Source organism: Phragmites australis, chromosome 19, assembly GCF_958298935.1.
Source record: "Phragmites australis chromosome 19, lpPhrAust1.1, whole genome shotgun sequence".
NCBI lineage: Eukaryota > Viridiplantae > Streptophyta > Magnoliopsida > Poales > Poaceae > Phragmites > Phragmites australis.
Genome location: NC_084939.1, coordinates 7,693,249 through 7,765,337, shown reverse-complemented (window position 1 = coordinate 7,765,337; position 72,089 = coordinate 7,693,249). Strand labels below are relative to the sequence as shown.

Here is a 72,089-nt window from a genome sequence, read left to right as displayed (position 1 = left end):
AGTCACTTCGAGTCAACTGGTTTTTATGTCTATTGTAAAATTAACATTGATGACGAGTAATAACTGTGACCTGTCACTTATGACCCTCGGCAAAATAGTTAAAAGGATCTTTTATCCGAATCCCTTCAGGACGCACACGAGGTTGAGGTGGTTAGGCAGCTATGTGCGCGAGGGGCCGTCGTGAGTTCGATTCCCACAAAACACACATTCTAAAAATAGCCTGAAAAATAGGTAGAGACACGTGGCGAGTGATGATAGGCCTGAGTTGGATTGGCTTGGGTGAAAAATATTGTTTTGACTTTTTTCGTGTCCAAAAAGCGCGAAAACCGTATATCAATCATAAGTGATGGGTCACAAACAAGTCATAAGTGACTCGTCACCAATGTCCTTAATAAGTGACAGGTCAAGTTTTGACCCGTCACTAATGATTTTATTGGTGACGGGTTCTTACCCATCACTTATTACATGTCATCAATGATACGTTCGAGGTGATGGGTGCGGAACCTGTCACCCATGACAGTTATGACCCGTTACCCTTGTCTATTTTTCACGTAGTGTTCCTCATGACCCTCTTCCCCCATCCCTCACTTCTCTGCTCCCTCCTCCCCTGTTCTTCCACTACCAGACGCCCCAAAACATCATGGTGAGCCCCTCTCTCCCCTATCTCTCTCTATGCTGCTCCTCTTCGCACACCTGCACGAACATAATCATCCACAGAAGCGACGCAGGAACACAATCATCCACAATCACCACACCTGCTCCTCTTCTCTGGCTCACCTTAGCTAGCTCTGTACAGCGTCATCCCCGCTCGAGCCTTTGGTGACCCATCCCTCCGCCGCGCTCCTCTACCTGCCACGCTTGCTCCACCATGCTTCTCTGGCCGCTCTGTCGACCCCGTCTCCACCTCATCTCCTCCCTCTTCGCCTGGGGATGAGGGAGAGAGAGGAGGAGGACGGTGGTGGCCAACCACCGGAGCACCGGAGGGGATCGATTTGGGAGAGGGAGAGAGAGAGTGTGTGTGTGTGAGAGAGAGAGGAGTCGCTGGAGTCTGGAGATAAGGCCGAGCCGTGTGAATGGACGTGTGAGCCATAAGTCGATTGAATGAATATTTCGGGTTCGGTTCAAACATCAGTGTCGGTTGGTATATTGAACAGGCACTGATATCAGTATAAGTGCCGATTCTTGGCTGGAATCGGCACTGATACAGTTGATGTATTAGTGCCGGTTCCAGCCAAGAATCGGCACTGATAGTGAATATCAGTGCCGTTCTTACCGCCTTAGTCGTGGTTCACGTGTGGGAGTTTAAGAACCGACACTGATATGTTAACAATAGCTGTTACGCCCGAACCGACATAGATGCTACGTATGTGGTGTCCTGTAGTAGTGGATGCCGATCAAGAGTTCTCAAAATTCCAAAAGAAAGGCTAGCTATTGAGAGGTTCTAAACGATACTCCCTCCATTTAGAAATAATAGACATATTTCTTTTGAAAAAATCAAACTTTATACTTTGACTAATATTTAATTAAATTATAGAAATATCTAATGTATAAAAATTATACAACTAGATTCACTATTCAAAATAATTTTAAACTATATAGGTTTTATAGCTATAAATGATATATTTTGTGAGAAAACTTTAGTTAAAATCTAACTTCAAAGACCGAGTCTAAAAATACACATACTATTTTTAAACTGAGGGAGTAGTTTCTAATACTGCTACGGTTTGCTAGCTATCTCTGGAAAGATCCAGTAAATGACTAAATCCTTCCGTTGGATCTGAGGATAGACTGTGAAAAAGAAGGCAAAGTAAAAAAAAAGGAGATTTCATGGCGACATGGAGTCAGTGACAACCCTACTCGTCCGGTGGAAAAAATGCGGACCTTCGTTAAAATAAAGAAGGTTCGTATAAAAAACCATGCATGGTTTCAGTAATTGCACGTAGTATCTGATACTGCTTAACCTAAAGTACTATTTGAAAATGATTATGCATCAAATGACCAGGTCCTCCCAATTATTTGTGGATAAATACTGTGGGCAAGAAGGCAAACTGAAACAAGTTTTGATGGCCAGTCAGTGATAGTTACCCTAGTCCAGTAGAAAATTCGTGCATGCTCTCATGCATACACATTTTCCAGCTCACCGAACACGACATGCATCTCCATATGTACGGAGGTCCAAATTTGATTGCTAGGTCCATGTGGTCAAATATATAGATTGGTTAAGTTCATGCATGATTGAGAATTTTTGCATAGAATAGAACACTTAATGCATGGCAAGCTACCATAGTTACTTATCTAAGTTGCGTCCTTTACTTTGCATTTTTTTCTTAGGGCATAAGGAAATTATGTCATGGGAAACGACGCTTGCAAATTGCTCAGAATTCAACTGATATGAAAACGCACAAGGACTACTTACTGTGACGAGCCAAATGGCTTGATGTCATAGCCTAACTTTCCTAAATGACAACAAGTTTGATGTATTGATCTACGGTTATTCGCAGCATCAACATCCAGCTATATCACCATTGGATTTAGCGCGAGTTCAGAATCCCGGACCCCGGCCCATCTGTTTTTGTCATATTTTTGCCAGCTTCTTTCACCAGCCCCAACACGCGTACCATTCCCCCTTCTATTTGTTACGAACAAAGTGATCAATAATCATCAATGGCAGTTGTACATGTTGGTTGGGAAAAGAATGTCTCCCTAACGGACACATGTCCATTCAATTTGTATATATTCACATCAATCAATAAAAGATTCAACCGATTTCATTCTCTCTATTATATTCTAGACTCTCTGTCTCAATTACATCAATACTGTCTCCAATACTATTCACTGTGCTCGCAACATTCGTGCCACACTGTGCTCGCAACATTCGTGCCACACTGTGCCAGCATTTCACCCATAGACCACAACAGCTTGTAGCATGGGCGCGCAATCACACACAAGTGTGGCCACCAAAGTTTACAAAATCGTTTTGCCAATGAAAACCGGAACTGGACCCAGACGGTACCAAAAATCGTGGTTATCGTGATAACCGTTCGAAATTCGGCAAGAATTCGTTTAAAATTTATTCTGTCAAATTTAAAATTTGAACAAAAAATCGTCATATTTGCCGTTCAGTAACCGATCGAATTGGACCGGTTACCGAGCGATTTTGCGATAAATCGAACGGTTTTTTAAGATAACCGTACGCTCAATAACCGAGCGATTTTAATCGAAAACCGAGCGATTTGAAGCGGTAACTGACCAGATTAACTCTCGATCTATGAATTTCTAGGAAAATCAAAAAATTCACAAAAAATAGAAAAAATAGAAAAAATAGAAACAAATATGGTATGAGATGGCATGAGATTTGCTATGTTTTGTTTAATCAGAAAACTTTTTGGCATGACCTTTGCTATATTTTAGATATTTCTAAGGAAATAAATAGATACTAATAGCAATATGAGCATGATCATATAATTGTTTCATCGAATATATGCATACATTACATATGTAGCATGTTAAATTAATAAATATATCGAATTGTCCATACAAAAGCTAAAAACACAATCACATGCTATCCATTAATAGTTACCAAAGTGATGGTCGATGCTTAAAATGTAGTTTGCATAGTATCCACGCCATGCGAAACCTATGAGATGGAAAAAAAATTAGTACAATACCATGATATAGAAATAAAGTAGTTGCAGAAAGTAAATTATCATTCCTTTCAAAACCACCAGCTTGGGAGGCGATTCAATTTGCATGTATTGTACTCCTCGGTGGACATGAGCATTATCCGTCGTGTAGATAGCAACTCTGCCCAAGTTTTCCCCGTCCAAGAAGAAGTGGTTGACCATTGCCCTTGCAATATGGTATAAAACTCAGGATCTTGCCACTCATAGACCCACTGGATAGGAGGCTCTGACTGAGCATCGTGGACATGATAGTGGTACAAATACGATCTAAAACTACTCTCCATGCCATAGTTGCTGGAATTGCTCCCACTATATTGTGGTGCATCATGGCCACTCTATATGACATGCCTTTGTGAGAATGGGGCACTGTGGTCCTGGTCTTGTGTGACATGCAAAAACTGACTCTCACTAGTGAATTGCACGGGAGCAACGACAGAGGATGAGCATGGAGGAACATCACCTCCCTAACCGTCATCATCAGCACTATCTATCTTTGAGCTACTGTCATTCAATTCTTGGTAAGTTGGGCTCTGTGGGTCACTATCTGTACTCTCATCGCTTTGTACTTGTGTTTTGCCCTTACCCTTAATCTTCTTACTCTTCTATGGATGCGTCATTTGCTTCTTCCTCTTTCCTGTGTGTGTTACCTACCACTTTAGCAGCCCACCATTGCAAATCTTGTGGGTTCACTATGTCTGTCACCATGTGAGTTGGCAGGGGTATGTCACTATTTGTGTCCTCCTCATCAAGCTTTGGAGCAACATTTGATCTACCGATCTCCATCTAGTCTCAGAGCGGATTGTTCTCCTCATTCAATATGAGCTCCATAAGCCGCTGAAATGGATCATCATCAACAGTCGACCTGATGCCTGCATCCAAATTATTCTGTATTCTCAGGTTGTAGTCAATGCAATTCGTACCAGTTCGAGTCCTACCATCACAAGCCATCCGTGAAGCGAGCGGACCAACAAACGAAAAAGACTTTGTCCGATATCTTTCAACCTCAATAAGTGCTTCTGCGGCAGTACTAACATTGGTCATCCTCTCGAATGCCTTCCAGAGATCTTCGAACAAGTTTGGACATGTGCCATACGCGTAGTGCGTGCAAGGGTTCAATGCGACGGCTGCAAGTTGATGATCAAAGCATTAGTACCATAAGTATTAGAACTATAAGCATTAGTACAATAAGAATGCAAGTGGTAGGAGTGTATCACCGGCATTCATGTAGGTCCCATTCGCTAGATCATGTATTCTACGATCGACAATTATCATGTACTTTTCAAAAGAATCCCTATCATTGTGATACAACGAATCGTATTCCTGCTTGACAATGGTGTATCTCAGGAGCACCTCGCTCAATATTGGCACCTTGTCTTGATTAGCAAATCGGAGGAAGGCATACAATGGCTGAACGGAATCGACAACCATTTTAAGATTGTCCCGCCATGGTAAGCTGGATAGGAAACTATGTGCATAACTCCCAATACCAAAACTAATGTAGCGAGGCTGCTGGAGCTCACTAGATGCCATCTATTGCATTAACATATCCTTTCGGCGTAGAAAGCTTTCAAGAAATAGATAGTTTGTGCCAAATCTTGTGGCATTCCACCTCACCAACTCTCCACCAATTGCGGTCTTCATCATTTCATGTAGCTTTGAATGATTATATAGCCATCGCGATATGGACCTTGCACTTTGAATGATAATATCGTGTTCTCTAAATTCACCAACTGATTTCAACATTAAATTTATCGTATGCGCCACACAAGACTGCCACGTGATAGCAGGATATTCCCTTCTGAAAACCTGACAGGCCTTCTTATAGTTGGACCTGTTATCAGTCACGATCTGCACAATATTTTGTGACTCCAAATCATTGACCACTGCTCTTATCTCCTGCTTAAACGAATCAACCAAATAAATATGTAATAATTGAAATACTATGTTACCAACTCAGCAAAATAATGTACCTTGTTCAAATACTTTGCATCTTGACTGTAGCTAGTCGCATCTACGGACTTGTGAAAAAATATACGACCATTGCAATATATAAGGAAATTAATAATACTCATGTGCGTCGGTCTAGTCCAAGAATCACATATGATGGTCACACCATACTCTAGCCATTCTAGCTTTCACTTGTCAAATATCTTCTTCAATACACTCTCGTTCTCGTCCAGGTACTTACCATCTATATCACGATCAGTTGGAGATGGTACACCCTCACTTGTTATAGAACAAATGGTCATAAGTTAAAAACAAAGAAATATGACAACAATAAATTTATTACAAACTTAATCACTCACCCCATTTCTATGTTTCTTTTACTGCAGCAACAAAGAATGCATCGTCCGCCCTTCTACCAGGAATACCTGAAGTGTGAAAAAATTTGGACCATACCAAACCAATAGCTTCCTTCGCTTTCTTTCCCTTCGCACTCCATGACCCGGTGTTAATCCTCTGTTGCACAGGGGCTTTTACTATAGCAATATTGTAATCTCTGATACTTAGTGGTGGCTCCCTAGTTGAAGATGACCTTCTAAGTATCCTCTTTAACATAGTGCCTCCTTTGTCCCTTCCACTACCACCTCCATGCTCGTAGGACTCACCGGCCCTCCTCCTGAACTCTTCCTCCTCCCTAGACTGAGCCATGACACGCTGCACCTGTTCCTCTTCCATCTCCTCATTATCGCTTGTCAAATCTACCTGAACTCTTGCCTCTGAAACCTCTCCTCAGCCTTTCCCTTCCTCTTATCTCATCCAGTTCATGTCTGAAATAATCACTCACATCTGGAGGCACCCTATCACAATGTATAACATTCGATCCGCGTCCTACCAAATGTTCTTTCAACCTTGTGGCACCACCGTCTTTTTTTTCCTTATTGCAGTAATTTCACCTAAACCCCAGGGCTAAATTGTCCCCGTGCTACCACACCATATCTCTATCTGTCATCGATTAGTTTGTATTGTCTCTGTTAGAAGAAGAAAGCTCAATGGTTAACCTACTAATAATTATGTTCATGCATGTTAAATTGATAAATATGTGCTGTCCTGTTGCTAGTCGTTCATAAATGTCTCAAGAAACAATTAACTTGACCAATATTAACAACCCTTGCCAGTACAAGGTAACAACTGTGCACATCGGGCTAAAAACCGACACAATAGGGTCAATAACCGAGCGAATCAACCACTAAATTATCCTAATCGACCACACAACAAACTGCCGACCTCCTTTTTTGAAAATTGTTTTCACAGATAGTCTTAGAATTACCTCTAATTTTTTATGAATTTTTTTCTGAATTTTTTGAGTTTTTTCAAAATCGATTTGAATTTTGAATTCAAATTCGGTTACTGAACGCATTATAAAACTGAGCCGGATCAGTAAGGTCGATTACCACGTATTTCAAGCGGTAACCGTCGTATTTTTTAACCCTGGTGGCCACACCCTTACTCATTGCTGGTTTTGCATACGCACCCGGCCAGCTCACGATAATTGCACTGTGTCAAAATTGTTGTTGTTAACCAGTGCGTTAAAAAGCACATTTGTTGGTACATCTAGGTGAAAGCTGAAAAGGCAAATAAGTCTAGTTGAAAGTTCATTCTAGGTGGACAAAACTTTTACTTTTTCAGTTGAAAGTTTTTTTCCGCTCAAGTTGAAAGTTACAACAAGTTTACTTCTAATTGTTTCCAAATGAAATTATCGATTTTTCTGAAAGTTGAAGTTTCATCATGAAATTCACAAGTTTTCTTCTAATTGGAAATCGAAGACAATGACGGCAGCCTGCAATCGACGAGGTGCGCATAGAGGTGGCTTTCAAGCAAGGAGGCGGTGAAGTGTGGGGACATGCACGAGGTAGGTGGAGATGGAAATAATGCCAATTTTATGCTCAATGTTGTTGGAGGGCCTGGTGTGGCGGCTGAACATGCTCACTACATATAGAGTTAGCCCCATAACTTCATCGATGCCCATCAGATCAAAGAATTGTTGGGTCCCATATAATTGTATTGTTCTCAAAGAATTATTTTGTAGCTAGATATCCATCTTACCAGTTGCGAGTACGCCATTAGTTTTTAGGCGTCGTTTAGATGGAAGAGAAGTATGTTGGAAGCATTCAATTTCCATCGGGAATTTCCCATTAGGACATTCCGAAAAAAAAATAATGCCACCCAAAATTCCATTAAAACTCGACTACCGAAGAAACTAACTTGAGGTAGTCTTGTGTTTTCTTACTTAATAGTCATGAATTCCTATATAATTTTATTGTGTAACAACAAAAAATTCTTCTTAAAGTTTCCCATGTTCTCGTGAAAACCAAGTAGATTTCTTTTTTATTTACTGTGTCCCGAAAGGGCCTTGTGCTTATTGAGCTTGTGAAGACTATCCTTGTACCATACGATTTCGCCTTCATTTAAAACTTTAATGTTGAGAACTCATGAAACCCAAATCATGCGAGTATAGTATGTCAGAGTTCAAGTAGCCGGGCGTAGCTATGTTAATGTGCACGAATTAGATCACATGCGAATTTGATAAGCATGGGATTGGATAACTGGATTTGAAGGCATCTATCTATCGATCGAGAAGGCTAGCTCCATGTCTGCAACGAACTAAGCATGAAACATCGTTTGTTTCTTCAAAAAGTAAGAGAAAAAAGAAGAAAGAAGAAACACTAGCTAGCCTGGCCTGACCTGACCTTTCTATGATCGATCAGCTCACATGCAAGCCAAACCTTGCAATGAAAGTGCACCAGCACTGCATGAAAAAAAAAGTCATAAGTGACAGTTGATATCTATCATAAGTAACTAGTTTTGTACCTATTACCTCAAACACGTCACTAATTATACCCGTTACTAATAAGATTATTGGTGATAGGTCATAACTTGATCTGTCACTAATAAAAATTATAAGTGACGGGTTATAACTGTGACCTGTTACCTATAACTGATGAACGTTTTTCGTATTTTTTGGATACGAAAAAAGTCAAAAAAAAATTCACCTGAGCCATCCCAACGTAGGGGCCATCACCACTCGCCACATGTCACATGCTATATTTTACACTATTTTTGAACTTTATGTTCCGTAGGAATCGAACTCGCGATCTCTGCTCGCGTGCGTTGTCTCTTACCACCTCACTCTCGTGTGCGTTCTGAAGGTAACCAGATATTTATCATTTTAACATTTTTTGTCGAAGTTTATAAGTGACGGTCATGGTTTTGATCCGTCACTTATGACTGATTTTTTGCCGAATTATAATTTAATAGGTGACTTGGAGTGATCTTTGGTAAAATAGATATAACTTTGCATACATACTCCGATTTTGACGTTTTTTACTCTACGGACATTTACAAAAAAAGTTACATCCATTTTTCCTCACTTTGTCGGGTTCGAAAATTTTTTTGAGGCAAAAAAAATAGCCTGGAAGATTGAGTTATTGTGCTTTAAAGTTTTTGCATAATTTTTGGAACTCGTGTTTGTGTCTATAGCCATCACCCCTTATATGAAACTTGAGCAGAAATATACAATAATTTTTATTCTAGTGCTGTTGAGATGAGAAAAAATAAGAGAAAAATTAAAAAATTATAGCATCATGCTATGTACATATTTACTATATAAAGTAATTTGTGATAGGAAACTAATGGACTAATACATCTAATATCCCACATAAAAAAGTTAAGTTGTGATAGAAAAAATTAAAATTCTTTCACCCGCTCTGTTTCATCAAAATAGTTATTAGTGATAAGTTATAACTTGATCTATCACTAATGACTCTCTAGTGATCCGTCACTGATGAGTAATAATATGTGATGGGTCACAATTTGACCCGTCACTTATAGCTGATAATAAATGACGGGTCACAATTTAATCCATCACTTATAACTGATCTAGATGGGTCACAACTACAACCTATCAGTATTATCAAAAGTAACATATCATATTACAACCTGTTATTAATTTTATATCTACTTTATCTATAAAATAGTGACAAATTATATTATAACTTATTATTAATTTTATATCTCTTTTACCTGTTTTTCACCGAATGCAGTCTAATCAAAGTCAAGACGATGGACCAGGCCCGGCAGGAACTAAAATATTTTTCTTTATTAATTAGCCGCCGTGCAAGATAAGCCCCATCTAGTACGTCATCACATATGTTTTCACAACACTTTAGCAGAACACTGTTTCATATCTACACAGTTTGCTCGATCTACATGCATCCGTACATGGTCCTAATCTAGATGCAGTAGTGAGGTACGTAAGTAGGAGCTAGCCAGGATATGCGTGGATGTATACTTAAGCAAGGTGCTGCGACTGGTCCATGCATGGCTTGAAAAGCTAGCACAGACGACGCGGATAAATGGTTACCGATGGAATGCATGCATGCCGTACGGGACGACTTGGACCGCAGGCCCTGAGTTCTTGCATGTTTCCGTGTCCCGGAGAACCATTATTAATCGAAGGAAAAAGGAATAGCTTCGCTCTGCGACTGGTCGACATTGACCGACCAGCTTAAATGTGCACTGAAATATTCGGGGTTTTTTTTCATTTGCTAGTTTCCTATGCACATATATATCCATGTTTAATCTAAAAGAAACTTTTGTGTCAATTCTACATCCACGTTGAACCAGTTAAATTTACCAATTCCAAACTTGCAGCAGTTGCAGTACTCGTTATTTTTTGCAAGTTTTCCAGTCCATAGAGAAGCAGTTGGTTGGATGACACTTGCTTTCACCCAGGTTTATCTTATAAGTTGCATAAGGTCTCTCCCAATGCTTCACTTGGTTTATATATTAGGTATTAATTAGTATCCATCTAAATAAAAATCTAATGTAGCAAGTAATTTAAAAAAGGAAAAATGAGCTTGTTTCTTATGGAAGACACTACCTCTTCTAGCAATTCTAGACAACTATGAGATAATTAATTGATTTGAAAGACCTTAAGAAACTAGAAACGTACATGTATACATTGAAAACTTATTTTTTAATATTAATATCTTATTCTCTCCTTTTAAACATCAGCTAAGACATAAGGCATGCGGAGTGACCTACCATCAACGTACATATGCTTCTAGCATGTGAGAACACTCAGATGCTGAGTACGTAGTTCCATAGAAATTTCCAAGAAATTCAAATGACCTTGGCCATGTGTGTGGTGGTCAACCTCAATGTTTGCTTTGACCCAGCGCTTCTTTTCCAAGGTAATAGCTAGAATCCGGTGACAACTTACGTTTTTGCTGAGTGGCTGTTGTATATAAACAAGGCTCATTAGAAATATATACAATGTCTCTAAAAGTTACTACCAATCATTCATATGTCAAATGGTTGATTTTGTAGCTTACTGTGATATGTTTCCTTGTACATCGATCACTGCTATGTAAAAGTCATCCGTGTCCCTCTTTCACTATCGGTTTAAAAATAATAACCTACTAAAAATCAACAGTGATAATCAAGTATCATAGCTGGTTCATTATATTAACCGTAGTGATAATAAAATATAGTCATCTTTGGAAATTCATAATTTTTTCATACGAAGTCAGATGGAGGCAAACTTTATATAAAAATTATAGCACTCGACGAGATGTACAACTTTATAGTTTATAACTTCTTTATTTGAAACCATATAGATACTTAAATAATCATCTAAAGACCATCAAAGAAAAAACCACACACTTACCACAAAGTGAATTATCAGATCTAGTGTAACACTAGTAGAAATGATTGAAAAACCAATACATAGAGCCACAAAGTTAAAAATTGCAACTTTAAAGATTTTTATCATGACTTTGGTAACTCAGATTAATAAAATGTCTATGCAACACCGACTTTTAGATGTAGCATTATGTCTCAAAAAATTTTCAGGCAAATTAGAGAAGGTAAGTTTTTGAGCAAAAACTTTAGAGGTCCTGTTGGGGGTCTTCTGAACCTTTTTAAGGGGTCAGTAAGTAACAGGTGTGAACACATGTACTTTTTTCAGATGCGCCTTCTCATTAGCTTCAAAAGTAGAGGTGAATATTGAAATCAGACTCTGTATCCAAAGTTATAGCTATTTTATTGAATAGTGCATGAATTACAGCAAACTTTTCATATGAAATCGGATAGAGACAAACTTTGTATGAAAATTATAACTCTCAACAAGATGTACAACTTTATAGTTGATAACTTTTTTATCTAAAGCCATCTATATGCCCAGATAATTATCTAAAGTTTTGAGCAGGAAAACTCAAAGAATAAATTACCACATAGGCATCAGGTAAGACTATGAGGTGAGATGGTAAGGAATCTTCGTGAGGGGGGAGGTCGCATGTTCGAATCCTATCAACTGCTCGGGCCGTAAATTGCTATATTTGTGGGTCCAACTCCCACAGAAACCAGAGGGGATCGTCACAAGACAGAAAAGTTCATCGAGTGCAAAAAATGGGTCTTAAAAACATCGAATCTGAGACTGAATATCACTATCGGTTATTCATCACTGTGAATTGTTTAACTGGAAGTGATGACCTTTTTTGTAATAGTGGATCTTTCTTGTTTATCATAAAACTGTAGATAGTTTATCAAACACGTCTTCTTGGATCAAGTTTCTAGGGACTTCTTATTTGTCACGATATATACTATTGTGCCCCACACGTCTATAAGTGTTGAAGTATAAGTCAATTGTCTACTTTTCCTCATCAGCCTAGGCTTTTTGGTGAGTTGATCGGTGCATGCAGCTCAATATGGTATCAAGACTAGAGGTCTCGAGTTCGAGTTCTGATGGGCGCAATTAAATAAATGTTTTTTGAAAAATGCTATTTATCTGTGGACTGCTTTTGTGTGATGGAATCTTTCTAATTTCTGTGCGTTGATTGCCTTTAAACTTCGTGCCAAGGGATTAGAAGCTGATGGGCTGTGTTCTGCGCTATCGGTTGGATCCGCATGCAACAAACCCACTACCCATGGAGCAGTTTTTGGAGGAGATGAAACCCGTCACTCTGCTGTCTCCCCCCCCCCCCCCGCCCCCTCTCTTCGCTGCCTCTCTATATCACCCCCCCTCTCTCTCTCTCTCTCTCTCTCACACACACACACACACACACCCTGGCTCGTCATTTTTTCTTCGATTGAAGGTAAGATCTGTCTTGTTTTTCCCCGATATACTCATATTGCATCGAGATTTATTCATTTTTCTGATTTTTTTTATGTTCCTCTCGGTTTACGGTTTCATTTCAAGTGGATATTGAAGCCTGGTGTGGGATCTAGTTTTGCATAACCCCGTTCTCTTTCCCCTTTGATAGCAAACGAATCAAGGTTTGTTTTGAGTTGATTCGAGCATTTTGTTACCTTATGTATTCGGTTTGATGATAGATTTGTTCATTTCCACAGTGGTTTGTGTGCATTCATCGCAAATTTAGGGTTTCATCTTGTGTATCCTTTTGTTTTATGAGTGAATTTATATATATTTTTCATTTATTTGTGTTTTGTATCTTTCAGATGTAGGGTGCGGTGCAGCTTTTTGTTGTTTTCAGGTGGATGTAATAGTGGCTATGATTTTCTTTTGGTTGGATTTGGTGCTATCCATGCATTCTTCGTAGGTGCTGCAATGGAAATTCATTGTTTCATAGCAAGCTGTTTTAATTGTGTGGGTATTTATGCATGCAAGTAGGTGGTGGTTATAACGATCTGAAACCTGATGATTTGGTTACATGAACTTGGCTGTTGCTTTCTACCAGATGCTCCATGATGATTATCTTGTGAAAGCTTGTTGCTATTTAGTGAATGGCCTTAACTATATATATGTTGTCCTGTTGAAAAGAAGTATAACCATGTCAAAGCATGTAGTCATGACCGCAGAATTGTCTATTTTTGTACTGCATTTTAGCTCATCTTTATTTCGTTAAGTAAACTTATTCGCAACTTGAAGTCTGCAAGCTTTTGTTTTCAGTTTATTGAGAAGGCTCCGGAAGAGTGTGGAAATGATTTGGATTTCAGCAATAAAGTGCTTGCATAATCTACATGTAGAAACTGCGGAATACAATGTGTCTCATGTGTACCAATTTCCCATTGGAATGCCTACTGAGGGTCAAGTGTACAGCTAAAGGTAATCCTTCGGATGCTAGGTTTGATATTTGATGTTTGGTGAAATCAACTACCCATTCTAGTAGATTTGGGGGACGCTATTTATATGGAATTTCTTTGTGTTATATATCTATATCTATGCATGCATGTATGTATTGTCTTTCTTTATTTTCTCTGTATTTATCTGTATATGTTCATTTATATATCTGTATAAATTTTTTCTATATTTTTCTGTATATATATATATATATCTATTTTTCTATTTCTATATATTTGCATATATCTATTTCTATATCTCTCTCTGTGTCACTCTTTCTTTCTGTGTGTGTGTGTATGTGTGTGTGTCTTTCTGAGAGCCTCTGTATATATATGTATATATCTTTGTTTATATGTCTTTCTCTATTTCTCTATTGCCGTCTCTCTCTCTCTCTCTCTCTTTCTGTGTATATATATATGTGTGCATATATATGTAAATATCTTCTTTGTATATTTTTCTATATCTCTCTATTTGATTTTCTTTATATTTATATCTCTTTATCTCTGAGGTCCTCTGTATATATCTGTATATCTTGGTATATATCTCCTTTTCTTTATATTTATCTCTCTATATATATTTCTGTTTGATGTGGTGGATTTGTTTAAATGATTCATCCATATATCCTCTGCCTTTTTTGGACTATGTAGCTATTTATATCTATCTCTGTTTATGACTATATAGCTATTTATTTCCCCTCTCTCTATCTATGTAACATGTCTGGTTATGTATGTATCTTTATTTCTTTCTTCTCTCTATTTCTCTCTCTCCCTCTCTCTATTTTTCTTTATTTATATAGCTTTATCTCTTTCTTTCTCTCTTATCTTTGTACCTCTCTTTCTCTCTTTTTTATATCTGTATAAGTATATTTGATTATCTCTTCATATCTATCTTTATTTATGTCTGTCTCTTTCTCTCTTGTCTTTCCTATTTCTCTTTTTTGGTATTATCTGTATATCTCTATAAGTATCTCTATCTATCTTTATCTATCTCTATCTCTCTACGTGTATGTGTGTGTTTCTGTTAGTCTCTCTCCTCTCTCTCTCTCTTATTATCTGTGAATATCTGATTGTGTCTATTATCTCTGTTTATGTATATCTACATTTGTTTATTCTCTTTCTCTATCTCTGAATATCTCTCTATACATCTTTCTCTTTTTATTATCTTTGTTTGTGTATTTGTTTCTATTGTTCTTTATATTTGTTTGTTTTTTAATGTTCATTTTGAAGATACCAAGGATCTGGCATATGTGGCACGAGTTTATTTGTTCAAAAATGCATTTTGAGAGGTTCAATATTGATTATCCTTATGTATCAAAACAAAATAATGTGTGAGTGTTTCAAATTTTTCGATTATAATCATGAACCCCTTGGTGCATTTTGAGATTTTCAAGATTGGTTATCCTTAACATCATCTTTATAATTTTTTGCAGTGTTGACTGCAGCGTTTTTGTGATGAAATTCATGGAGCTTTGGAGGTTTGGCGTGAAGCTGGTGAATGAATTCTGTCAAGATGGCATTTGGAACATCTTCCACTTCTTAGGTCGCCATGACGACGCTCCTCTTATGTTTCTTCTTCTCGATCTGAGAAATCATGCAGCGGTTGCGTGTCTCTTGTTATCCTCTTCGGTTATTTATCTTTTAATGCATTTTGCTGGGCCTGATCCTGATTATGTTTTGGTTTCTTTTTTTTACTAGATCTCTATCTGTATCAAAGTCAGGTTAGCAGTGAATATAACGGGGCAAGGCCAGTTGCATTGTGATGGGGTTATCAGATGACGAGTTTCTTCTGTACCAAATACAATGTTTTTCTATAAATCTGATAGTTTGTCCCTTTTCCTATCTGTCAGTTTTTTCTGTCTAATGTGGTAGTTTGCTATTGGTTCAAAATCTGATAGATCTTTTTGTTAGAAAATCTGTCGGTAGACAGATAGTCAGTCCCATTTTTTTCAGCCGACTTCTATTTTTACGTCTGAGGCCTGAAGGAGCCTCTACGTAAGAGAAAATGTTTAAGTATAATTGAATTGCCTATCTTTTTTCATCAGTTTAGACATTTAAATAAGTTGGTAGGTGCATATATCTTAATATTAAGGATCCAACGTGATTCTATTTCGACTTGACGGCCAGACCCTTTTTTGTCTTAAGCAAGTCCAACATACATGTACATACTCGGTAGCAAGTTCTCACCAGCAATTTCGTTACCAGTACCTGTGCAGGAAAAATACCAAAATCTGGAACGAATATCAAAATTGCGGGATCCGATTTGCCCAATTAAATTCTCATCTCTCCGCAAAATTTGTTTCCCTTTTTTCACATTCACGGTTGCATATATTACAATTTTCAACGTATATCTGACCAAGTATTCGCCTAGTTTGAACGCATAATAGTTTATTCCTATTAGCGAGGATCATCAATATATATATACACTGCACCTATAACCGTGGAATGGTCAAAGGATAGCGCTCGTGCGGATTGGCTGTCTCTCCCAGTCTCACGTGCATGCACGGACAAGTCGCCACCACGAGCTGGGAGAGAGCTAGCTGAGGCAGCCACTCTACTACTATTCCTTGTCCAACTCCAACCCAACACCACATCTAGCCCGCAACCCTTACCTTAGAAATTCCGTGCTGTTTACGACAACCGCACACGCGGGAACTTAGCCTACCTCTCTCTATCTAACCCAGAACATTTCTCTCTCCCTCTCTCTCTCTCATATGACGCATGTATGATTTGTGTGGAATGTAGAGCACAGGGAAGCCGCCTTTAATAGTCTACGGGCCGGTCAAAGTGAAGGTTAACCAGACAAAGTAGAGGACGGGTTAACATTGACTCCTCTATATAACCCTGGTTGTAACTTGTAAAACTCTTTCAGCTTCCCCTCTGGATCCCTCCCTCCCTCTCTCTAAAACTTGAAGCTATCACAGCCATGGAGAGCAATTATCCCATGCTATTCTCAACACAGCCCTCTTCTTCTGCCTCCAACTCCTACCACTTCATGGCTACCGCTTCTGGCACAAGCGGCCATGATCATCACCACGTACAACCACAAGCAGGCAACAGAAGCTCGAGCCACGGATTGTTGCTGGGGTCCAAGCATCAGGATGAGCTCTCCAACTCCTTAGATGGTGCAAGCCCGCCAGATGGCCGTGGGGACTCGACGGCGGGGCCTGCCGGAGCAGCGGGCGAGGCGGACCGTTCGGCTGTCGTCGGGAAGAAGAAAGGCGAGAAGAAGGAGCGGCGGCCCCGGTACGCGTTCCAGACGCGCAGCCAGGTGGACATCCTTGACGACGGCTACCGGTGGAGGAAATACGGGCAGAAGGCCGTCAAGAACAACAATTTCCCAAGGTCTGTACAGATTTCATGCAATCAATTACTTCATATAATTTTGATCTTATTTCTGATGTGTCCCTTGTGAATTTCAATCGATCGACTCTCTCTTTTTTTTGGGGGGGGGGGGGGGGGATGCGCATGTTTTTCAGTAGGGTTCGGAGAAAGTAGGTGAGATGGAGTCCCAATGAATCTTCCAAGCTCTGCTAGTGGTTGCTTACATAAGATAAGGACATATCTCATCTTCATCATCTAGATGAAAACGACTAGTTTCACATGTTTCTGGTGGGCATCCATCATTCAATAAATAGGGAGCTGATGGCGATCGAGTTTGACCTAGAATAATTTGATCCACCCACCTGTTTAATTACCGAATATATTCTATTTGAGTGTTGTTGTATTTATCGATCCTTGTTATCTAGCTAATCCAGTCGCCATCTTGACGTGTCTCAGCTCTAAGAGCACAAAAAGTGGTCTCTTTAGGCCTCCAAAGGATATGAGCACTTTTTTTCCTTTTGAGTGACCTAAAGTTCACAGATTAAGCATACACTGTTAATGGAAATACGTGAACACTCCAAAGAATAGGATTATTAGAAAGTAGATCAGATATGGAGAAATAACTATATGAAATTAAGAGAAATGTCCAACATTAAATTTATTTAATGTGCAAAAATGCAAATATAGAGCACATTAGTATCTTTTTGTGTTCTGCAGCATTAAATGAACTTTTGTCACTCCAAAGCACTAAATTCGATCATCCCCTTTCTGTTAAAAAGAAGTATTGGTTCTATGGTTTCGAAGAAACACTTCTTTGCTTAGACTCATCGCCGTACATACTCCAGCTAGCTAGATATACCAAGAACTGCACATGCCCTTACACGATATGCATCAAGGATAGTTGTAGTACACACCTATTGTTCAATGTCATCCAATTAAGAGTAACATAATTACCTCGTGAACAAATTTTGTTGCATGGATATACTGGATATTACAACTATCCATTCTTAGTGGAAATATTTAACAGTTTACACTCCCATATGTGCATGCGCGCGCGCAGGCACACACACATGCACATATATCTTTCCAGCACACTTTTCACTTCGTTTTGAGTTTTCTTTATGCATGTATGGAACGAGCTAATTTGTTATTAATTTTTCATTTTTCTCTTGATGCATGGATGGGTGCAGAAGCTACTACAGATGCACACACCAAGGTTGCAACGTGAAGAAGCAGGTGCAGCGGCTGTCGAGGGACGAGGGCGTGGTGGTGACGACGTATGAGGGTACCCACACACACCCTATCGAGAAGTCCAACGACAATTTCGAGCATATACTCACCCAGATGCAGATCTACTCCGGTCTCGGCTCAACCTTCAGCAGTAGCCACAACATGTTTCAGTGAACTATCCTAAATCGCTTCATGCATGCATGCGCAATGCAAAATATGCATGGAACGGAGCCGTCGATTTTATTAATCTGTACATTACATCTTAGAGGTGTCTGAGGGAAATAAGCGTGATTTGGTAGCTAGATGCAGGTAGTTCTCGCGCAAGGGTGCTTTTATCTTCTTCTCTTTTTTTCTAATTTTAGATCAGGGTTAGAGACTGATATACACCATCAGAAATTAAAAAGATGTTGCCCATTACAGTTATATAAAGAATATCCTCTTATTGGAAGAATTATATTACTTGCTCTCATATCATATATATGCACTTGCACAGAAGAGAATATATTAGCCCTATGCCTTTTAGGCTAGAAATAATCTAGCTTGGCGAATTCTCTTTCAGCGGAAACCAGACGGTAAACAGGATTCTTCGGTCTCACTGAACAGGGCTGGTTAGGAGGCATAGTCAGCAAATGGTGCCGGCGAAAAAGATTGTCAAACTGTTGGTCCAAAAATTCTTGTCAAACTTATATATACCAGAGTCATCTGAATTTTGTCAAGTGAACTTGTTAGCCAAAGATTAGTTCATTTAGTCAGCCTGTACCCTGTATACATGCTTGCGCTTCTGTATTCGATTGACATGAGCAAATGTGGGACTTTTTTTAGTCCAATTTCAAGTTTTGTTTGGAGTATTCATAAAAAATCAGTTATTAGACTCCCACAATAATTTCTTTTGACGAGAAGGGCCAACCCTTGTCTAGCTATGTGCCAACTACATAATTGTTTGCCACTACTACATAATGCCACATCAATGATGCCATATCAAAGACGGCAAATGGAGTAATACGACTGCGATATTTAAATCACAGATAGCACTCATCAATAGCTGTCTGCTAATTGGTCGAAGCTAAAAAGTCGTTAGTTATGGCAGACGGCTTTGGAGGGCAGCTTAATTGTAGCCGTCTGCCTTATCACCTAATCACAGACATCTATAGATACTTGACGTCTCGAATACTATAGCCTCTATATGCTAGTTTCTTAGATAATTAGATGCTCACCTAAAAAAAAAAATGACGTGGCAAATAATTTAAAGATGAAAGAGAATAATCTTATCTTTTATGAAATAAACTAGCTCTTTGAGCAATCCTAGGTGTTTATGAGAAAATAAATTATTTTGAAAGATATTAAGAAACTAGTCAGACACATGTATTTATTATAAGTTTATTTTTTAATATCAATTTTTTACTCTATCTTTGTCTTAGATATCACCTAAGAAACAAAGCACCGAGAATAGCTAAGAGTTCATGGGTGGGTCTCGGACTCTGGTTTGGCCATTAATTCACAGATGACTTTTATTAACTGTCATGGAAATACGTAGATTCTTCTGGAAATCTAGGCGCCGGTTTGGTGCTTTTATTCGCGCAGGAAGAGGTTAGGATTTTGTCACTCCACACTCTTAGGTCTCGCTCGACTCTTCTATGTTCTTGCCCTAGCTCGCCTTTCAGCGCCGATCCATGACATGGCTTCCTCCTTTTCCTCTTCGTACCTGCTCGAGTCCCCGCCGCTATCGCTGTTCGCGCTCGAGTCCCCTCCACCATTGCCTTTCGAGCTTTCTGCATTGCCCTCGCCATCTAGCTCACAGTCAGCGGCACGCCCATGGTGGGAGATGGTGGTGGAATGCCCGTGGTGGGAGATGGCATGCATCGCACCCGTGCCCGTGGTGGAGCCGCTCGAGCCCAAGGAGTCACCAGAGGAGCAGCCAGTGGAGGAGCGTGGTCCGATGCGGACTCCGGCTATGACAACGACAGCGAGTCGGAGGACCTTGGAAATGGCAAGGTCACCAACGACGCTCCGAGCAAGGAGGAGCCCGAGGAGGAGGTCGGCGACATCTCGGACGGTGACGACGAGGTGTATCCTGAGGAGGAGCCCGAGGATGCCGACGTCGATTACTACAACGATGATGACTAATACTTTGGTGAAGACACTGGCTTGGGTCCCGCCGCAGTCAAGAAGGCTGAGGAGAAGGACTCCGACAACTTGCATTAGTCGGTGCTGGTGTTGACCGACGAGGACATCAACGACGACAATGCCCCGAGCTCGAAGAGAAGGTGGAGTAGCATGTAGTAGTTGTTGCATGCTTGAACTTAATTAACGTACATAGTTTGAAGCATGCGTGCGTAGCTAGGTATGTAGGCAATGTAGCCAGATGTGTGTATTTTGATCCTCAGCTTCATTTTGGGTAGCAGACGGCGATACTTGGCTTTATTTTAGCTCCATTGGGCAAAGAACTAGCCGTAAATATATATTGTTGATGATTGGTGAACGTCGATCTTACAAATTTATAGAATGAAAGAGGATGTTTCGAGTAGACGAATCAAAGGAACACATAGAGGGGTTTTAGACAGTTCGGACCTCCCTGAGGATAATAATTATCGTGTATTGATCAGACCCTGTTAAGGGGGTGTGTGGCTAATCTAGATAGATTTAAATCTAGTTGGCGACTTCCTTACTCAGGTTATGGTATCTTCTGGCTTGTATGACTTGTTCGACTACTAATGGTCTATCCTCCGCAAGGGCTCTAGGCTCCGCATATATAGGGGGCGTCGTACGTCCTCTGAAATCTTCCTTCATATTGTTGCAGATAAACTTCCATGCTTATGAGATATTATGTGTACCTAAGAGTAGTTTCCTTTCATTCAGAGATCCATTTTCCGAAGATAGAGATATGCCCCGAGAATTGCTGGAAATCCTAGAGTGCCTAGATATGGTAACTATCCAGTACTCACCATCAAGCTCCCTACAAGTACGTGAAATGAGGTTTCGACGGGTCAAGTGCTTGGCCAACAAAGATAAGTGTTTTGTTCGACCACGTCATCGAGTAAGACTCGTGTTCCTGATTGGGATGATGTGTCAGATCAGGTTCTTGGGTTTCTTAGATCATCTACTCGGGGTTCTGAACGCCTCCGAGTTCTTAAGCGAGCCCTCGAGAAGTTGGTCCATCCGAGTAGGTTTTCTAATCAATACGAGAGGACAGGGAGGAGAAGACTTATCACTGGTCAGGTTTGAAAGTTGAACCGTCGTTGCGGAGATTTTGGGTAGTGGTGAGAATATTTTTTTCCTAACAGGAGATCATGATTACAGTGGGAAAACATGCACGTGAGGCGGTGTGGTGCGTCAAGCTCCTCGGGTTACTGCTCTAACTGCTCCGCATGCGTCAGGCATTAAATACAATGTGACGATAAAGCAGGAGATCATGGCCTCAAGTCATGCCACGGCATGAGTCAACGAGCCGTTTCCGAAAACTGTTGCCCTGTATCTGTAACACCCTGAATTTTAGCATATAAAAATATAGCAAAATTCGCTCCAAATTAAAACTTTTTCTAATTATTAAACTAGTATAAAACCAAGGAAGTATATATTTGATGTGTATATACTTGTATGTATATATTCAAATATATTATTTTGGCTAAGTATTCCAAAGATCACTAAGTTAATTTCTAAATTAATCGTTGCATAAATTGAGCATATGCATTTTGGTTTATTGTTCTTATGGTTCTTTGTGTGGCGATTCGAGTGTTGTATGTTTCTCAGTTCGAATCTATTCTAGTTATCTCGGCAATTCCCTAATCCAATTTCAGATCCGAATTCAAATACTCCTATTTGAATTTAATCCCAAATATCTCCGAGCCAAATTCATATTTAAATCCTCATTCTGAAATCATGTCAGTTGAATCTCATTTTGATTTACTCCGATCCATATTCATCTAAATCCTAATCAAATTGCATGTGAATGCAATTCGAATCATTCGAGTTATAGTCCAATTCAATTTCCCAATTCATTGATTTACCCAAATCCCGATGCTTCCCGTTCAAATATTATTCCTAATTCAAATACCCTTATTTGAATTATGCCAAACTTTGTTTCAAATCCAAATTCGATTACTCTTTTTGAATCAATCTCAAATCCAGATTCATCAATCATTATCGATTTCGTACCCGCATGCAATTCGCATAACTCGCATTATATTCAATTCATGCCAAGTTCAATCATTTGCAAATCCAATCTAATTCAATTCAAATCATTCCTTAAATGACCATTCATCCGTTTTCGAATTCGAATACGTTTATTCAATCAACATGCAATTTGAATCCTCGTTATAAAGTCTTGTCAATTTCCAATTCAAATCCAGATTGAATTGCCAATCCAATTCAATTTAAGTCATTTCAATTTCTAATTCAAACTCATTTGAATTATTCCAATTTAGTTCAATTTAACCTATTCAAATTAAATCATTACAAACTCAAATACATCAATTGGTTACACAAATATCTCTCTCATCTCTCCTTCTCTCTCCTCAGCCCATCCCCTTCCCCATGCTTCTCTCTGTTCATCATGCACAAAAGTCCTCTCTCAGCTCACCGTGCATCACACCTCCCTCTGATCTTTCGCCGGCAACCAAAGCCAAATTGGCTTCTCTTCCTTCACCTGCAAGCGTCCTCCCCCACGCCATATACACAGCAGCAGCTCCTCTGCTCTCCTCCTCCTTCACACACACAGGCATACACATCACAGCCGAGCTCCGCCACGGTACAAGGCCGCCGCTTAAAGCCACCGTCGTCCCAGTCGGCACTGCCGCGCCACCGACCGCCATGCACGCCAGCTCGCCATTGGTGAGCCTCCCTCCGCGCTCCCTTCCTCTTCCCCGTGCTACGCATCCCGCCAGCGCGCTGTTGCCGCCGTGCGTGCCATCGCGCGCACTGTCCCAGCCGCCCCGGTGGTGCTTTGCGCCGCCGGCCTTCCTCTGCTTGACGCGCCGCCCCTACCGTGTCATCGCCATTCGTCCATGGTGAGTTCCCTACTCTACTCACCCTCTCCCTCTGTTCAGCTCCGCCCGAATCCGAGCCACCGGCTCACGCCGCCATCCCGTGCGCGCCGTCCGCCTATGCCACCGTGCTGCTCCCTTCCTGAGCGCTGTCCGCGCACCGCGTTCCACCGCGCCGACCCGCCCCACCCTGCCGGCCTCTCGGTCGCCGCTCCCGCGCGCTCCACGCTGCCCGTGGCACCGCCGCAGTGCGCGTCGCGCCGTCGAGCGCCAGCACGCGTCGCGCCGCCGTCGCCGCCGCGCGCTGCTCCTTCCCGGCTTCTCGCGCCCCACGCCGCGCCGTGCCGCTCGGCTGGCCTGAGCTGCTGGTCCGCCTGCGCCTTCATCGCCCCGGCCGACCTTCTTCTCCGGCGCCTCCCTCTGCTCCACCAGCCCGCGCGCTGCTCCGACCACCTCCGGGCGCGCCACCCTCTCCGGTCGCCTCTTCCTCTCTCCCGGCGCTGCCCAACTCGAGCAGCCGCGCAGCGCCGCCTTCATCGCCCCGGTCACCCCTCTTGCCGTCCCGCCACCGGCCTTCCTTCTCCCCGGCCGGATTCTCCTCCCTCCTCGGCCGCTCGCCAGCCGCCCCGCCCGGCCGACCACCTCCCTTCCGCCGCCGCTCCCTCTCTCTGGCTGCCCCTCACTCTGCCTCTCTGTGCCACACGGGAAAAGGGCCGATCGGCCTTATCCTTTGGTGCCCCCCCTCTCACCGGTATGTGGGCCCCACGGGCCAGTCCACCGGCCTGGTCCACGGTGGACCGCACACCCGCAGCCCACACCGGTCCACGGACCATAAACCGAGTCCATCCAAGTCCGGTCCACGGTGCACCACCCTCACACCCACTCTGGTCCACAAATTCCGTAGACCGAGTTCGCGAAACAGTAGTCCTTTTTAATTTACAGATTTATCTTTTCGGTAAATCTTCCGATAGCCATATCTCCTCCAATTCAACTCCGATTTCGGCGATTCTTTCGCCAATGTTCCTCTAAAATCATAATCTACCTCCATGCCAAATATTGTAAATTTTGGAGTTCGTTTAATTTTCTTGTTTGGTAATTATTTGTATTGCGGCATTTGATCTAGATTTAGATTTTCTCCTTTAACAAATAAAGTCAAGTTTAGATAATTCTATAAATGTGTTTGAGATATAATCATATTTAAGTTGCTTATATTAATCTCACTTAAGTATAGGTTAATCATCATATGAGTTAAAGGGTAGGTTTTAGATTAATCTTTTAATCAATGTTGCAGTGTATTGTTATTTCATGTGATGGCTTACAATTAATCTTAGTTCAATTAAGGTGATAAATTAACCCGTGTAGCGGTTAAATAAATAAATACATGTTAATAGAATATGATAGAATAATTTAACATTGGTAATTAATTAATTGAATAATCTTTTGATAATTAATTAATTAGATTCAAAGGATAGATTAATCTAATTAATTAATTGCATGTATGCTTTTATGATAGCAATAAAATATAACTTAGTGTGGCAATTAAAACACTAGGTAATTAAGGTTAGTTGCTAAACGACCATGTTTTAGTGCTATAAATTACAGTGTTTAATCTTCACACTTAAGCACTTATAATTGTTTAGAGTTATACTTATGTATATATGTATACATGCTCACATACATATAGACGTAAGTATTACACATATATTCATGTATGTACACGTGCACTCATGTACACGTAGAATCTCTAGCTGTCGTCCTTCGACAGTTAATCTAACAAGAGTTCACCTAGTTAATGGTGATTTGTTCAGGTTTTCTCTTAAGTTGATGACAACTAGGTTAACAGCTTAGCCTAGCTTCGTGAGATTATCCCGTTATTCTCTGTGTATTAGTTTCATATTGATTAGAGTTGTCGTTTGTCTTTTCGCTGGGTTTAGCCTTCGTCGTTTTCTCCGTTGTTTTTCTTCTGTTTTGGCATTTCTTGGTTTTGTTCTGGTGCTCATTTGCTTAGTCGTTGTGCGCTTTTTGTCGTTAATCTGCGTAGACTCGAAGTCAAGGTTCTAAGCAAGAACGCGAGAAAGAAACTGAAGGCAAGGTCCAACGATGAAGAAGAATCCCGGGAAACTCGAGTGACAAGACCAATCGTGAATTGACCCTTCAAGAAGGCAAGTCCTATTTCCTTGATCATATTGAACCTATATTTTTGAATAATATATATGATCAACTAAAATCAGACTTATTATCGCATGTGCTATATATTGCATTTCTTTTAAACTACTTGTAGTAGTTAACCCTATCAACACTGCCATGCCATACATGTTATCATCCAGAATACATATCACCCTAGGAATACCTGTTGTTACATATATTAACAATAGACGACACCTTGATATCTAGCATGCTTAGGATTGAATACATCTCCTCGGAGATGTCGCTTTTAAAATACGTCTCCTCGGAGATATTGCTTTTAAAACACTCCTCTTCGGAGATCAATTTGCTGTTATCAATGATAACTCATATACCATGATTCCTTGATGGTTGTGAATTCCGTGATTGTGGTGAAATCCTTGATGTCATGTGGGACATGGAAGGTGATGTGTAAAAATGGGTGAAAACTGTTTTGGCGCGGGCAGGTAGAGTGGTCCTCCGGGGAGGATGCTCATGGGGGCGTGAGTTACATGATGGTATTCATTGCCCGTGAAGATGCCTAGCCCGGCCGCTTAAGGACCGAGTCTTGCGCCGTCATGCTTAGACACCCCGTGCAACCATGCGTCCTGTATGGGCAGGACTTGATTTTCCTTCACTGGACTGAGTTGGGCATCATACCAGGAGGCTGAGAGCAACGAGCAGCCATGGGTCTATCTGTCCCGCTGTTTGGAGGTTCAGGGACCGACTTAGGCTTAAAAATGGAGGCTGACCTTCGGAACATGCAGCTCTGGAACTTGGCGTGTCTCGTGGAAAAGCCCGGCAGGAAAGGTGTTTGGAGAATCTCGGTATGATTCGCTCCTCCGCTTGCAACGGTTGGAGGCTGAGCATATCGTATGGGTAAAGCTGTACAACCTCTGCAGAGTGTAAACCTATTCGAATAGCCGTGTCCACGGTCATGAACATGCAAAGCATTGACCTCACTTGAATAGACTCCGGGTGCGTGTGTCTTGATGAGTGAGTGTGTGGACTAGATGTCCGTGTGATGTGGTTCCTGGCTCGATCCGCCAGAAGCTGTGTGGTACTAGAGGTACACCAGATGTGATAAAAGGGACTGCGGAGTGAGGTATAGCCCCTCCCAGGACTAAAAACCCCTAGATACAACTTGTTACCCTGGTTTTGGTTTTAAAACTATTTCGACAGCTTTGCTATCAGGTCACCTTCTAATGCGTTGGGGACTTGAGGTGATACTCAGTACCAACAGAAGATGCCTGAACCGTTTTACTTCTAAACCGTTTTGAAAGCTTCGTTATCAGGTTACCTTCTAATGCGTTGGGGACTTGAGGTGATACTCAGTACCAACAGAAGATGCCTGCCTTTGTTTTCAAAAGCTTTGTTACATTTATTTCAAAAAGGTTAACAATGGAGAATATAACTGGATACCTGCATAAAACCTACTTTACGCTTAAAACTATGCCGTAAAGCCTTATCCTTGAAATATTCATTATGCATCTATCAACCCCTTTGAAGTAGTATAGGACTTGTTGAGTACCTTCCGTACTCAGTCTTGTTGCTTTCAGATTGTTGAGTTGGAGATCAATCTCAACCCAGATGAAGTCGAAGAGAAGAAGTCTAAGGTCGCGTCCGCACCCGAGTTGCCTGTGGCATTGGGTTGCATCGTCGTTTCGCTCCGCTACGCTGTAGGCTCTTCTGCCTGGCTGGTCTGCTGTGGATTCTTGTCCATCAGACCATCTTTTATCTTTTCAGGTATTTATTTTACTTATTTGTATTCGAAGTATGTATTTGATATCATTCTGTTGAATTCTGTGCGTATCAGCTACTTGATCCAGGGACTGATACAGGAGGTACAGGGGAACCCGGGTTCGGGGTCCTGACAGTATCAAAGTAGAGGGGGAGCCCACTTCATTGTTCACCCCACTGCCATCGTCTACTTTCCATTATCTTCTTAGTGCCTCTCGCACCTTTGTTCTCCAAAAAACCGTCCTCCCCTAATTCCTTCAACGCCATGGGCCGAAAGAAGATCGAAAAGGAGAGCTCCAATGCCAACAAGATGGCGAGCGCAATTCCGATCTGGCAAGAGTCTGAAATCACAGAGGAGGCTTTGGTTAAGGTGAAGATTGATGAGGTGATCCCTTCTCATGCCCTAATTGCATGCGCGTCAGCGGCGGGATAGACAATCCCAAGCCCGGACATCACCTGGACGGTGACCTTTCTCGACTTCTTCCGTTGCGGCTTCCACTTCCCCCTTCTAGTTTTCTCCTTGAGATGGTTGATCTCTATGACGTGGAACTCATCCACCTCAAGCCCAACTCTATCATCATGTTGAGCGTCTTTACACATTTGTGAGAGGCCTTCCTGGGCTTCCGCCCTTTCTTTGACCTCTTCAGGTACTTTTATCTACTGAAGGGGTTCCAAAACAAGGTCGCTGATGACGCCGGATTCTGGCTTCGGGAGGGCAAGTACGCGAAGTATATCCATTTCACTGCCAAGTGCTCCTGGTCGGGGTGGCATAGGAAATGGTTCTACTACCAGCCCAGTCCACTGGGGCTTCCTTACCGGGGTCTCCCGCCGTTACTGAGGCCCACATGAATGGAAGAGCTGACAATGACCACCCTCCACCGAAGTCTCATCAGAGAGATCTGGCACCTGAAGGAGAGGAAGTTGATGGCTTATGACATCGCCATAGAATGAATCAGGAGCCTCCTAAGTCCTCTAAAGTCGAGGATTATCAGCGCTGGCAATTTCCAGCTGAGATGGTCCTAGCCCAAGAAGGTGAGGCGGGTACCTACAAATCCCGAGTAGCCACTTTAAAGGAACTACGAGCTTAGTCCTTACAATCTGATTGTTGCTTCCTGTAGTGCTTTCCTTAGAGGTGGCTGACAAGAAAACCAATCTCATGTGTAGCGTTGTCCCCTCTTCTAGCCGCTCAAACGTCCCAGTCCTCATCACGGACATGGATGTTGACACTCAAAGGAGGATCATGTCGGTAAGTCTCACGAACCTTCTCATTCTTTGATTTTGATTTCTTCCTGAGTAGTCGTAACCATAACAATGGCCGTTGTGGACTTGTACAGAGGAGTTTTGCTCGCCTACCAAGGACTTCGTCCACCTGTTGAGGAGCGCCCGCCTGCCCATCGAGGATTGCTCGCCCGCCCACCGAGGATTGCTCGCCCGCCCGTCATGGAACTAACCCGCCTGTCGAGGTTCCCTCTCTCCCTTTGTCTCTAATTCTATTTCCCTCTAATCCCCGCCGCCTATTTCCCCCTCCCTCTCTTTTCCTAGTGCGGCGCCTCTGCTTTTCCCCTGCTAGACTCTTCCCACGCGCCTGTCTGCTCGGTTGGCTGAATGACGTCCGCCTCAGGCCTTTGGGTGCCAAAGCAACACCATATCACGCCTAGGCGATGCCTCAGATGCCACGGCGGGCGCCATAGGCTTGGCTAATAAGGCGAGGCTAATGCCCAGCACTTCAGCCCACCCGGACACCTAGGCGATGCCTTAAAAAGCATGATGGTGGTTGGTTATTTAATTACTCTTGCTTTTCAAATGTTTTACTCAAATGTTGCTTCTACTAAAGAGCTATATTTCCATAACATTGTCAAACCTTCGTATGCATATTATTTTCTTTACAACTTGTTGGGTACGATAAGTGATTATTCTTGTTATCACCAAATACTCAGTTGGAGAAGGCATCAATGAGTTCACTGAGGATGGATCATTCTAAGATGCATTATACGTCGATAATTCCTGTGGATAAGTCGTAAAGAATTAGAGTATACATAGTTCGTTTAGAGATTTATTTGGATCTTTGCCTTTTAAAGTCTCTCTTGTATTTATTCGATTAAGGTATGGATATTGTAATGATTATTATCAATAAAATCATTATATGTTGGAATTGATTCCTAAGCTCAATATATAGATGAGATTGATTTGTTTCTTAAATCAGTCTCGATAAGAATGTGTAGCCGCCGTAACTGACGACAACCATAGCCACCCACTGCTGCAATTGCTTTGCAAGGCCGCTGCACCGAGCACTACCATGTCTGCGTCGCCGCCACAGACTGTTAGCACAGAAGTGATCGTTGTAGTGAAGTATAGACTCAAGATCTAAAAAGCACAACTAGCAAGCTACCACAGTGGCCTGAAGAACATGGTTTAGCGCAATGTCACATTCATCAGTATTACCTGAGCATACATCAGGACACCAAATTATTAATCCATAGTAGTAGAATGAAAATTGAACGACACATATGCATACATTTTATTTCATCCTGCTAAAAGCACTTGCACCAAATCTAGCCCATTATTAATTAGTTAAAAAATGAGCCAAGAAAAGTTTGGTTGTGAGAACCTAGTTGTTAGAGTAGCCACCCTGATAAATCTAGAGCATATTTAATAAAAAATAATTTATGTTTATCTTGTTAAGTTAGAGCAAAATAGTTTTTACAATCCCTAATTCACCCATCACCGGTCCTAAAACATGACAAAGCTCTTTTCACCTTCTCACATCGCATTGTGGTTGGCCCACCGCTCATTAGAGATTTCGATGGATCACATTGCCCAACAGTTTTTTAAGTATCCACGGTTATTTAGGGTTTGAAACAACCCACGGGATGGCTTTATCATATTGATACTTACTAAAAAGAAAACCCTAGTTCTTAGTTCTCATGAGGTGGCCCGAAGAAGAGACAACTCATGTAAGGGTGAAATTAAGATTTAAAACAAGGGCCAAGTACTACATATATAACACTATCAATTTATTTAATATTTGTATGAGAGGTTCTCAAAAAGTGCTTAAGAACAAATGCTGCAACAAAATATTTAGGGTGCATTTGGTTGGCGACAAGATTGGATGAGATATTGCTATTCATGTTTTGTTGGATAGGGCAATCCAATTTCTTGTTTGGTAGTGTTGGGGAATAGCCTCACTGCTCCCCTTTGGATGGTGAGTCGAAGACCACTAGTAGACGTAGATTACTAATAATTAAAGTTATGTTATTTCAAGATAATGCTTAAAGCCGAAGAGGCCCTTCAGATAAGTGGCGAAGGCAGCCACAGGCCTTCGGACCATGATCGAAGGTTTACCCACGTCGCCCTTAGGAAGTCCTCCGAAGGGAGCGCCGAAGTCGTCAACACAGGCGAAGCCTGCGAAGGGCCTTCCAAGGTCAACCGAAGGCCCATTTGCGAAGCCATGCTAAAGCCTGCCGAAGGTGCACCGAAGATCCCATCCGCAGCAGACCTTCGACTGCGACCAAATTGAAAAGTGATGCCTTGACTGGCATGAAAGGTTGAGTTGGATCTAGCAGAGATCCGACAAAGCTGCTCGAAGAGGTGTTAGATGAGGTTATGGCCAAAACACTTTTATCTTCGACATGTTGCGTTATTTGCGAACAATCACGCCTTCGACGATAACAAAATTGAAAGTGCCCAAGTGGAGGTTCATAATTGTCCACTAGCTTAAGCTTCAGTTCGACGAGTATATGCGGAGGCGCGAAGTCTCTGTGCTCAACCCTTTGAGTCTCTAAGACCGAATAGCAAAAAGAATCCCAAAACGCTTTAGAATTGGTGTTAATCATTTCGTACGACCTAAGCTTCACTCTATAGTACTTCTCAAATCTGATGGCTGGATGGCGGTGGTGAAATGAATCCCAGCAAGCCTAAGTCACAAAAAAATTATCACGTATCATAGTGATGGGAAAAGCATCTTCTACTACATGTTGTAGTGTCTGAAAGGAAACTACAACAGAAAATGGTCATCCGTGCCACCCCATCAATGCCGGTTAGGCACAAACCGGCACTGATGAAGCATCAGTGCCGGCTCGTAACTTTCCGCGCTCGATCGATGGTCGAGCCCGGTGGAACCGGCACTGATACTGAGCATCAGTGCCGGTTATTATAACAAACCGGTACCGATACTTCAGTGTCGGTTCGTAACTATGAGCCAGCACTGATACTGAGTATCATTGCTGGTTTGTTTTACGGCCGGCACTAATAATTATACGTCTATTAAAGGCTCGCGCCTTCTTCTCCCGCCAGCAGAAAGCTCTCCTGCCATTTGTTGGAGCTCTACTTCCGCTTGGGGTCAGCCTGACGAGGAGCTACGGCTCACGTCACCCTGGACCCCTCCCTTAGACAGAAGGCTGACAAGGAGCTCGGCTGCGACCTCTCCATCCTTTTTCTCCAACCGGCCGGGCACCTCGCGAGCTCTCCTCTGCCTCCACGCTGACTGCAGCCACCTCCGGCCACTCTTCGACCAGGCTGAAGGTATGGTGACATCCCCCTCCTTCTTAAGTAGCTCATGCTCTCCTCACTTCTCTCTATTCCTTGCCGGTTCACCTAGATTGTAATAAAATGAGTGGAACTAATTTTGTTGTGTTTGGAAAAGAGTGAAACTAAATTTGTTAAGATTATAAAATACGTAGAAAAATAATTAGAGCTCGGAAAAGGGTGAAACTAATTTTTTTTTTGTTCACATTGATGTAATATACATGTTAAAAATACAAGCACACTTGAAAAGTGTACTGAAATTCCTTTATTCCATTAATTATGCTGTGAATTATTAATTCCATAACTAATTAAGGAGAAATCCAAAAATGATGACACCAACTTTGTTAAGCTTCTTTTATCATCCTCTGTACAGAAAAACACCATCAAGTCATGAAACAGTTTATTATCATAATTTCTTGGTTAATGTTTTACTAACCATCTACGTTTCATTAATTTAAAAACACATAAAATGGAAAAACATTGTTCTTAAGACTACTCTAGATAGATTAAAACCTAGCTCCAATTTTCTAGTAGTGATTTAAGAAAAATAATATTTAAATCACCTCTAAATAGATTAAAACCTAGCTCAAATTTTCTAGTAATGAATTAGTAAAAAAAGATTAACATATTGAATATGAATATTGTGCTGTAGGGATGGCAAATCCACCCGCTAGTCGCAAGCGGACGCGGCAGTATTTAGAAGGTGGGTCCTCCGACCGAGACCAAGTGCCGGAAGGTGATGTGTCATCTGACATGGAGCAATCAAGATGCGAGGTAATTCAATAAATTAGATTTGCATTTTGAAATATTGCATGGTTATCAATTCTTTGGTTTTTTATTGATTGGTAAAACTAATGATAATCATAAATTTGTAGATGGATCGGACATGGATGTACAACTTTGACCGTCACGACCAAGAGTTCTTTCATAGCGTGGATGCTTTTTTGAGGGCTGCTGCGGCGTACAGAAAGGCAAAAAAGAAGAGTGATGATGTTGTCCTACATAGAGCAGATCCATGCACACTTGCTTCGCAGGGGTTTCAAGCCTGGCTATATCCACTGGACCGCGCACGGTGAACATGAGGAGGTTGTGCATGAAGAGCAGCCCACAGTCGAGGAAGACAGAGGCAACGATACGACGGCTGACGAAGACATCGATATGTCGGCGTTCGAAGATACTTTTGTCGACAACGATGATGACGACCTACACGAAATGTTGCGCAATGCGGAGGGAGACTTTACCAGTGATAGGCAACACGAAATGTTCGAGCGCATGAAAGAGGACATTAAAACACCGGTGTTCTCGGGCTGTAAGGAAGAGCACAACAAATTGCATGTTGTGCTGACATTGCTGTAAATGAAGTCTAGCAATGGTTGGTCTGATAAGGGCTTCAACGAGTTATTACAATTCATGAGGGACTTGCTTCCAAAGGGCAACAAGTTGCCTAAAAACACGTACCACGCCAAGGAGATTATTTATCCGTTGGGGTTGGATATAGAGAAAATACATGCTTGTCGAAATGACTGCATGTTGTTTCGCAACGGGGATGCAGACTTGGAAGCGTGTCGCGTTTGCGGTGTATCAAGGTACAAGCGCAACGTTGACGATATTGATAGCGATGATGTAGGGGAGAAGATGAAGGATAAAAGACCCCCCTGCTAAGATGGTTTGGTATTTCCCTATAATCTCCCGTCTGAAGCGATTGTTTGCCAACAAAGCGAATGCCGAGTTGATGCGATGGCACGCCGAAGGGCGCAAGAAAGACGGAATGCTTAGACACCCTGTTGATGGAATGCAATGGAGGAACTTCGATACAGAATACAAGGAATTCAAAGCTGAAGTGAGGAATATAAGGTTCGGGTTGAGTACGGATGGGATGAATCCTTTCGGCAACATGAGCAATAGTCATAGCACTTGGCCCATGACTCTCTGTATCTATAACCTTCCATCTTGGCTGTGTATGAAGTGGACGTTCCTTATGATGCCTTTGCTGATCAGTGGCCCGAATCAACCTGGCAACGATATCGATGTGTATCTCCAACCATTGCTTGATGATCTCCTTGTACTATGGACAGATGGCGTACGGGTGTGGGATGAATACAAACGCGAGCATTTCAACCTATGTGCAATGTTGTTCATAACGATTCAGGATTGGCCTGCTCTTGCAAACCTATCGGGAAAGACTTAAAAGGCTACAATGGATGTGTCTGGTGCTCGGATGAAACAAAGGGGTTGTGGCTGAAGAATTGTAAGAAAATGGTATACATGGGTCATCGTAGATTTCTGCGTCTAGATCACCCGTACCGCAGGAATAAAAGAGCTTTTGACGGGACAGTGGAGACTCATCGCGCTCCGAAGCTTCACACTGGACAACATGTATATAAGATGGTAAAGAATCTTAGAGTTGTCCTTGGAAAGGGGAAAGGCAATACAAAATTTCCAGCTGGAAAACTCGCTCCTATGTTTAAGAAGAGATCAATTTTTTGGAACCTACCTTATTGGAAGCACTTGATGGTCCGACATGTGATCGACGTCATGCATGTGGAGAAGAATGTGCTTGATAGCTTGATTGGTATCTTACTGGACATACCTGGTAAAACAAAAGATACACTCAATGCACAGTTGGACCTGGAAGATATGAAGCTAAGGAAAATTCTGCATCCTAAAATCCTAGGCAACGGGGCAAACGAACTTCCCATGGCTTGCTACACCCTGAGCAAGGAAGAGAAGATGAGCCTGTGCAGTTGCTTGCATGGAATCAAAGTTTCGACCGGTTACTCCTCCAATGTAAAGAGATTAGTGAACATGAAAACTTTGAATTTAGTTGGCATGAAGTCCCATGATTGTCACATGATGATGATACAGTTGTTTGCTGTTGCAATTAGAGGTATTCTGTCGGATAAGGTCCAAGACCCAATCATAAGGTTGTGTTCGTTTTTCAGCGCAATTTCACATAAGGTCATCGATCCAACCAAACTAACAAAGCTGCAAGAAGACGGGGTCCATACGATATGCCAGCTTGAGAGTATTTTCCTTCCATCATTTTTTGACATAATGCCCCATCTCATTGTTCACATCGTGCATGAGATAAAGTACCTTGGCCCCGTGTTTCTGCATCAGATGTATCCTTTTGAAAGGTTCATGTCAGTTCTGAAGAAATATGTTCGTAACCAAGGTCGGCCGGAGGGTTGCATGGCCCAAGGTTGGGGAACGGAGGAGGTTGTTGAGTTCGTCATCAACTACATGGATTTGAAAGCAATTGGTAAGCCTGTATCTCGCCATGAGGGAAGGCTTAAGGGGAAAGGGACACTAGGTCACAATTCAGTCTGTTCCGATAATGATGTTTCATTCATCCAAGCACATTTCACAGTTTTGCAACAAGCAAATGTAGTGGACCCGTATGTTCCAGCGCACGTGCAAATGCTACGGTCCACAAATCCAACAAGGTCAGACGATTGTATTGCAAGAGCGCACAGAGATAATTTCAGTAGTTGGTTACGTAGACACATGATGGATAAAGATACAGATGATGCACTGTTGGAAATACTGGCTAATGGGCCGTCAACTACAATTCATACATACAAAGTATATGACATTAACGGCTATACATTTTATACGAGAGCACAAGACAACAAGAGCACTAACCAAAATAGCGGTGTCCATATTGATGCGTACGATTGCGGTGGCAACAGGGAGACCTACTATGAATTCATAGTGGAGATTTGGGAGCTTCAATATGGAGAACAGTTGAAGGTCCCCCTATTCTGGTGCCAATGGACCAGTCTTCCAGGTGGAGTGAAAACCGACAGGTACGATATGACTATCGTCAACCTCAAACTCATCGGATACAGAGAACAACCATTCGTGCTTGCCAATGATGTTACTCAAGTCTTCTATGTAAAGGACACAAACCCAGTTAACAAGGAGGAACGCCATGTGGTTCTACAAGCAAAAAGAAAGATTATCGGTGTTGAGGATGTCATCGACAAGGAAGACTACAATAAATTTGACGACCTGCCTCCTTTCAGAGAGAATATCGACTGCTCTCATTGATGACACTGAGGAACCTACATACATACGCCGTGATCATAACGAAGCTATAATCATTAAATGAAAGCAGCTTTGATGTAATAATTAATTTAGGATTCGCTGTAATTTGTATCAGGGGATGTAAAAAAGTGAGGCCGATATTTTGTAACAAGTTGATGTTTTGTGTTATTTCACTCGAAATCAATCTACAGTCAACGACCGCCTCAAACATCGTCAGACAACTAATTAAATATCAGAAAGTGTATGCTTTGACTGTTAAAATAATTATCAGAAAGCTAATTAGAAAGCTAATTTTTTAACATAAAACAAGTTAAAACGGTTTCATAAAATTTATTTGCATTTTCTACAATTAAAATAATTTTCAGAATTAAATTGCATTTTCTAAAACTATTTTCCAGATTACAACATTTATTGTATAACATTAAACTATTTATTGGACTGCAAGGGGAAAAATAATTGTTAGTGCCGGTTGAATTAAGGAACCAGCACTGATCTTCTACTATCAGTGCTGGCTTAGGTTTACAACCAACACTGATACTCCAAGTTTCAGTGCCGGTTGGAACAAGAAATCGGCACTGATATGGGGCTTATCAGCGCCGGCTGTGGTATATAACCGGCACTGATACTCTATCCCTATATAAGCAAGACTTAGCCGTAGCCTCTCCATTCCTCCCTTGTGCGCCCTAGATTCCCGCTGTCTCACAACCCCGCCTCCCCGTTGTTGTCCCCGTGCCCGTCGCCATCCCCGGAGCCCCGTTGTGCTCATCCCTGTCGCCGTCCACGTGCCCATCGCTATCCTCGGAGCCCCACAGTGCTCATCCCCATCCTCTTCCCCGGAGCCCGCACGCCATCCCCGGAGTCACCCATGGAGCCTACATCATCCCTGGAGCCGCCCACGGAACTGACGCCATCCCTGTCGCCGTCCCCGGAGCTGACGCCGGCCACGGAGCCGACGACATCCCCATCGCCCACGGAGCCGACGCCGTTCGCCGCCGCATCTTCCCTGTGCACCCTTGCCGCCTCCCTGTGCTCCTCGGTGTAAGAAAAATATTTACATGCATGCATCAAACAGAACTTATTACTTTCGATCTTCATTCTAACTGTTTAGCCTAAGAATTTTTTTACCTATTTTGCATAGCACCCTCAGATTATATAGGTAGTATAACATTTTATATCTCCATCATTGTGAGGGTTAATGAATAAGTTTGAGGTTGCTATATATGTCATTGTGCTGTGTGTAAATTTTGATGTTGCTATCAGGCAGTGGTGGGAAACTTAGCATGTTTGACAAATCACATATTTTCATCCATATTTTCCTGTCGTGTTGGAAGTAACAATATCTTATCTTGAAACATGGTTTCATTAGAGTCAGTAGATACTCAAGCACAATAATATAAGAGTGATTGCACAATACTTGAGTATCATAATCGAACACTACTGCAATATGAAATGGAGCCTAGATTGTATAGGAAATAATTCTATGTGTGTGCTGATCAAATATCAAATAAACTATAGAAAGAATTTTCTACATCTTGGATCATTGACATAAAGTATATATATTAGTTATATCATTGTATTATGGAAAATATGTTAATTCATATGCCTAGTTCGGTGACATTTAGCTTTCAACTGAATGGAATTGCACAGCTCCCTTTGTCTACATGTGTCCCAAGATTTGTCTCTTTTTTTTCTTATTTGTAAGGTAATCACAGCCCTGTATTTCATGCATTCATTTAGGCTTGAGTTGTATAGAGTGTGAGCCTAATTGTATGTGTATTTCGATGTGAGCAGTCAGTTCTGAATTTCAGATTTTACTTAGGATACTGGACACACTGCTTTCGGGGAAAATTTAGCTTTTTTTCCGATGTGAGCAGTCAGTTCTGATTTTTAGAAATTGCCATCGTATTTGTATCATGTGAGCAGTCGGTTCTGAATTTCTTAGTAACGGGGATAATATGAAGGAATCATATTTGTATCATGTTTTGGATTTTATAGTGCTTCCTTTTATGTCTTCACAGAGATGCAGTCTAGTAAGAAATCTTTCTATTTTGCACTTTGAGTTGTTGTTAAATTCTAGGGCAGATGAATTTATTTAATATATTAAGATAATTTCCAAATATGGCCAAATTAGAATATGATATTCTGTTATGAAAGTATATATATTCAGTATTTTTTTTTAACGATCTTTCTCTTTGATTGGAGCTACATGTGGCGAAGTTGAGTCGAGGGCATGTGCCAACTGCATATCAAACGCCGAGGGCATGGACCACCTCAAGGGAAACATATCAAGAGAGGAGCTCACTAGGACAATCATTGCGCGCAACATCCTTCAGTCATTTGGCTGATTTCCGGCATATGCACTTCCCTACAATCCATGTTATATGTTGAATAAGCTTGTGTGTTGCAAAATGATATTGCGCAAATATGTTTTCATTTGTGTTTTCTATCTGAACTGAGTTTTGTTGGGCAGAGGGCAGAGGAAAGAGATTGTATACCTTTTTGTGTGCACATGATGTACCTATTTGAATTGCATTCTTTTCAAAAAAAATATTCCTTTGGATGACCCGTGTGTCCGCAACAAACTACACACGAAAACAAATGCTTGCAACTAACTTTGTCATGTCCTAGCTGACTACTTCCTGTTATCGTCCCATCCCCATAATCCTTTTTTAATTGCTCAATTGAACCTTAAACTTGTGGGCCGTTGAGTTCAAAAATTTCAAATGATTAAGCATGTGAGTTGCATCCACTTTGACTAACACGTACATGATCAATTCTCAAATGTGTCCGAAAGAAAAACCTTTTACAATTGTTTAATCCTCCACTTCCTCGATCTCACCTTGTCATTTAACTTTGTTCTGTGAGTACTTGTACTTATATCGATGTTGCAAGAAATATGAATAGATCGAATTTTTATGTAGAAATGGCTCGTGCAAAATCAAGTCATCACCCACAGACGTGCCCCCCGATACAAGGCCCCTCCTCTGACCAGATGCCAGTCACAGATGATGCTCAGGAGGAAAGCCCAAGTGCATACCTCAACCTGAATCAACCTGACGATGATGCTCTGAAGGTTCGGATCACTGATGCTGCTGAGGATGGTCCGACCACTGATGCTCTAGAGGGTCGGACCACTGATTCTGCCTGAAGGCTGGTTTGTCATCACGGAGGTCGATTCAGCCGGAGAACCCATAAAGCCTCTACAAGTACTCGGGCCATTCAAGACAGCATGCGGGTGTCTCGTAAGGGACCACGTCGCAATCACTTACAGAACTTGGAGAGGCAAATGAGGTGACAAGTGGGCGGTTCCCGATACGATCAAGGATTCCATATGGGGCAAGTTTTCGCAGAAGTTCGAGTACCCTAAAGGATGCAACATGGCCATAGCGATGCATCAAGCCCTAGTCATAATGGGAAGAATTTTCAAGAATTTTAAGGGTAAATTGTATAGAGATTATCACTTGAAGGGTCGAACGCTGGACTAGGATGATTATCTGACAGTGAAAGATTTTTGGAATGATTTCGTGGGGTACAGGGATTCGGAGGAAGCAAAAAAGATAAGTGAAGCAAACAAGATTAACTCCCAGAACAACATATACCCCTATAGAACCGGCTCGCGTGGGTATGTTAGGAAACTTGACCAGTAGGAGAAGATGGAAGAAGATGTAACTAAAAGCGGTGTCACACCTGTCACGTCTGAGTTGATTCCTCGAGCGAAGAACTACCTGTATGGGAGAGGGGTGACTCTTGCGCCTGATGGATCCTTATGCTTCAAAAGCGAATGAGAACCGGAAGTCGCACAGAAGATTAGAGATGCCCACGCCCAGTGTTCCCAGGCCTCCTTCTGGGCAGACAGGGAGAACGACGAGCTAACACTAGCACTGGGAAACAAGGAGCACACCGGTCGCACACGCGGCAAGGGTTTGAGGCCTTGGAAGGTCAGATTCGAGGAAAATGCCGACACTTACAAGAAACGAAGTAAACAAAATGTTTTAGAAATGATAACCATGCTAAAAGAACAACTTGCAGATGAGAGAAGGACGACAGATGAGAAAATAGAAGCAGCTATGCAGCAAGCTAGGCATCAAATAAGGCAGGAGATGTTAGCCGTCACAGAGAACGCTTTGGTGCCGAGCCCTGGTGCTCCCCAGAGCAGCTGCACGCCCATGGGGCTTCCAGGAGAAGCCTCAATCCGTCACCCCGTGGACGAAATCACAGAAAGCACACCATGCAAGCTTGTCGTGCCAGTCTTGGGTATTCCCACCATGGTGGCTAGGGGTCTGGCTGAGCAATGGTGGAAGGGACCCTCTTCAATGGTAGTCCGATACCACACGGATATGCCACGGTACATGTGGACACTGTAATACAGAAGTACCATAAAAGCAAGCTGGATTACCCTGGAGAGGTGGGGGAAACGAAGCTCTCGAAAAACGTAGGCCATTACGTCCTGTGGCGCAAGCGCGATATTCTGTTTGGCGAAGACATAGATGAGTCTGGGTCTAGTTCGGAGCCGTTGGATACACCTAGAGGAACTACGCCTCCACCTTCACCTCCACAGCCACTCAGAGGATCTACGCCTCCGCCTTCGCCTCCACAGCCACTTAGAGGATCTACGCCTCCGCCGCTTTCACCTCCCCAATCACTCAGAGGACCTCTACCTCCTCTGCCTTCGCCTCCACAGCAACCAAGAACATCTCCAACCCCTTTGTCGCCATGGCCTTTCCCACTACAGAAGCCAGTAGCACCTGCAGAACCTCAGAAGTTGATGTCATCTCAGAAATCGACTTCGTCACAGCAACGAGAAGGAGCTAAGAAGCAGCAATCAGCATCTAAGAAGCCGGCATCTCCTCCGCCTTATGAAAGAACTGAGGAGGAAACCAAAAGAATAGTGCACGGTGAAGTCACTGCACACTTCAAACGTAAGGAGCCAAAGAAGATTCCTTTGGATCCAGTAGTGGTCGGCAAGTTTCTTGACTCTTTGATGAGAAGACCTGGGCCTCCACCGCAAAAATCTAACTATACGTGCATCATGGGTAAAAGGCAGTTAAAGAAGACATCGATCGATAAGGTAAAAAAACAACAGGAAGAATTAGAAAGAGACTTCCTACTATCGTCTGGATTGACAAAAGAAGCGCTTTATGATGAGTCCAAGGCTGAAATGGGAAACATTGTATGGAAATTTAAGCTTGGCGAACCAATGGTCGAGCACCTCTCGGAGCTAACAACCCAAATACGGAGATTCCATGCTTGGTACTTGGAACAGTCGAAGGTTGGTAGATGTATGTTCGCGTACAAATACAGACATTGTGATTTCCTCAATGGGGACGGCGAATACTGGATTCATTTCGATGAAATGTATCAATTGTACCACCAAGATGCCCTCGGCATTCAAATCATGAGTTTGTGGACTCTGTAAGTGTCTTACATGTATAATTCACAGTATATATTCTTGTGCCATTAGACAGAATATCTTAATTTCTTGTGTATGTAGAATGGAGATACATACATGAGGTCAAAAGGGAATCACTCTTGTAGCATTCCTCGACCCAATGAAGATAAACCAGACGACGGTCGCCACCGATCCACATGCAACCGAGGATTATGCACTTGAAGCTATTCAAACGCACCAATTAAAGCGATACATACTTCTACCTTACAACTTTAGGTACGTATTTTCCTCCATATTTGTACTACCCTTTTTGACCATCACAACGTTAGGACTTACGACTAATTAACTACGGTGACATATGTATAGATTTCACTGGGCCCTCTTTGTCATCCAGACTGACTACAGCTGTATCGTTGTCCTTGACGGGAAAATAAATCCAGCCACCCAATACCAACCCGTCATAGACTTGCTACAACGGTAAATTAATTATTTCATTAACGCTCTAGTAAACTTGGAATTGATTGAATCTAAGTCTAATTACGGTCAATAATCACACTTGTACAGGGTGTACACGCGCTACGTCAAGAGGAAAGGACGTCACTTTCCATTCCGAAAGGAATGGAGAATCGTAACAGACTTTCCTTGTAGGCTTCAGATCCAGGGTAACAATTTATGTGGCTACTATGTATGTGATTTCATACATGGATAGACCGAAAGCAATTATAGTCAAATAGAAAAAGCTGAGGTAAGTGGTATAGATATTGATGTTTAATTTTCAGTTCCTACTAGTGTTCAAATAGATTGATTTCTTCAATTCTGGTACTTGCAGGACCTCCAGCTGGAAACAGGTATCCTCACGTCGCGGAGAATCAACGCAATTCAGGAATAACTCTGCAGGTTCATCAATGACCAAATCATTCCAGAGTTGGGGTGGTACCATGTTCCCAAATGGTGTATTGACGGATCCGGCCCTTCAAAAGGCCCGTGGAGTTCGTTACCTGATTTTCAAAAGGCAAAAAACGTAGTTCAGGGTCCTCGATCAACAAGAACAATTGATTGACATCGTTTCTTACCCTTTTCTTGTATACTTCTATTAATTATGAACTATTGTTGTAAACTATTATTAGTTATAATCTGTAGTCAATGACATGTGAAATAACATGGTTACGTATGTATGAATGCGATGAGATGAGAATGAATTATGTATATGTGTGATACATATGTGTTGAGATTATTATATGTGCATGTGCTTTATGTGACATTTGCAATGGCTACATTTTTGGGGGGGGGGATGGTCTATCAGTGCCGACTCAACATAAAAAACCGGCACATATATGTATAATATCAGTGCCGGCTTTTACTAAGAACCGGCACTGATATTCTTTGTATCAGTACCGGGTTTTATTCTTCAGCCGGCACTGATAATGATTATCAGTGCCGTCTCAAAAACCGGTACTGATAGCCCATGACTATCAGTGCCGAGTAATCAGTACTGGTTCAAAAACCGCCACTGATAGCGCTTTTGAGTCGGCACTGATGACCATTTCTATTGTAGTGGGAGGACCTGCGCAGGAAGCAGAGATCAAAACATGTAATAATAAATAAAAGAGTATATATTACAATAGTTAACAAAACGTTCTAAGTCCAAAAATGAACTTCGCTCGTTCCTCACACCTGCTCTATCTCCTCTGCAGCCTTGGTGGTGTCCCCAAAGTTTTTATCTCCTCTGCAGCCTTGGTGGTGTCCCCAAAGTTTTGTGAAGCTGTAGCTTTTGATCCTGGTGGGGCAGAGGCTCTAGTAGAAGAGGAACCACCCTTCGCCTTTGCCTGCAGAGCGAAAGAATCATAAATATGTGGGCAAGTGACAAATCTCGAGGCATAGTTAAGAAGCATACTCGTTGACGATTAATTTCCGCTTCTTGGAGGGCTAGTTCGCGACCATGTTTACACCAGTAATTGGTGGTGAATGATCATGTGGTGGCCTTTGCCGCCTTTGTCACAACCGTAGTCGACATATCTGAAGGATAGCAAAACATTGATTTTTTAACTGAAGGATAGCATCAACTGGTGGAGGTAGACTTCGAACATGTTAAGCACCTTTAGCACCATCTCATTGCAGGGAAAGCGAAGCCCTGTTCGAAAATAATCCACAAAAACGATGGCTTCGCCATCTTTAGGCGCCAGGGTTTCTTGGTCCTTCAAAAGTCTGACCTTCGAAACATCGCTGATCAGGCCTTCCTTGACTAATCTGACTAGGAATTCTTCGTCGACCTTGGATCATCCGATCTAGAACATCTTCGAACGACTAGATTTGCTTTTCTTAGGGCTTATGAAAGAGAGCAAGGGCTTCGTACGAGAGTTAGTATTCCAATGAGAGTGCGTAGTAAAAAGTTGATCATTGGGTAGATTATATATAGCAGTAAAATAGAAGGCTGACGACAGTCAAAAAATAGCGCATTAAAAATTGAACCGTTGTCTAAATGACGGTTAAGAATGAACCAACAGTAACTGTCATTTGTGAATCCTTAACGTTGCGTGGAGACAAAATCGTCAACTCGGTAAACTAAAAGTAGTAGAACTTCTAGAGGGGGCCATCTGCTAAAAGGTGAGACGAGTAGCGAGAGGTCTTCGTTGGGCTGAAGGGGACGACATTCGGTCATACTGTTTAATTCATGGGTTCGGCCCATCGAAGAAGAAACTTACCCATGAGGGGCTTCTGTTGGAGAATGGCTTCACAGGCCCCTTCGGATGGTGAGTTGAGGACCTCTAGTAGACGCGGATTACTAATAATTACAGTTATGTTATTTTAGGATAATGTTTAAAGCTGAAGGGGCCGTTCAGATAAGTGGCGAAGGTAGCCCCAGGCCTTCGGACCATGATCGAAGGCTTACCCACGTTGCCCTAAGGAAGTCCTCCGAAAGGAGCGCCGAAGTTGTCAACACAGGCGAAGCCTGTGAAGGGCCTTCAGAGGTCAATCGAAGGCCCATTCGCGAAGCCATGCCGAAGCTGGTCGAAGGTGCACTGAAGATCCCATCTACGGTAGACCTTCGGGGGCCAGACAGAAGGGATGACATTTGTCGAAATCCAAGGACAGTGAGGGGTCAAAATTGTAAAAATGCCAATATATTTAGAAATATGCTGAATTACCTCTGAATATGTCAGGAATATAGCAGTTAGAGGGGTAATGATGTAAATTGTAATATAAAGTGGTTACGTACGGACTATAAATAGACCATCACTGTACCTGAAATGATAGTGAACATTAATGATATTGTACAATTTTCTATAAGCGCGTCACATAGAAAAACCTTTGGCTCCCTCTAAAGGGCCGAAGGCTTGGAAATCGACTTTTCAACAGGTAGCATGGATAAGATGATTTAATTTTTTTTATTTGGTTAGACGGATAGAGCTTGGATGGAGTTAGCTAAAATTTTGTAAGACTGATGTGCCATATATTTAATTTTTTATCAAAATATAATTATACGAGATCTTATTTTGTTGATTTAATTGCAATAAATATAATAGTAAAATCATATAAACGGTTTAGGAGATATTATCATTTAAAACATACTAACAAAAAATGTTTTTACTCTAACATCTAGAATATATCACATCAACAGGAATAAAATTCATTCAGAATATGAATAACTTTATTCATCAGTTTTTAGTGGATGAGTTCATCCAATATCTAAAAAAATATATTCTATCTAGATGAAAAAATATTCTATCTAGCGGATGAGTTCATCCGATATCTAAAAAAATATTCTACCTAGATGAACATCCCATCTAATTTACCCTCTATCCTGCACCTTAAAAAATTGAATAATCATCTCTCACCTAAAAATATTTCTCTAACTAAACACACCGTAAGTTACAAGGGCTTGCCCTGCTCAGCCCCATAGCCCTTAGAAGGCTTTGGTTTCCCTGGCGTGGGCCCACCGGTCAGCGAGACGCACACGATCTCACACTCCCGGTGCTTTCCCGCTTTTCTCCTCGAAGCCTAAAATACCGAAAATATCCCTCGCACACACCTCCCCTCCCCTCCGGCGACAAAAATATCAAGCCTAAAAGACCGAAAATACCCTGCTCGTCCACCGAAGGGAAGCGCACGCCACCTCCAAGGAGTTCGTTTCGTATCCTACTCGTCCTCGTCCTCTTCCTCTCTCTTTGACCGGCGCGGGGCGCAGATTCACGCGAACTTGGATCAATTCCCTCTCTTGTTGGTAAGGCCGGAAGCCATACCTTGTTTTGGCAAATCGTTCCAGGAATTAGTTTCGTCTCAAGGATCTATTCTTTGCTCTGAATAACCAAATCGGAATCTTTCTTCCTGCGGTGGGTTCGAGTAGCAGTTAGTTTAGTTTCCTGAAATTTTTGGGGTTCGATTGGGAACACCCATGCCTACGCTCGCCCCTGTTATTTTGTTGCGAGTTTCTTCTTTTTAAAATAAAAAAATATAATTTATGCTTGTCCATTTCAGTTTTATAGAATAAAAAAAATCATCCTTTCTCTGGGGCCTTGTCTACCATTTCCACTATACTGTGCACTGTATACTTGTTGATTTTGCTCTTCCTTGAGTACTAGTATATGAATAGCCATTTGTAACTTCGGAGCATATCCTGTCCATGCTGATCTCGCAGTTCTGTTGTGTTCACAAGACTGGTATCTTTGATTTCTTTGTCAGGCATCGTCAAGTTCCTTGCTGTTCCCTGATAGAATACTGGTCCATGGATGACTTTTTTTTTTTTTTTACTTAGATGCATATCCTGTCCTTGCTGGTGTCGCAGTTTTGTTGTATATGTAAGCTAATATATTTGATTTCGTTGTTAGGCATAGTTCAGTTCCCGTAGATTTAGTCATGGATTATGAATCAATCTATTTTTTTGAGCAATCATCAATCTTAAATTTATTGTGCTTTGTTACAGTAGTTATACCGATTATCAGGGTTATGTACCCTCAGTTTTGTTCATAGTTTATCTTTGTTGAACCATGTTATATGGTTAACCATATGTTATACATAGCACATCTAACTATCTTACATGTTCAATTCGTTGCTATTTTCGTTACAGAGAATGGCAATCCTCTGTCCTGCGAATGCTGCTCCATGGGTTCCTTCTAATTTTCTGGCAGGATGGTTACCGCTGAATGACAGTCCAAGAATGTATTGCCATATCTCCCCAAATGGAAAGAAGCTCAAAAGACGAAACAGACATCACCAGATGATTTGTTTTTCCAAAGGATCGTCGTTACAAGGTAGGTTACATAGGTGTGACGGAATATTTTGTAAACAGCATACTGTCTTGTCTGCTACTCTGCTGGCTGTGTCAATGTCCTTAACTCAAATTTGTTATTATATTCTCTTTGCTTGCACCTGGACTTCTCTTGTAATTTCTTTTGCATCCATTTTAGCTACAACACTCTTTTATATCTTCAGCTAGTATTCCTACAACTTAATTCTGTGTAGTGTGATTGCTTAACAATGGTGTTCTCTTATCATTCTCTTTTGTGGGATCCTACTAGCAGAGAACTTTTGTGGGTAATTGCTCTGGTCTCTATTCCATGCAAAATTTTCTACCCTATCCACACCAATAGTAACCATTTTGTTAAATGCTACAGATTCTGTGCCTTCTGTAAAGCCTTTGCGCCTTCTTCCGACAGAGGAACTAAAGACATATCCGAACACTATTCCTGATGAGATATTTACCACAGTCAGATTAGATGAATCTGATGCATTCTATGTGCTAGAGCTTAGCACAAGCAGAGAATTGAGCTCCTCTTTGCTTGATAAAAATTCTGCAGTCCTAATCTGTTTAATTGATGTTGATGGCAACTCTTTGTTGCAAAGAATACCAGCAATCTATTCGGGTCAACCTCCACAAGGAGCAAACTCAGAGCAATCGAATCCCTTCCAAAGTGGTTCAGTTGATGTTGTCACCTTCAAAGGTCCTAAACTGCAAATAATTAAGGAAATGTGGATTGGTCTTGAATCAGGTACACTACACCAAGCTCACGTTCTTTCCAAATGTATTCACATATCCCCCTAAAAAAAAAAAGTATTCATATAATCCAATGGTAATATACTCACCTGATGAGAGTTTTCCCTCTTTTCTTTCTAAATTGTACCCTTGAAGGTCAGGTTCATGGAGGTTAGATGGTTTAAGCCTGAAAGTAATCCATGGACCATTGAATACACTTAAAGATCTTGATGGAACACCTGAGCTCAAGTTCAACGGTTTACAGTACACTTTTGAGAAGATCAATCCATTTCTTGGAGAAGATGGCGCCTCAGTAGCTGAAGCAAGGCCTGTGGCTGTCACTGACCTCTCAGGAGTTAGCCTTTCCGACCTTCAAGAAGGGCAGTTATCCTCAGAAAGCTCAGCTTCAAGCATTAAGGAATTGAAAGAGGATGGTTTGAGAGAGTACGCTGATCTCAAACAATCTTTGCTGCTGTATGACGTAGCTATTGTGATAACAGGTTTCTCTGTTTTCACCTTAGCTTCAAACGACAATGCTGCCTACTCGTTCCTGATTGGTGGCGTTGGAGGGTTCCTCTACCTGTTGCTGCTCCAGCGATCTGTAGATGGGTTGCCCGTGATTACTTCACCCTCAGATGCTGGCAGTGTACAGCCTTCTGTGAAAGCTTTCAGCGGGGTGAGAAGGCCATGGTTGATATTATCACTGGTATTGGTTGCGGGAGCTATTGCACTGAAGTACGGTGCTGGAGGTTACAGCTTTGAACTGACACCGACCGAGCTCTTTGTTGGCACTGCAGGGTTCCTGGCAAACAAGGTTGCTGTTCTTCTGGCAGCGTTCAAACCCATGCAAAGTAATTTGAAGAGTGAAGATGGATCCGGGGACTGAACTTGACTGGACTGCTCTATAATTACTATTGTTTATTGTAGTTCTATGGTATTCAAGACCTGAAGCTAATTAGCCAAATTGCAAGGGCAAGTCTATTGGAAGTAAAAAAGTTTGTCACTTGGGCCTTGGTAACCATACATACAAGGTCACAAGCCTTCTTATACAGCATCCTTTTAAGGTTCAATTCAGAGCAAAGTTCCAATGTTCAAAACTCGAATAGTTCTCTTTCTTGAAGAAGAAACTCAAATAGTAAAGAATTCAGATGATCAAAAGATGACTTTGCTCAAAGGCGTGCAGACCCTCAGATACCTAGATGCCAGGTAACTCACATATCGACACATCCGTTCAGGGAGACGGTACAGTCACTGGTTCAGAACACATGACGCTTCTACTGGAACCATATATCTATTTGCTGTATACAGGTCTAGTATTAGTCAGATCTCAACAGATGCAAATGTCCATTCATGTGATGTTTCCATTGGCATCATATATCCATCCATTGCTGTATATAAATTTGATACTAGTAATTGATGATAATGCAACGGTATGTGATAATTTTTTTGCCTGGTTGCCATACATCTATTGCTTGAAGATCAGAAACGTACAATAATTTTTCTCCATAAACAACGCCATTGTAAATGTAACATTACAAAAGAAAAATGTGATCACAACAATACAACTGCTTGGTCCACCCTTTGTCACTTTATACCTGTGACGTTTCTACCGTATGTCCATTTCTGTATGTACATTGAGATTAATAAATGCAATAGAATTGAATTAAAAAAGGAAACATTGAACCTTTCTCCATAATCCATACCGTTGTGACAGTAACATTGCTGGGAAAAAAGAGTTGCGATGCACATCAAGTAAATCAGGTGACGATTGAAACTGAACATCATTACTAATGATTTGTAGGACCTCAAACCTAGGCAATTTAGTAACAGTATCAGTTAGCTAATTGCCACATATCTGATCTGGTCACCGTCCATACATAATATAGATAGATCCCCAGTACCTAGGCAGGTGGCTTCAACAATCAACACTCCCAAGCGTGTTGGGATTCACAGTAGTAGCAGCTGGGGATTCACGGTGTACTCCTTCCAGTAGTAGCAGCATAGCATCAACAACTTTCTTCCAGATGCCAGCCATGGGCAATCCTGCAGTGATGTTCGGAGTAATCCGTCTCCACGGCAACTACGACGGCGGCTGTCAATGCAACGGTGAGCCCGGGCGCCGCGCCCGTGGCCAATGCAACGGCGAGCCCAAGCAAGAACGCCTGGGCCGCCAACGATTCCGCTTGGGCCGCCAACCGCACCTTCTACCTCGGCGACTACCTCAGTGAGTTCTCTCCATCGACTGGGAAAAGTATGAGCTCTTAGTCTAAGCTACTGAAAATTGTTTCTCTCTTTAGCGATGTGGTCAGGCTTCAAGACCGACACGGGCAACACGGTGTTGCACACGACGAACGCGACTGTCTACAAGCTCTGCAGCGGCGGGGTGGCAGGCGGCAGCAGCGGGTCGAAGCCGGAGGAGGCGTTCCTGGCCGTGATGCTGACCACGGAGGGCGCCAACTACTTCTTCTCGGACGCCGGGGACGGGGAGCACTGCCTGAAGGTCCCGTCCGTGCCGCTGTCTGGTGCGCCGGCAGGGTGGCGGCACGTATGGGGAAAAATTTCAGATTCTTTTTAAAAAATCCGAGGGCACCGGTAAAATAATTTCGGTCCGATTTCGGTCAAATTTTAGCTAAATTTGAATAATTTCGGTAACATAAATACTAGAGATGACCGGTAGGACCAAAAATCACCGATTTCGCTGATTTTTGGCTGATTTTTTTTCCATGGCGGCACGGCGGGGATATGGCCATGTGGGTTTCTACGGTTGCTGCTTTTGCTGTAGTGTTGGTGTCTTGGTGATGTGAGGCTTCGGTTGCCGCTCTTTGTTGATCGCTCACAGCATTTTGCGCAAGTCATAGTGTCTCCTACCACACTGGTCAATTTCTTTTTTTTGTTTGTCAATTTTGACCTTTAAACGTTGGCAATATCAAGATTTGGCACAAGAAAATGATAAATATATGCTCGGCGCGAAATGTTATAATTTGTATGTTTTGACTACCAGCTAATGATGTTGTCAAGCGTCAGCCAATGAGGTAGCCGAGATCCAACACAATCGACAAATGAAGCAAATGGCCAAATAGTTAGGGCCTATTTGAATTGCTGGAGTTCCAAGGAATTTTTCCATACGTTCCTATTAAATTCCTTCAAACAGGGTCAAACAGCAAATGGCCAAATAGTCAGGAAGCAGTTCCATTCAAACAGGAATGCGAAAAAGTTCGCCACAAACAGGGTCACATCCTCTTCAATCGACTTTTGATGGACTCTCCTCTGAATCTGCAACTCCAGCTGGCAGTACCCCAAAAGATTTCATCCGAATTATCTGAATCTCCAGCTAGGAAGTAAGTGGCGTTAAAGTTTTCTGCGCGTATCACAATCTTTCTTCAAATCACAAACAGGAAAATAGAATTTTAGAAGCTACATTTACAAGGATTAACTAGTTAGATAAGACCAGATATACATGTTGTCGATAAAATGTAACATCTGGAAGCCAACAAAACCACAAAAGACTTCCCTGGTCGGTCAGGAACTCTTAAATCGTCTGTCCTTCAGTTCCACAAGCCACCATGAATCCATGATTCAGTTCGTAGTTGCAGGCATGGATCATGCTAGGTTGGAACGAAAAGGCTCGTACCATGACAGATTGACGGAAGAAGTAATCGTACTGAAAAAGAACATTTCAGGACGAAATTAAGATAGGAATAGAGTCGGCACAAGCAGCATGTTTTGCAGGGAGAAATTTAGTTTTCCAAATGTGAAGTTCCGTACCTTATCTAAAACCTGAACTGATTTATGTAGAGCTGAAGATTCAGTGATGGATTAGCGCAAAACTTCCGTTTCTGTTACTTTTTAGATGAGGTCCAGAATTGTTCAGAGATAAAGATATTCAGAGCCCAATTACCATGATACATTGCAAGCAACTCCTGTCAAATGAGTTACTGAGACTGTAGTTGGCACGGTACAGAAATGAAGATACAACAAGTACAAAAAAATTATTTAAGAATAACCTGAAACGTATGCAGCCACTGAAACAGAGCAAATAAAATTCACGGACAACAATTTCCTACAAGTAGAAAAGATGATGCTGGTAGACATGTACAATGGAGCTAATCGTGAAATGGAGCTTTTTCTTTCTTTGGAGCAGAGCATAGTAACAATGTATCAATTATGAGAATAGCTACGTAGGGAAGCACTCTACTCCCGTAGGAGTCGCGACTGCATGTTTATGTAGGCCATCGAAACAGGCAGAAGATACACGCACGTATTCGGTTCGGTCCAGAGTCCTACTCAGTTAAATGCAATTACACATTGATTTGATCGAATTCTACTTCTATCTATGAACCGAACCTCTTTCAAATACAAACACATCTTTATCTCCAACATCCCCTCAATCATAACTTATCTAAGTTAATATTGCGCTTGAATTCTTCTAGACTTCAAGCTAATATAGGTTTGGTAAAACCATATGCTACTTGATCTCCTATTGAAACAAACTGAATATCCAATAACTTTTGAGCAACTCTTTCTCTAACAAAGTGATAATCCATTTCAATGTATTACATCATCGTATGAAACACAGGATTAGCAGAAAGATAGGTAGCACCAATATTATCACACCACAAACAAGCATCTCGAGGAGACTAAATACCTAACTCATCAAGTAATGTCTAAACTCACATAATTTCTACAGTTGCATTGACCAAAGCTTTATACTCAACTTCAGTACTTGATCATGACACCGTTGCTTGGTTTCATGCATTCCATGATATAAGATTGGATCTAAGAAATACAACAAAACCTCATGTAGATATTCTATCATCTGAGTATCCAACTCAATCTGCATCAGAGAAAGCACTAACAAGTATAGAAGAAGATTTATTTATCCTCAATCCTAACCCCAAAGTATATCTCAGATACCGTAGAATTCACTTAACTGTTGTCCAATGCTGAGTGGTAGGAAAATGAAGATACTGACAAACCTTGTTGACTAGATATGCAATATCTGGTCGTGTTAGCTTCATATACTGCAAAGCTCCAGCAATACTTCTATATTGTGTAGCATCCTCAGGTTATAAAGCTTCTCCTTCATGACCAGAAAGCTTCTTTATGACAGAGAGAGGCGTACATCATGCCTACACGCTTTAGCAAATCCACATAATACTTTTCTTGTGTCAATTGAGTACTGTCATGTACCTTGTTTACTTCAATTCCCAGAAAAATAGTGCAGATCACCTAAATCCAGCAAACTCGGCTTGAAGATCTTGAAGTAGTGCCATTCTTACTTATTGTGAAGAGTTCACCACAATTACAACATTAACATATATCAATAAAAATATAGTAACATTGCCATTATTATAAAAGAACAATGAAGTATCAGCTTTGGACGAACGAAAACCAGATCTTGCAATTTTGCACTCAATCTTAAAAACCATGCTCTAGGCATCTGTTTTAATCCATATATGGCTTTATCCAACTTACAAACATGATGTGGCATGGCCTTATCTTCACAACCTGGTGGTTGCCTTATGTACACATCCTCCTCTAGAACACTACGAAAAAACACGTTCTGTATGTCTAACTAACAAAGGCTCCATCCTTTGGACACTGCATTAGAAAACACTAGTTTGATAGTAGCAACCATAACAATAGGATTGGAAATATCCTCATAGTCAATACCATATCGTTGCTTAAAACCTTTCACAACCAACCGAGCCTTATACCTATCAATTGTACCATCCGCCTTGCACTATATTTTGTAGACCCATTTACAATCCATAACATTACATGTCGAATATCTAACTATAGGATATATACGCATAAAAAATATACCATATACGGATAGGGTATATCATACACTTAATGTAACACCCAGTTTTAAACAGACAAAACCGGGCACAACACATGTATGCCAGGATCAAGTTTCATACATGTGCTTACATCACTAATGTATCATCACACTGTCATTATTACAACGATAATTAACTATTGCAAAAGGACCCGAGGGTCTAAAAGAAAACACAACGGAACTAAAAAGAGGTATTCAGCGCCAACGGGGCCTCCATCTTCCACAGGCGTCGACCGGGGGCACACCAGCCTAGAACAACAGCTCCGGGTCAAAGTCGTCAGAGTCGAAGGTTGCAGTTTCGCAGATGGTTTCTGAACAACGGTAGAATGCAAGGAAGGGGACAACGTGTGTGAGTACAAAAATGTACTCCGCAAGTGGAGGAGAAACATGATATGGGGTTTAAGTCAAGAAAAGGTTAGACACAGGTTAACTGCAATAAGCAACCTTAACCTATGATTCCAACAACAGGCATCCTATTTACTAAGTATGAGGACACTGCTATATCAAAAGGATTGACTCATCGGATTCCATCCAACAACCAAGACTCACCAGGTAATTCCATTACCCGGCTACCCGACCAACCATACCAAACCCAGATCCCAACTAATCCTGAAGAAGTCTAAGCTCGCTCTTGTCTGTGAGCACGGCTGATCGACTAGATAGATACTTTGCAGAGTTTGCACAGCTTTCCCCGCGAGTCTTGATTCCTGTGTTGCTCCATACTTCCGGGGTGTGGAGTCGGGGTCTCACTACAAGGCTTTTACAAAGCTCCCGCTGACTTGTAGTTACCCACTGAGGTTTCACCGCTAACAGACGACTAAGTCGCTATAGAAGCCCCCTCTTGTGCCACTACTCGTCCAATGGTGCCCACATAATCGAAGGGTAACTAATTAGTTGGCCAGGTCATACCCATATAGGCCTCGTGGTTGTGCGGATTCACTTGGTTACAGGCTTCAAGAACCGGTCCTTAGGACCCACACAGGAACAAACACAAGCCTGCCATAAAGCCCCACCTCAAACCAACTATCCTATTAGAATCCCTATACCATGTTGCTACACAAATTACCATTCCCGAATTTTGTTGCATAGTTTATTAGTCAATATTAACATTTCTCCCAACCTTGACTGCACTAGCTTGACTACCCATTTTAGCCCATGGTACTCCAATGGCGACAAGGAATATTCATACAAAAACTAGTAAACCCTAACATGAGATTTCATGTTTAGACAAGCATGCATATTAAAGGATAAAAAAATTACACATGAATCCAAAATTAGGAGCAAGATGTTCAAGGACACTTGCCTTCGATGGAGTGTTGCTCAAATTCCTCGAAAACTTGGTCTTGGAGATTACCGGACTGCTCAGCTCCTAATTCGACAAACCAAAAAAAGCACACAAAAAAAACTCTAAGTACAGTACACCAAACAGTTATAAATCTGGATTAAAAACCCTATAAAAATATTTTACACATCGCTATGAACATCTGGGCGCGAAAATCGCCTAAATCGGAGCTACGAGCAAAAAGTATTAAGCTTTTGAAGTTCCAGGGGCTAAACTGCAAGTTTTTGTTGATTTTCAGAGAAAACCCAAATTAATTTTATGCTGGAAATTTGATTTATGATGCAATAAAGAATTTTCTGAATTATTTCTCAAAAGGAAAAACTATGGAAAAGGTTCACAGGACCCGTGGACCACGACCTTATGGCCGGTCCACGGTCCACGGTGGACTGGGGCTCAAAGGGGTATGCTCGGTCTGATTTGAGCTGTCGGATTGGATCAGGCGGTTGGAATTAAAAATGGCGGCGGCCGGCGGCGTGGGACGAGGTAGCAGCGGAGGTTGACGGCGGCGGGAGCTTGCCGGAGATGCGCAAAACTGCGCATCCGGCCATAATTCTTGATGGCGTTTGGCGCAAAAGAGAGAGGAGGGGAAGGGGGGGGGGGGGTTCCCACAGTGGCTCGGCGGTGGTGGAGGGGCTCTGGAGGCGGTCGGTGACGGAGAGGATGGCACTCCGGCGTTTAAACGGCGACGACGATCACGGGGATAGACACCTTAGGGTATTGTGACACCGAAGAGGCCAAAACCGAAGTCAATTAAGGTTCGGCATGGCCGAATTAAGGCGGCGGTGGAGCTCTTACCGGCAACAAAGGCGGTGATGGCGTCGGGGCAAAACCGTGTGCAAAATCAAAGGGGAAAATGGTGACATGGGTGGGGAACCTTGCAAGGGTGGTGATGGGACGCTTATATACCAGAGAGAGGGATAGGGGCAGCCGGATTCGAAGGGATTGGCCGGCGGCCCTAATTGGCAATAATGCGATCGTTTCCATACTTAAGAGAGGGCAAAGAAGGGGGAAACGGCCGAAATCAAGAGAGGGGAGGGAGGGGATCGTGACCATGCACATTGATTGGAGAGTGATGGCGCGGGGAGGCGGCGATCTGAAACGGCGCGTGATTTGGGGGTGATCGGGACCGGCGGTGGGAGGTTAGGGAAGGGGAGCCAGTCGGCTGGGTGGCTCGGCTAGCGGCTCGGCTCGAGCGGACCCACAAGGCGGCGAGACAGGCAGGGAGGGGCCGGCTTAGCAAGCGCGTAGGCTAGCTCGGCCTTAACGGGCCAGCGCGGAGAAGAGATATGGGCCGCTCGGGAGGAGAAAGGGGGGGGGGGGGGGAAGGAGTGGGCCGGAGCGAGAAATCGGCCCAAGAGCACTTTTCCATTTTCAAAAGCCTTTTCTATTTTGATTTCAAACAATTTTCAAAAGGGGTTTGAAACGAGCGACATCTAGCGAATTTTTGCAAACTTTTTCCATGCATAAAAATCTATTGCAACTACGACAACATGAATGCAACAAGCACAATTATAACCTATGGCCAATTAAATTTAGAAATTAAGTTTCCATCTAAATTGAATAAAATACAACTCCTATTTTATTCTAGCAAAATTTTAAATTATTGCAAAAATTGAGATTTAGGGTGTTACACTTAATGGACAACTTTGGATATTGTGGATCCGAATCTGCGGGACCCTGTATACTCAGAGATCATGAAAGACTATAGTAGGAAGGTATCAATCGGGTTAACCAACTTGAGTACGACTAGTATCTAAGCTGGATTCGGCTACCTTTCCTTGGCTGACAAGATGAAAGATTCCGTATCGACTATGATGAACTCAGGGTAGCGTCAGGATCCCTATATAAGGTGGAAATTGAGACCCCCAACTGGGGAAGAACAACTCACAAATTAATGCCTACACAACCCAACACAAGCACCAAGACCCTAGCTTTTGGAGATACTCTGTGACTTCAACCCTAGATTATTTTAGATCTAATCTACTCTATTGTAATAGGTCTAGCCATATTGTTTGTACTTGAGAAAATCCATATACAACATCATTTAAACATGCCATAGGGTGTTACTCCACATCGGGAGCTCAAACTTGTGAGAAACCAGGTTAAAATGTGCTTTGTTTTATTTGTGATGAGTGATTGACAATGTTAGTATTTTGGTTTATTGATTTGTGGATTGCACGGGCATGCTATGTGTTGCAATTATGATCATGGCTAACCAAAGTTTCAGAGATAAATGGAGTTGGCATGTTTGTCTTTGAGTCCAGAAAAAGCCAGATGGTCCGGTGCTGAGTGATTTGTACATGTTAGATGATCTGGCGCTCAAGAAGATATCACGCTGGAGCATTTAAGCTCAACAACAAAAGTTGAAGTACACACCGGATGATCTAGCAATGAAGTAAAGAATGTCAGTGTAGGACCGAACACGATGACTAGAGGGGGAGTGAATAGGCGCCTCACAAAATTTCTTACGAAACTTGATGGCCTCCTCCTACTTGATCACCCAACTCTCCTCAATGAATAAGAACAGAAGCAAAACGAGAGAAAAACAAAAGAAACCCGCAACCTTGTGAACCTATGGATAAATTATGAACATGAGGTTCGATATAAAGTCAATCCATGATCTCAAAAAGATAAAAACTTTACAAAGAAGACTAAAAGGATGGGCACCAGGCAAGGAAGTTCTCAAAGTTGATGACTTAGATGCAAATGAATGCAATACCAAAATTTGTACTAATGTATGTGCATTTTATGCCCCTAGCAACAAGAGGATCAACCTCGCATGGTGCAGAAAATTTCAGCTCAAAAGGAGAAACGAAATTCACATGCCAAAAGACAAACTCGCAAGGAAACACAGAGCCAAAAGAAGGAGACTAGAAGGAGGTGAGCACGAGCGAATGGAGAAACTTGCACTTCATTAATCTCAGAGGTCAGCCTTATTTTAGGCGGATTACAAGAAGTATTTCCTCTCCAAAAGCTCTAACCTATTACAAGGCTAAACCTATCTTCTCCTCTCCTCTAAAGCCTATCTCTTGGATCTCAAATGGCTGGCTCAAGGGTTACCACCAGCCAACCCCTTCTATTTATAGGCCTAGAGGGGTTGCTTGACCCTTAAGTATCATTGTCCCAAATTACCCCTCGCTAACAATGGTCTCCCACCTACCACAGGGGCATTTTGGTTCGAATTTTGTTCTGTCCATCAAATGGCTGTGACACCTTCATGACTTAGCTTTGCCTCGATGCTAGCTTCGCCATGATGCGACGTGCACTCCATCCTTCCATGGTTTTGAGGCCAAACCGCGAAACCGCCTCGCACGCTTCTCAAAGTGTGACTTGTCGCTGCTTGACTTGCCCTCAAGCAAGTATCCTGATGTTGACGCGTGTCCTCTGTCTTGCGATCTTGACCGCCGGCAAGTCTCTCCTGCTCCCGATCCCTCGGGCCGCCTTGTCAGTTGCACCAGCATCCCTTTCACTTGACTTTGTCAACACGCTGTCTTCATCAACCTTCATCCCATGCCTTGCTTGATCTTCATATGTGCAGCTAGGATCACCCTTGACTCCGCCCGACTTCCTTGATCGTCCAGCACCAAGCACCCCACTTGGCCCCGCCGTCGACCGTTAAGTTGCATCCAACACTTGCACATCAGTACACAAGAAAACATGTATCTCTATAGGCAAGTAATATCATCGCATGTTAGTCCAAATCAAATCCCAATTGAGAAGAATAGATGTGACCCAAAATGTGAACACCGGATGTTCTGGTGTATTCATCCTCTGAACACCGGAGCATCTAGTGAGTACATGTCCATTTTGCACCAATAAGAAAGGCAAGCCATAAACTCCAAAAGCACAGATGCAAAAGCTCTAGCTACCACTTGATGAATGCACATTTTTCATTATCGATTTTTTCCATCATTCAGTATGCAAGATTTGTCTTTGTGGATTCATGCATCTTTTCTCCCCCTTTGGCGATGCAAACATCAAGGACTAAACAAGATGGAAAACAAGAAGATGCAAATGAGATGTAAACCTACAAAGCTTCACATATAGATCACAAAGTATTTGCAAGAACTATAGATGTCAAAGCACTACAAAGGGTGAACAATATAACTCAAAAGCGTACACAAATTCAAAATGATTTCATGGCACAAGCACTAAGAGTTAGCAAGTTTTTGATCATTGTTGTTCGATTATCCAAAAGATGTCACCACAAGAGCACCCACTGTTTCATGACCAGTGCAAAGATTAGAGATGCTAATGCTATGTCAAGTTCAAACTAGGCAACCATGTTCTCCCCGACGGGCTATGCAAACACCCACATATCAATCCAAGCGTTAGGTTGACAAGATGAATAAAAGCATTCTTAGCATAGTTAAAGAGTATAATTAGAGAGCATCTTAAGTTTTAGCATTGTGATCATTTTACTATCCTCAAGTGAATATAAGCAACCATGAGTTTACTTCTTTGGCAAAACCAAAGTATTAAGCCACCGTATTGGATTCATGTTTAGCTTATAACTTGATCATTCATTTAATTTTCTCATCAAATAATTCAAGATATGAAACTTTTTCATAAAGCCAAAACAAGTTGTGTCTTTATGACACAAAAGAGCACATGCTCTCCCAAGGGTTAATCATGGGCTAAACATTTACATAGACAAAGGTCAAAGACCCCCAATCCGCTGAAAAGAACAAAATAGCCTAGCACAAGCTTTTCACAGAACTAGCCCTAATATAAGCACTGAACGCATTAAAGCATCTACTCAAGGGTGACAAGTGATTAATATTAATATTTCAAGTTCATGCTCAAGAAAATCAATCTTTCCCAAAAGATTTCATTCCATGTCTCAACAAGGAGTCTACGCTTGCACAAATTGTTACGCATTCATTCTCTAAAGCACAAATAAGTACCAAGAACATATAAGTGAAGCTTGCTAACATGATTATCTTACATGATACTATGCAATGCAAATGCAACAGAAGTAAGATAGAGTATTTACAAGAGCAACTCTCCCTTGCTCAATGCCATAGGGATAGCACACTCCAAGCTCTCCTATCAAATAGGCAAATCTTGTGGCATCAAGGGGCTTGGTAAATATGTTGACTAGCTGGTGTTGGGTATCAATATATTTCAGCTCAATATCTCTCTTCTCATTGTGATCTCTCAAGAAGTGGAATCTCACATTTATGTGTTTGGTTCTGGATTGCTGGATTGGGTTGTTGGCAAGGCTTATGGCGCTAGTGTTGTCACAAAGAAGTGGTACATTCTTGAAATCCAACCCAAAATCTCTCAAAGTAGCAACTATCCACAAAATCTGTGAGCAACAGTTAGCAGCAGCTACATATTCAGCTTCAGCAGTAGACTGTGCAACACTAGACTATTTGAGAGAAGACCAACACACAAGAGAAGTATCCAAGAAATAACAGGTACCCGAGGTACTCTTCCTGTCAATTCGACAACCAGCAAAATCCGCATCGGAAAAACCTCGAAGAGAGAGAGAAGAAGAGGAGGAAAACCAAAGACCATACTCGAGGGTGTGCTTGAGGTACTTGAGTATGCTTTTCACCTCTTGGCGGTGAGACGTCCTTGGTGAAGCTTGGAAACGAGTACACAAACAAATGACGAAGTGGATATTTGGTCTTGTTGCTGTCAAGTACAGGAAGGAGCCAATCATGCTCCCGTACTCTCGCTGGTCCACCTCCTCCCCATCTTCATTTGGATCAAGCACTGCTGAGGTAGCTATCGGTGTCATCAAGGGCTTCGTGTCGCTCATGTCAAACTTCTTCAGCAAATCCTTGGTGTACTTCGTCTGGTGGACGAACGTACCTTGCTTGCATTGCTTGATTTGCAGTCCAAGAAGAAGTTGAGCTCGCCCATCATCAACATCTCAAATTCCCTGCTTATAGTTTCTGCAAACTTGGCTACAAGAGCTGTTGTTCTCAGATTTTATGGATGGTTGCTACCTTGAGGGATTTTGGGTAGACTTCAAGAGTCTGCCACTTTTGTGTGACAACACCAGTGCCATCGGCTTAGCCAATAACACAGTCTGACACTCTAGAACCAAGCACATAGATGTGAGGTTCCACTTCTTACGAAACCACAATGAGAAGGGAGATATTAACTTGAGATACATAGATATCCAACACCATCTTGCCGACATCTTTCCCAAGCCTCTAGATGCAACATAATTTGCCTATTTGAGGGAAGAGCTTGGAGTTTGCCATCTCTATGACAATGTGTGAGGGGGAGTTGCAGCTGTATATACTCTATTTTACTTTTATTGTATTTGCATTGTATCTCATCTTGTAAGATAATCATAGTAGTTGAGCTTTGAGTTTTATGTTTTTAGCACTTTCAGTTGCTAGACTTGAATTTGGACTAAGTTGAGTACTTATGCAGAGCAATCTTTTAAACTTAGGCTCCTCTTGATGCTTTGACATGAATCATTGCAAGCAAGCTAGCATTCCTAAAGATGAAACTTGGTCATTTTATGAATCATGTAGACTATGAAATGCTACATTTTTTATCACCATATTCATAATTGCTTTGGCTTAGTCAATGCTTGTGTTAAGGCTAGTTCAATAAATATCTTGCTCTAGGTTTCTTGGTTCAAGATAGTGGATTGGGGAGCATTGCACTGTTTTCTGTCTTTGTCAAATATTTAGCTCAAGGTAGAACCTTGGGGGAACATGTGTTCCTTGTGTTCCAAAGACACTACTTGACTTGATCTAAGTGAAAACTTGATAATTTGTGCAATTTGAATTCTTTTGAGCAATCAAGTTTCTTGTACTAAAATATGATCCAATACAACTGTCTTGATGCTTCATGTAGTTTGCCAATGAAGAAAACCCATGGTTGCTAAAGTCAACTTGAGGATAACATGAATCACAAAGAAATATACCTAAATTATCAATTTTGTTTCAGTCACTTGATCTAACTAAGTCTTAGTTTCATATGTGAGCGTTTGCAAAGCTTTCTGTCATGAATACTTGTTTTCATAGTTTGAGGTTAAGGTTTTCTAGTTCTTGATGCTTAGATTGCCTCGGCATGAGTGGATACTTATGTGGTGGTCACTTTTAACATGATTCAGCTGCTTGAACTTAAATGCGCCAACAATTCTTTAGGATTAGCTTGTAAAGCTTCATGCTCTTATGTCACTATCTCTTTTTGGGCCTTTATGTGATGGTGACCTCCACATTCTACCCTCTATAGCTCTTTGATGTTTCTAGCTTGTGTAAATGCTTTGTGGTATACTTATGAAATCTCATAAGGTTTGCATATTCTTCTCATGGCGTTTTTGGTCCTTGATGTTTGCATTGCCAAAGGGGGAGAACTGATGCACTAAATCACAAAGAAGATTTTTGCATAATGAAAACCGTACATTCATCAAAGGGGAGCTTTTGTGTATTTGGCTTATCTTTATCTCTTTTCGAGCTTTTGCAATCCTTCTTATGCCAAGTGACATTTTTTCCTCTTTCTTGAGTTTTTTGGTCACTTGTATGCACTTTTCTTGTTTAACTTCTTCAAACCAAAATCTTTGTTCTTTGAGGGTTGTCAATGCACTCATCAAGGGGGAGATTGAGAAACAAAGTTAAAATGTAACTTGGTTTATATGTGATGAGTGATTGACAATGTTGGTATTTTGGTTTGTTGATTTGTGGATTGCATGAGCATATATATGTGTTGAAATTATGATCATGGCTAACCAAAATTGCAAAGAGAAGTTGCATTGTCATGTTTTTCTTTGAGTCCAAGAAAATTGCAAACGCCGGATGGTCTGACGCTACGTGATTTGTACACACCAAAGTATTTCAGCTCAGAAGCAACGGTTGAAGTACACGCCAGATGATCTGAGGATGAAGTGAAGAACGCCAGACTATTTTTTGCAGAGATATTGCAAAATGGGTTCTGGCAAGAAGGTACACGCTGGATGGTCCGGTGATGGGAAAATGTGCACACTGGAGCATTTCATCCTAGAAGAAAATATTGAAGTGTACACTGGATAGTCTAGTGATGGAGTGAAGTGAACACCAGAGCTTTTTTTGCAGAGAGGTTGCAAAATAGCTCTGGTGGACTTGTACTCGCCGGATGGTTTGACGTTCAAAGGGATGAATGTTGGTTGCTTCGTCGGAGCATTTTTTGCATAGAGGTTGCAAGATGGCTAGTCCGAAGAAGAAGTACACGCCAGATGGTCCGACATTCAGAAGCTGTGAACACCAGATCATCCATTGTTCTTGATTTTTTTGAGATGTTTATCAACAGAGGATTTCGATTTGAAACTAACTGGAGAAGGTTTGGAGATATGTGTGTGCTTATCTCATGATGCACAGATGATAGATGCAACATAGCGGTCAACGGTGGGATAATTGGGGCCAGGCGGGGTGCTTGGTGCTAGATGATCAAGGGGGCCAAGCAGAGTTAAGGGTGATCCTAGCTGTGCACATGGAGGTTAAGCAAAGCATGAAAGGAAGGATGAAGATGGCGTGCTAACGAAGTCAAGCGAAGGGGATGCCGGTACAAGTGATAAGGAGGCCCGTGGGATCAGGAGCGGGAGAGACATGCTGGCGATCCATATTGCAAGATGGAGTACACACGTCGACATCGGGATGCTTGCTTGAGGTGAAAGCAAGTGGCAGCAAGTCATGCTTTGAGAAGCATGCAAGGCGGTTTCGCGGTTTGGCCTCAAAACCGTGGAAGGATGGAGGGCACGTGACATCATTGTGAAGTTTGTGATGAGCCTATGGCTCCTTTAGATACGATCAATACTATTAATATTCCTCAAATCAGACAAGGTCCAATTACAAGAGCACGTGCACGATAATTAGACCTCCAGGTGAACTCGTTTCTCGTTGTTCATGCTTCCTTGGATGGATTACTACTAAGATATTTTATTGCTTAGGAACCTGGGAGAAGCACCACAACCTTACCTGGACATCACCTCTTGAAGGCCATGTCTACTCAGGCTCGAGGCTGAGCTCTAGATGTGGTCGTGGTCGAAGTCGTGGTCGTGGTCGAGTCTCAGGACAACACGTCAGTAAAATGGGCATAACTCTCTCATATGAAGTCCTTTTTAGGTGATCTTGGATATTCTGGAAAGCTTATGATGATCCCTTTCCAATGGATCTATGCTCAACCAAATATTCCTTATAGTGTAGTCAGAGTCAAAGGAATAAGGTGTTGCATCACTGTTTTGGACCCTGTTGGGTCTTGTAATCGTATCGGGGTCGGAGTCCAGGTTGTGCACACCTCTTTCCATGGCTGCACAATCCTAGGTAGACCTCCTCACGTCACCCCTACATATACACAGTAGCCATCATAGTTTAATCTTAGGTTTAGCTTAGATTATTCTGTTTTAGATAGTTTCACCGTTTATCAGTTCGTTGAACCCCAACTTGAGTGTGCATTAATAATTAGCAATATTCAGATTGCATCTACCTGTTCTTGCTTGTGTTCTCGATTCACTAGAAGGAAAAGCCTTCTTGGCAAAGTCAACCGTGTCTTGGCATGGTTGATAACCACGGTGTAGTGGTGTAGTGGTTGTGAGGGTTCTCGATCTGTCCTGTTCCGAGCCTTTGGATCATCAATGTCGAAACTCCACCAATCGACTTATCATATTAACTTCGGAAGATCGAGCAAACACGCATCAGTTTGCATCGAGGCGAAGCTAAGTCATTGAGGCGTCATGGTTGTTCGATGGATGGAGCGAAAAAATAGACAAAAATGCCCCAGTTTTGGTAGGTAGGAGGTCATTGGAAGAGAGAGGTACTTTGGGAGCAAGGAAGCTTAAGGGCAAAGCTACCTTCATAGGCCTATAAATAGAGGGGTAGAGTTGTGTGGGAGGGTTGAGCTAGCCATTTGAGTTGTATGGGTTGAGTTATAGGAGAATAAGAGAGGAGAGCTTAGCCTTTATAATAGATGAGAGCTTTTTGAGAGCAAATGCACTTTGTAATATGCCAAAATATGGTGTTCTTCTTTGAGCAATGAAGTTTGTGATTTCCCCCATGCTTGTGTTCATCTCCTTCTAATCTCTTTCTATCAGCTCCCTTGTTTTGTTTGCAAGTTTTATGATTTTCTTGGTGATTTTCGTTTTTGTTGTTGTGCTGAAATTTTCCACCTTGCTGGAGTCATTCTTATTGTTGCTAGAGGTACTTTGGGAGCACGGAAGCTTAAGGGATAAGGTACCTTCATAGGCCTATAAATAGAGGGGTAGAGTTGTGTGGGAGGCTTGCGCTAGCCATTTGAGTTGTATGTGGTTGAGTTATCGGAGAAGAAGATAGGAGAGCTTAGCCTTTGTAATAGGTGAGAGCTTTTTGAGAGAAAATGCACTTTGTAATATGCCAAAATATGGTGTTCCTCTTTGAGCAATGAAGTTTGTGATTTCCCCCATACTTGTGTTCATCTCCTTCTAGTCTCTTTCTATTGGCTCCCTTGTTTTGTTTGCAAGTTTTATGATTTTCTTGGTGATTTTCGTTTTTGTTGTTGTGCTGAAATTTTCCATCTTGTTGGAGTCATTTTTCTTGTTGCTAGAGGCATAAAATTCACATACAAATGTATACAATTTGGTATTGAATTCTCTTGCCTCTAAATCATCAACTTAGAGAATTCTTCTACTGGTGATGTTTTCTTTGATTCGAAGGATTCTTTCCTCAAGTTGCTAGCATTGTGGTGATGATCCGTGAGATGTGCTTCAATGGAATCTAGGGTTCATATACATCCACAAGAGCTATGGGTTTTTATAGAGATTTCCATATTATCTTGATTCTCTCCGGTTTTGCTTCTGCTATTGATTTTTGAGGTGTGTTGGGTGACAGAAAGGAGAAGGCACCTATTCATCCCCTATTCATCGTATCTTCTACTGGTGATCTTTTCTTTGATTTGAAGGATTATTTCCTCAAGTTGCTAGCATTTGTGGTGATGATCCGTGAGATAAGCTTTAATGGAATCTAGGGTTCATTTACATCCACAAGAGCCATGGGGTTTTTTGGAGATTTATGTAGTATCACTTGATTCTCTCCAGTTTTGCTTCTGCTATTGATTTTTGAGGTGTGTTGGGTGACAAAAAGGAGAAGGCCAACCGTTTCGAAAGAAAATAGTAAGGCACCTATTAACCCGCCTCTAGTTGCCATTCTTGGTCATACAACCTATATACATCATGTGTCTTATTTCCTACTCGACCCCTGATCTCGATGGTAGCCGAGTTCAATTACGGATATATTGTCAAGAACTAATTTTTGATAGTTGACACACCAGGTAAGGGCCTTCATTTGTTCTTTAGGATCGATCGTGTCTCAAGTGCGTGTTCGTGTTGGATTGTTCGACACCAGTTTCTACGACCAGTTCAAGTCTGTGGCGGTCATCTTTGCATCGCCTCCTGCCGGTTCAGAGATCACCTTCGAAACAATGGCATACTGTTGGGATGATCAAGGTGAATTGATCCACACCAGTATCATCGAGTCTAGCCCATTCGATGCATATTGCAAGGTGGGACACCTTGAGTGGGATCCCAACGAACCTAACGTTCTTCAGTTCATGGACACCGACAACAAAGATGGGAGTTAGGACAGTGGCGACGACAGCTCCATCGACTGCCAGAGCAGCTAAATAGATCGATTCATGTTTATGGAAGGAGCCGATAGCATAGCCATCGAGGAAAACATGGAGGATCTAGGCACCGTGATGAATGATGGTGAAGAAATCCTCGAGGATCTAATAGTGGTAGCCACCGCCCAAGGCAATAGTGTCGCTGGAGGATTTCCACTATGGATGTCCACAGCTGGGGCTATGCAAGAACCTGATATCGCCCATCATCAATAGGTAGCGGAAAATCTGGGGAACCCTGATATTTGACGTTGACTTGGCTAAGGAATGCCTACAGTGTAGGTAATGCCTCCGCCCGTAGCGATTCCAAGATCGAGGAATGACTCCCTCCACATAGCAATTAAGGAGCGACATCGGCTCAACCACAGCCAAGTCTGGGTAGTGGTGTTTTCAGTACTCCAAAAGCTATGGTCCTTCCCCGAGTTGGATCCGACAAATCTTCTAACCCCAATGGTCAATTAGCTCAAGACTCTGCTCGATGCAGCTCAGATCCAGGCAGCTCGAGTGAATAAACCCATTGGCTCTATGCACCCCAGTGAGTAAGGTGCTAGTTTGAGGAGTCACGGACATGGACAACCCCGAGTCGAGGGATCTCAAATGGGAAGCTCAGGTGGTCGAGCTCGAGCATAGTCCTGTGGGCCAAACTTTAATTGCCCCATCCTCCATTAGCGCAGGAACCAGGAAGACCTGAGGAACCGCATCCCTCACAATATGCAGGATCTATGAAGAGTGATAGACAACCGCCGTGAGGAATGCCGTGGTGATGATCATTGTTATGACAACCCTAGATCTCCGGGATGATATGGTAGACGTGACTCCCCTGCTAAAAGGAATAGGCATAATAGTCCTCCCATATTTCCTCCTAAAGAATTCAATGGAGGCTGTGAAGCCTTTGCACCCAAGCTCCAGTCAATATGATGGCCTAGGAAGTTCAAAGTGGGCCTGATCCAGAAATATGACGGGAAGCTCAATCCCAATGAGTGCTTGTAGATCTACACTACTGTTATTCGAGCGGTTGACGGTGACAATAGGGTAATGGCCAATTACCTACTAACTGCGCTCGATGGACCTGCAAGGTCCTGGTTGTTGAACCTGTCGGAAACTCGATCTGATCGTGGGCTGAGCTGAAGGCTTAGTTCATCGCTAACTTCTAGGGAATGTTAGAGCATCCAGGAATGGAAGACGATCTTCACTAGCTGAACCAAGGTAAGGATGAATCTCTTCGAGACTTCATTCATAGGTTCAGCGACAGGCCTAATATGATCCCGGACATCTCTAACAACTTAGTCATTATCACCTTCAAGCAAGGCATTAAGGACAAAGATCTAGTCAGGAAACTGGCTACCCAGAAGATGAATAAAGTAAAGGAACTCTTTGAGCTAGCCAACAAATGTGCAAAGTGTGCCAAAGATGAACATCATCATCAAGCTCAAGTGAAGAGTTGATGATGTGAAAAAGAAGTCTTCCATGCTTGGTGCATGTGAAGCAAATAAGTGAACTTCATCAAGCTTCCAAAAGATCAGGACAAGACTGAGATAGGAAGCTAAGATGAACATCATCATCAAGCTCAAGTGAAGAATTTATGACAATCCTATGAGAAGCGTTCGAGCTTGGATGATGTGTTCGTCAAGTTCGAATGGGGCTCTCGGGTTTGAGTTGTTTTTTGGATGTTCCGATGTATTGTTTTTACCAGATCTGACCATTGTGATTCGAAGGATCGGATTTTCCAATCTGGGGATTGAAAGTTTTGGTCAGTAAAGCGTCTTTCCAATGGCTAGTTTTTCGGAGTGGGGTATAAATATCCGTGCACCTCCTTGCATGGAGGCAAGTCTTTGGAGGAGTTTGAAAGTTTTTTTTCTGGTGCTTGCAAAGGCTTGAGAGGTGTTGAAACTTGGTGTTCCACCTTTGAGTGCTCCCTTTCTCTCTCTAGGATTGCTTTGTGATATCCAATGGCCTTTGTGGTTTAATAAGTAGAGAGAGAGAAGTGTGGTGCTTTGGTAGCCCATGGTTGGCGCATTAGTTGTGTGTGTTTCAGCACTCGGCGTTGATCATGTGTGAGTTCGAGAGTTGGTTAATTGATCTCCTCAAGTGAAGATTGTGAGGATGCCCGGATGTGGTTGCGGAACCTCGTGAGGAAGAGGGTTGAAAGAGACCTGGCTGAAGTGTGACTGAGCTTACTCAATGAAGACGTAGGATATCGGTGGATATCTGAACTTCGGTAACAAATCATTTGTCTCTGTATCTCCTTACTCTTGTGCATTACATAGATTTAATTGCTTGTATGCTTATTTGTATGCACATTGAGTTAAATTTGTGAGATTAAATCTATATATATATCTATATATATATGTATATATATATATCGGAACATCCGATGAATAGTTCTGAACATTTGATGAACAGTTCTGATCATTTGATGAACAGTTCTGATCATTTAATGAACAATACCAACATCCAATGAGTAGTACCAAAACATCCAATCAGTAGGTTCATCCGATTAGAGTTTCTTGCAAAGCTTTCTATATTTGAATAATCTTTATCACCCTAGGGTTGTAACCTTCGTATTTATTTAGGGTGATTGTGCACTAGTTGTGCCTAGCATATTTAGGTTTTTCACTTGTGAAAATTTGTTAGTTTATTTCCGCTGCAAGTCTAGGCTAACTATTGAACAAGGGGACGAAGTATTCCAAAATGCCTATTTACCCCCCTCTAGGCGACATCATTGCCCTTTTAGTAAGTCTTCTGGAGTCTTCCTTCTCATTCTTGGAGATAAACTTCCTTGTTTACGAGGTATCCTAGGCGGCTACAGGCAATTTTCTTTTATCCAAGGATCCGCTTCCTGGAGACAGAGATATACTCCAAAAATAGCAAGTGATCATAGGGTATCTGGATATGGTAGTTACATAGTAGTTATCGTCAAGCCCCATATCAGTACATGAAATAAGGCTTCAACAGGTCAAATACTTGATCAGCAAAGATAAGCATTTTGTTCAACTATGTCATCGAATACGACTCGGGGTCCTGATTAGGATGAAGCATCAACCTGATTTTTGGGGTTCTCAAATCATCTATCCAGGGTGCTGAATGCCTCCGAGTTCTCAAGTGAGTCCTCAATAAGGTATTCTATCCTAATATGATTTTTATGTTGCTTAGAAAATATCATTCGATCCTTGGGAAATGATCGGGAAGATAGGATTTGTTGTTGGTTGAGTTTCAAAGTTGGACAATCGCAACAAAGATATTACGTACTGGTGAGAATCTTTTTACCAGATAGGAGATCATGATTACACTGGGAATACGCACACGCACTTCATTGCGGAGCACCAGATTCTCCAATTTATTGCCTCAACTGCTGCCTCATGCGTTGGGAATTAAATGCGACATGACAGAAAAGTAGGAGATCATGGATTTGAGTCATGCCACGAAGTTATTCGAGGGGCTATTTCGGAGAGCCGTCGCTTTGTATATAGTGAGGTGGGGAGATCACACAGATCAAGAAGGTGGAGAGCTCCACTGCTGGAGCGGCGGCAAGCATGATCCTGGCTTGGTAGGAGTTCAACATTATGGATGAGACTCTAGAAAATGTGGAGTTCAGTGAGGTAATCCTTTCTATGGCCCTAATTTCTTGCGCTCCGGCAGTGGGACAAATGATCCCCAGCCCAGACGCCGCCTGGGCCATGGTTTTTCTTAATTTCTTCCGCTGCAATTTCTGATTCCCCCTACCAGCTTTCTCCTTAAGGTGCTTGCCTTCTACAACCTTCAACTCATCCACCTCAACACTAGCTCCATCATCATGCTTACCGTCTTCGCACATATGTGCGAGGCCTTCATGGGCATGCACGCATCCCTTGACCTTCCAAGGAGAAGGGGTTGATGGCATATGATAGCACCAGAGATTTTATCAAGCGCTGTCTGGGCCCTCTGAAGTTGAGGATCACCGATGCTTAGCAATTTCTGGCTGGGATGGACCCAGCCTGAGAAGGTGAGACAGGTACCTATAGATCCCAAGTAGCCATTTTAGGGAAGTCGTGGGTTTATTTCTTATGAGTCACTTTTGATTGTCATTTTCCACATAGCTTCTGCCCTATGCAGTGGATAAGAGGACCAAGCTCCTGCTTGACTGAGCTCCTGAGTTTGGCTACTCGGACATTCCAGTCCCAATCGTAGAAATGGAGGACGATGCTAAAGAGATGATCCTTTCGACAAGTCCCAAAACTAGCTTGTTTTTTTTATTTCATCTTCTTTCCAAGTAATCATAAATCATAATGATGGCTATCTTGAACTTGTGAAGGTCCCTGGGCATGGGCAACCTGACCTGTAAGCTAAGAACACATGCACTCATGATATGGACCCGGACGAGGACCAAATTATGGGGAGCAGAGGCCCGGGTAGGAGTGGTGGCATTGACACCATGTTGCAGACCTCATCCTTTGCTGGCGGTGAAGCATTGGAGGGGGACGACCTCTTTGTGGAGGTCAACTCACCTATGGTTGCTTCGAGCCACCGATGCCAGATATCTTTGCTCCTTCTATCCCTGTAGATCTAGCGCCGCTTAGCCAGCCGGAGATCCAACCCCGACTATGGCCACAAGGGAGTCGGTCATGACTCGAGCACTCGGAGCTATAACCTTGGCTTTAATAAGTTAAGAATTTAACCAAAGCTTTTGTAGCCGCAATGTTTGACTTCAAATGTGCTTAGGCATCGGCTCAAGATTGTGGGAAAGTGATCGTTGTTGCAGGTACGTCGGGCGATGCACCCTTGGCCATGCCAGGAGGGGGGATAGGAGGAGATGACCCCAAGAAGACATTCAAGATACCAACGTCCATCTGAGTTCTGGTTAAGCCTTCTTTGGCTAGGAAGCGGCCCATGTATGCATTATGCCGCTAATGTCTTTTTTGCTCATGATTATAGGGGTACGATGAGTCTTATCTTTCTGTCTATGGAAGAATCACTTCAACTTCAAGTCAGTCCACTTAGGACGTCTTCCTACCAAAAGTGTCAATTTCTCACTTGTGGTGATGTTTGACCCATCACACTCTCTCTTAAGTTCGCCGAATCTCGAGTCGATAATCCTTTTTTTGGGGGGGGGGAGGGGGGGAGATTTGTCACACCCCAAAAATCTTAACCTAGTCATCGAAGATGCATACGCATCATTGTTGGAGCAAGAGTTCGTCTTACCCCAGCAAGTACAGCGAGAGTTTCTTCTAAGGAGGAGACTCATGCTTGGAGACAAAGTTTGAGAGGAAGAAACACCACAAATGTATTGATAGTAGAAAAATAGATTGGTCTGGGGGAGTATCACAGTGTGGTTTAGCGCTTGGGCACCTTTGTGTACTGTGTGTTGCCTTGAGCGTTCTCCTTACGACCTCTCCTTCCCAAATGACCACTACCCCCTATTTATAGGGTGGTAACCTGACCGAATTACTAGGCCTTATCCCGGATAACTATTTTTTACCCTGCATAGAGGATAAATATCTACCATAGTAACTATTGTGGTGCCTGAGCCCTGAGGTATAACACCCTGATTTTCATATTTCTCAAATTTCTAAAATTTTCTAAGATTATTGAATAGCTTCACCAGTAGTATAGGTTTAAAACCTATTTTCTTAATCAATCAATCAATATAGGTTATTATTTTGTGTGCATTGCATGCTGAGTTTTGTTAGGAGCCAGGTAAATGCATTAGAGTTCTTATTCTTTTTTTTCTACTTTGGTGTTTTGAGTGAAAAAGATTCTGAAAAGGTTTTTACAAAACTCAGTAGTGAATAAGTTAAGGATCTTAATGGTTGGAATTTAAAATCTTTGAATTCATCATCTATTCAATCCTTTATGATACTTGATCCTTCTCCGGTTCAATTCAAATCTTATCCAAATCCTTGTTTAAAGTCAATCTCTTATCTTTCTCAAATTCTACCCAAATCCAAATTCAAAATCCTTATCTACTCCTATTCTTGTTCAACCTCATTTTTCGTTTCTCTTAAATTCACTCCAAACTCAATTCAAATTCAAACTCTATTCAAATTTCTCTGCAAATTTTTTTTCTAAACCCTAGATATACCTAGGGTGTCTTTGAACTCAATCTTGCTCAAGTTCAAACTCTTAATCAAGTCTTCTAGATGGCCCAACAAAGGATCCACGAAATCTGTAAATTTTCGTAGAGACTTGAACAGCCTCATT

The 72,089-nt window shown here is 42.1% G+C and overlaps 4 protein-coding genes across 5 annotated transcripts; 3 read left to right on the top strand and 1 right to left on the bottom strand.

Moving 5' to 3' along the window:
• Positions 1-16,563: 16,563 nt before the first annotated feature.
• On the top strand, positions 16,564-18,771 carry LOC133900404 (probable WRKY transcription factor 75). The gene is made up of 2 exons (XM_062341529.1): positions 16,564-17,108; positions 18,278-18,771. The coding sequence occupies exons 1-2, from the start codon at positions 16,690-16,692 to the stop codon at positions 18,489-18,491; spliced, it is 633 nt and encodes a 210-aa protein (XP_062197513.1). The 5' UTR covers positions 16,564-16,689; the 3' UTR covers positions 18,492-18,771.
• Positions 18,772-22,864: 4,093 nt separating this feature from the next.
• LOC133900167 (uncharacterized) lies at positions 22,865-23,682 on the bottom strand. Its single transcript, XM_062341298.1, has 2 exons — positions 23,458-23,682; positions 22,865-23,293 (listed from the first exon to the last, which is right to left on the bottom strand). Exons 1-2 carry the CDS (start codon positions 23,680-23,682, stop codon positions 22,865-22,867), a joined length of 654 nt encoding a protein of 217 aa, XP_062197282.1.
• Positions 23,683-45,224: 21,542 nt separating this feature from the next.
• LOC133900320 (uncharacterized) lies at positions 45,225-48,580 on the top strand. 2 transcript variants are annotated; one of them, XM_062341405.1, is made up of 4 exons: positions 45,225-45,384; positions 46,228-46,411; positions 46,775-47,149; positions 47,295-48,580. In XM_062341405.1, the coding sequence occupies exons 2-4, from the start codon at positions 46,231-46,233 to the stop codon at positions 48,017-48,019; spliced, it is 1,281 nt and encodes a 426-aa protein (XP_062197389.1). In that variant the 5' UTR covers positions 45,225-45,384; positions 46,228-46,230; the 3' UTR covers positions 48,020-48,580. The 2 variants fall into 2 exon arrangements, with proteins under 2 accessions (XP_062197389.1, XP_062197390.1); XM_062341406.1 differs by having other exon boundaries at positions 45,297-45,493.
• A 617-nt stretch (positions 48,581-49,197) lies between these two features.
• LOC133900166 (early nodulin-like protein 18) lies at positions 49,198-50,096 on the top strand (the record flags this gene model as incomplete). The annotated part of the gene is made up of 2 exons (XM_062341297.1): positions 49,198-49,357; positions 49,443-50,096. Coding segments are annotated over 2 exons (426 nt in total), but the record flags the coding sequence as incomplete, so codon positions are not given.
• Positions 50,097-72,089: the final 21,993 nt, after the last annotated feature.

What these genes read in the sequence shown, in the direction of transcription:
- LOC133900404 (XM_062341529.1), top strand. Translation starts at nt 16,690, where the DNA reads ATGGAGAGCAATTATCCCATGCTATTCTCAACACAGCCCTCTTCTTCT. An exon ending in AAGAACAACAATTTCCCAAG is followed by an intron (nt 17,109 to 18,277) that starts GTCTGTACAGAT and finishes GGATGGGTGCAG; the next exon opens with AAGCTACTACAGATGCACAC.
- LOC133900167 (XM_062341298.1), bottom strand. Translation starts at nt 23,682, where the DNA reads ATGAAGGCGCAGGCGGACCAGCAGCTCAGGCCAGCCGAGCGGCACGGC. An exon ending in GGTCGGCGCGGTGGAACGCG is followed by an intron (nt 23,294 to 23,457) that starts GTGCGCGGACAG and finishes ATGACACGGTAG; the next exon opens with GGGCGGCGCGTCAAGCAGAG.
- LOC133900320 (XM_062341405.1), top strand. Translation starts at nt 46,231, where the DNA reads ATGGCAATCCTCTGTCCTGCGAATGCTGCTCCATGGGTTCCTTCTAAT. An exon ending in CAAAGGATCGTCGTTACAAG is followed by an intron (nt 46,412 to 46,774) that starts GTAGGTTACATA and finishes TAAATGCTACAG; the next exon opens with ATTCTGTGCCTTCTGTAAAG. An exon ending in GTGGATTGGTCTTGAATCAG is followed by an intron (nt 47,150 to 47,294) that starts GTACACTACACC and finishes CTTGAAGGTCAG; the next exon opens with GTTCATGGAGGTTAGATGGT.